The 61,274-nt window shown below is 52.1% G+C and overlaps 6 protein-coding genes and 2 long non-coding RNA genes across 14 annotated transcripts; all 8 read left to right on the forward strand.

Moving 5' to 3' along the window:
* The first annotated feature begins 27,130 nt into the window (after nt 1-27,130).
* Nucleotides 27,131-29,189, forward strand: LOC125328802. 3 transcript variants are annotated; one of them, XM_048309919.1, is made up of 5 exons: nt 27,131-27,461; nt 27,732-27,796; nt 27,906-28,055; nt 28,239-28,858; nt 29,103-29,189. In XM_048309919.1, exons 1-4 carry the CDS (start codon nt 27,338-27,340, stop codon nt 28,602-28,604), a joined length of 705 nt encoding a protein of 234 aa, XP_048165876.1. In that variant the 5' UTR covers nt 27,131-27,337; the 3' UTR covers nt 28,605-28,858; nt 29,103-29,189. The 3 variants fall into 3 exon arrangements, with proteins under 3 accessions (XP_048165876.1, XP_048165874.1, XP_048165875.1); XM_048309917.1 differs by having other exon boundaries at nt 27,906-28,858; XM_048309918.1 differs by lacking the exon at nt 29,103-29,189 and having other exon boundaries at nt 27,906-29,022.
* LOC125328566 lies at nt 28,724-32,475 on the forward strand. The gene is made up of 10 exons (XM_048309453.1): nt 28,724-28,858; nt 29,199-29,290; nt 29,379-29,516; nt 29,811-29,925; nt 30,099-30,236; nt 30,445-30,621; nt 30,755-31,153; nt 31,551-31,653; nt 31,894-31,950; nt 32,241-32,475. Exons 1-10 carry the CDS (start codon nt 28,724-28,726, stop codon nt 32,438-32,440), a joined length of 1,554 nt encoding a protein of 517 aa, XP_048165410.1. The 3' UTR covers nt 32,441-32,475.
* Nucleotides 32,476-36,651: 4,176 nt separating this feature from the next.
* On the forward strand, nt 36,652-38,453 carry LOC125328784. 2 transcript variants are annotated; one of them, XR_007204861.1, is made up of 5 exons: nt 36,652-36,725; nt 36,996-37,060; nt 37,170-37,319; nt 37,503-38,122; nt 38,367-38,453. It is a non-coding gene; the product is annotated as an uncharacterized LOC125328784 (long non-coding RNA). The 2 variants fall into 2 exon arrangements; XR_007204860.1 differs by having other exon boundaries at nt 37,170-38,122.
* A 247-nt stretch (nt 38,454-38,700) lies between these two features.
* LOC125328567 lies at nt 38,701-41,739 on the forward strand. Its single transcript, XM_048309454.1, has 8 exons — nt 38,701-38,780; nt 39,075-39,189; nt 39,363-39,500; nt 39,709-39,885; nt 40,019-40,417; nt 40,815-40,917; nt 41,158-41,214; nt 41,505-41,739. The coding sequence occupies exons 1-8, from the start codon at nt 38,701-38,703 to the stop codon at nt 41,702-41,704; spliced, it is 1,269 nt and encodes a 422-aa protein (XP_048165411.1). The 3' UTR covers nt 41,705-41,739.
* Nucleotides 41,740-45,915: 4,176 nt separating this feature from the next.
* Nucleotides 45,916-47,717, forward strand: LOC125328768. 2 transcript variants are annotated; one of them, XR_007204855.1, is made up of 5 exons: nt 45,916-45,989; nt 46,260-46,324; nt 46,434-46,583; nt 46,767-47,386; nt 47,631-47,717. It is a non-coding gene; the product is annotated as an uncharacterized LOC125328768 (long non-coding RNA). The 2 variants fall into 2 exon arrangements; XR_007204854.1 differs by having other exon boundaries at nt 46,434-47,386.
* Nucleotides 47,718-47,964: 247 nt separating this feature from the next.
* On the forward strand, nt 47,965-51,003 carry LOC125328570. Its single transcript, XM_048309459.1, has 8 exons — nt 47,965-48,044; nt 48,339-48,453; nt 48,627-48,764; nt 48,973-49,149; nt 49,283-49,681; nt 50,079-50,181; nt 50,422-50,478; nt 50,769-51,003. The coding sequence occupies exons 1-8, from the start codon at nt 47,965-47,967 to the stop codon at nt 50,966-50,968; spliced, it is 1,269 nt and encodes a 422-aa protein (XP_048165416.1). The 3' UTR covers nt 50,969-51,003.
* Nucleotides 51,004-54,925: 3,922 nt separating this feature from the next.
* Nucleotides 54,926-56,984, forward strand: LOC125328786. Of its 3 annotated transcripts, XM_048309887.1 has the most exons (5): nt 54,926-55,256; nt 55,527-55,591; nt 55,701-55,850; nt 56,034-56,653; nt 56,898-56,984. In XM_048309887.1, exons 1-4 carry the CDS (start codon nt 55,133-55,135, stop codon nt 56,397-56,399), a joined length of 705 nt encoding a protein of 234 aa, XP_048165844.1. In that variant the 5' UTR covers nt 54,926-55,132; the 3' UTR covers nt 56,400-56,653; nt 56,898-56,984. The 3 variants fall into 3 exon arrangements, with proteins under 3 accessions (XP_048165844.1, XP_048165842.1, XP_048165843.1); XM_048309885.1 differs by having other exon boundaries at nt 55,701-56,653; XM_048309886.1 differs by having other exon boundaries at nt 55,701-56,950.
* A 634-nt stretch (nt 56,985-57,618) lies between these two features.
* Nucleotides 57,619-60,269, forward strand: LOC125328799. Its single transcript, XM_048309915.1, has 8 exons — nt 57,619-57,719; nt 57,893-58,030; nt 58,239-58,415; nt 58,549-58,698; nt 58,846-58,947; nt 59,345-59,447; nt 59,688-59,744; nt 60,035-60,269. Exons 1-8 carry the CDS (start codon nt 57,663-57,665, stop codon nt 60,232-60,234), a joined length of 984 nt encoding a protein of 327 aa, XP_048165872.1. The 5' UTR covers nt 57,619-57,662; the 3' UTR covers nt 60,235-60,269.
* The last annotated feature ends 1,005 nt before the right edge of the window (nt 60,270-61,274 follow it).

Consider the following 61,274-nt stretch of genomic DNA (forward strand, 5'->3'; position numbering starts at 1 on the left):
TCCACAACAAAATATCCCTGTGGAGACTGGCATCATAAACATTCCAGTTGGTACAGTTACACTTCAGGAAGTCAAATTTAGGCAACGCTATATGAGATATGGTACCTCTCTACTTTCTTGCAATTGTGGAGACAAGATTTTTAGAAATATTTATATACTTTCACACTTATTTTAAAATGAGATTTATTGCCTGTTAATTAGTTGAAATTATTGTCAAATGAATACTGATTTTCATCCTCTCCTAGACCAGACACAACACACATCAAAACATCCTGGCATAAGTCTTAAAGTAGCTAATTAAAAAGTAGAGGCAATGTAGTTTGTGCACATACCATTTGTTTTAATTTAACATCATTTAACATACTTGTACTTGCTTAGACCTATTGCCATTTGCAGCAACTTAATAAGAGACTGTTCAATCCTTTTTCAATGATGCCTGAGCCTCTTTAATAGAGAGAGGCAATATATATCAGCATGAAATTTTCCAATTTTTACTTTGTCCTAAGTGCAAATAACCAAAACCACCTTCATGTCCAAAACCACATGCACAACCCCCTACATTCTGAGCATAATATTCTGTTACAAAGACTGAATTAAATTTTACTAAACCTGTGAGTAACCTATTGCTGTTTAAGGGAATGTAATGATGCCTATATAGGTGAAGATTTTAACACCAGATCCTTGAAAAACTGAAATACATACTAGATTCATGTATTCAACATTTTATTCCACAATTCTATTTCCTGCCAACTCTTTTGGTGCTTTAATTCTCTACACATTGCCTTCTTAAAAAATAGAAATGCAGTGACAAATAATGAAGTGGGAATGCAGTGAAGAAAAAGCATGTGGATACCTCAAGACTGAGAAGGTACAGCCTCTACTCTTTCACTAATTTGCTCCCTATCTCCTTACAAAAGGAGATGGAGACCAAAACTTAGGTGACCAGATGAAATTCCCTTCTCCGGGACCCTGGAATTCCCTCCTACAGCATATAAAAGTCCCTGTACCCCAATGAGCACAGGGCAAATTAATGTACATGTTTTTGTATATGGATACTGACATCCTCATGTATTTCCTCCTCTCAGGAGGAATGGATGAGAATGGAGAAGATTAAAGAGCAGGGGGAAAAAAAATCTTAGTTGTTTGATTTTCCAAAATGCTTTAAAACAATTCCTGGTCAAGTCAATGAAAATTTGACTTCTTTTTCTCCTGTGAGCAATTAGACACAGGTGACAGATTGTGGAAAAAACAATCCCACAATGGTCTTTTGATTTGGACAAACTAATTGCCTTCTCACTGACTGCATGCCAATAGCAAGGTTCTTCTGCTTAAGGTCCTTACCTAGAGCTCTGTGGAACTGCATTTGTGTCTCTGTCCTGTTAATTCTTGACGTATTTTAAGAGGTAAGGCCTAAGTGATGTAGCCACATGCTGCATGACAGAGTCAGCAGGAACCTCTGATGATTCTCAGCCCATCCATCACACAAAGTGCTTCAGTGAACATTTTTTACAGTTTTTCTACTGCCAAGTGAATTCTCTTCCCCAGCACAACTATTTTCCACATTTTATCAGTACTTAAAATACAGGTTACAAAGCAAACCCTTACCAATAAATAAGGGGAAAATTTACACTAAGAAGAAATGGTTAATTATTTTTATCAACATAGCTCAAGGTTCTTTGCCAATGTACTGATAGTGCTTTCCTTAATCAGGGCTGAGGTTTCAAGTACTGAATAATTGAGAGAGAAATAATACTCTGTCATAACCATCAAGCTTTTCAGAATAAGCATGTGGGTTATGATGATATTGAGAAATATAATAGGATGCTCCCAACAGCCACATGATATCTTTCAGCCAGACGTTATGCAGAAGAGAACCTGAATTCAGTCAAAGAAGGAAACATCAGATGCAGGGAAGATGCTTAAATCCTGACGGGTATTATTCCATCACTCAGTGCTATAATCCTTATAAGATTATTTTGGAAGTAAGAACCTACATTTTTTTCATTAAGCATAAACAAAGAATCATCTCTAACTTTACCTTTGCAGCAGTTCTTAACCTTAGGACAATGTTAGGACTGAAAGGACTGCCCTTTACCGTGCCTCAGCCACAGCAGAACTATTTCCAGAGAGAGCTACACCGTTCACCACACACAGAGACTGCCCCTTCTTCCTAACAAACCTTACTTCTACAACGATTAAGAATAAACTCTGCCTCTGCCTCTTTTTTTTTTTTTTTTTGGTTTTGTTTTGTTTTGACTTTCAGCATTCATTCTTGATTTGATTCACAACAGGTCGGCTCTTGGATTTAAAATTAGAGTATCTTCCTGATCCATCTCTGGGGACCAAAATTGCCTCAGGGCCTCTTTCCTTGGCTACAGCTCCATGCAGGACAAACTCAGAGCAGGACTCAACTCAGAGCACGACTCAGCTGGCAGCCACTGTTCTCCCCAACAGAAGTCCCAGATAGGAGAGATTCAGGGTACAGAAAACAAATAAAACACACTTTTACTGAGTGCTTTCTCAAACACGTTTCAGTAACTACCATATCCATCCAAGAACTCAGCTTCCTTCTACTCCCATGTTCTCAAAATTGGACGTGCTGGCTACCAGCATATACCAGGAGCTAACAATTGCCTTATACTAATTTCACCTTGTATGTTCTTTCTCAATTTGTCTTGGGTTAAAATTCCTATAAAGAGTAAAAAAATTAAACCTCATAAATGAAATTTGAATGCTGTTTCTCCTCTCACTGCAGACTAAATTTCACTATCATCATTGAAAAAAAATCATTACAAATAGTCTGCCTGTGTATGTCCTGCCAGTAGCTACAGTACAGAAGAAGTGAAAAAAATGACGAACTATTGCAGAAACAGAATGAATTTTGGCTTCTCAAAATGAAATAGAGAAAAGAGGTGGTCACTTACTACAAATGCTTCGGGAAGATAAACATCAGGGAGTGGAAAAGGCAGTACCAAGACAAGAACATGAGAGGCATCAATACATTCAGGCAGTGAATGATAAGGCTGCCAGTCTGGAGTGCTGAGTTCTGGAACAGCCTCTGAATGGGAAAGACAAGACACACTAGTGTTCTGTGATACAGCCGTTGTTGTTGATGGGCAAGTCAGGAGGTTTCCTTTACTGGTGTTCTCACCTCTTTACGCTTGCTCTGTTATGCTGATTGAAAAGTCTCCATGCATTGTTAACTGCAGTGTTAAAGAGATAATGCAGCACTTGAGTCTTTCTGTTAGGGAGGCTTCAGATGGGTATGAACACCCTGTCATTCCATTTTAAAGATGGAATTCCCTCAGGTTATTCAGAGCACTTCACACAAATGTACAAGTATTCATTTTTAGCTCATACATACACAGAAAATATTAACAGATCTTTAAAGCCTTGCTTTAATAGCAAAATCTGCCTGCTAAACTTCAGTTATTCCTTTTGGACTAGACTGTTCCTGAATGGATGTAAATGATACTATGACAAATCAATTCTCAGGTGACAAAAGCACAACCACAGCAGTCAGCTACACATGCTGTCAGAACCTCATATTCCAGGGAAGGTGGTAAAAGGTTATTTTGGACACTTGCTGTTATTTGATCCTCTAATAGCAGTTGGGAATGCAGCCAAACCCCTACGCTGTTGGTGACAACAGACCGACAAATACTTTCTATCAAAGTGATTGATAAACTCTTTGCCACATTTAGTAATTGTTTTCCACAACTTCTGAGCTTTATTTCTACCCTGCCTACATAGCCCCTGATGGCTGTCCACTGAACAGCCTCTGATCATTAAACAATCAATTTCTTCAGCAGGTCTGAAAGCAGCAAATTTATAGAGCTGTCACCCCAACACCCAGCCATCTCCACCCTCATTTCTTCTTGACAGGATGGCCGGGCCTGAAGAGGGATAGCAAAAACAAACCAGAAGCACCTTGGAGAAGGACTGAAGAGAGAATTTAAGGAGAAAGTCCACACACTGGATACAAGAAGATTTAGGGATTCTTTATCTTTCACCAACCCAATGAAAATTTCAAACGTACCTAACATGCCTCCCAGGATTTATTCAGCCTGCTGTCACAGGAACAAATATGTTTTATCAGCATTTGCACTGAAAACCAGTGAAGGCACCACACACACCAGCATTAGAGCTCCTAACAAAGTGCTCACCGCAACTCAGGTACAAAGCTCTTTTCTCACAGAAAATGCACAGTTTACAGTATTAAGAGTAAACATCTCTCTTTCTACCCAGAGTTTCAGCTAAATTAATCTTTTGGAACTGCCATAATACAGCTTCTCCTGAATGAAAAAGTATCTTATTACCAATATTATTAATGTATAAAAAACCTACTTGCCAGCTGAAAAGTCTATTAATAATTGGCAAATTGAGCCTTTTCATTATTTTTCATCAAAGACCATACCATGATACAGCAGTTACTTTAGTCCTTATCATCTCTCTCCTTTTATTTAACTCCTGACTTGCAGAAAAGTTTAAATCATCACAATTGTTTTCAGGAAGGAAATATTTAAAAAGTACAGTATCTGTAAAAGGCCAGGCTACTCAGGTGCAGTAAAAAAAATTAAAGCTTGCCTTTTACTTGGGCAATACTGCCCTATTACTCCAGTGGATCAAAAGTCTCTCTTATAGGTTCCAAACCTTAAAAAAAGATGATACTTGGTATTAATCTGCAGTTCTGGCTGCAACCTGAACACTGATCCTTTGAGAACTGTTTTAAAATAAGTTTCAACTATCTTGAAGATGGCACTTTGGGATGTCGGGTTTTTTCACTTGAGACTTTTCAAAACCAACATATAAGATCTGTGTTTCTAGCTGAAAGTCCCATTTTAAAAGCTTAAGAGTAACATGCAGTACATCTTGACTAAAATATACTTTTCTGACCGTTCAAAAGAGTTAATGATATTTAACGCCCCCAACAACTCTCAACTTCCCCCTGTTATACATGAAATCCCTAATTACCTTGGTCTTTGCATGTTAAGTGTTTTAATTAGTTAATTTTGAGTTAAACAATTTTAATTGAATGTTAATGTTCACCCATCAGTCCAGGTACAAATATCAAGTTCTGCTATTAGCGTTTTCACTTGTTCAAAGCAGTTTATCTGCACCAGTTCCAGTTAAAATCCCCCAGTTAAAAGTGTCCCAGTTAAAAATCCCTTTTCAAACTTTAAACCACTTATACACTGCAAGAGTTGTTTTTCTCATGTTCACTGTATACTTTTACAAATGTTTTAAGATGTATTAGATGTATTTTAATATTTTTTAAAAGGTTTCTACTTTGCACCTTAGTTTCAGAACCAGCTCCCAAAACCCAGTTTCTAACAGCCAAAAGCTATTTTTAGACCTTTGGCTGTTGGTCTGTAGGTAAGCTCCATGGCAACCTGAATCTTAATGAGGACATGTTACCACCCTTACTCCAGCTGCTACTACCCCCCTGACAACGACGAGCTATTGGTAGACAGAGATGATCTGTCAAAAGGGAAGCACCAATCACTTGGGACCAAAGGGGTGTGCTGTGGGCGGTCTATGGGCGGTCTGTGGGCGGACTGGGGCGGAGCAAAGGCACTATAAAAGAGCGAGTCAGCTTCAGAGCAGGGCAGAACACTGCCGATGTTAGTTGTGGTGTGCGCCAGGGCTGGGCACTTAAGCCTTTCTTCTATTTAGGAGCCTTTAATAATTTTTCATTGGTATTTGGATTAGCTGAAAGTCAGCCTAGCAGTGCAAGTTTGTCCACCAGAGGTCCAGTGCTGTTTAAGCCTGAAGATTTCTAATCCCTGCGCTCCTGGGGCATACCTCTTGAGCCACTAGGATCCCGAATTTTTATATTTTTCTGATTATTGTAATTTTTCAATTTTTCCGTTCTTAATAAAATATTTTAATTTTTCTAAGACTTGTCTCGTGTCTCACACCGCAGTAACTTCAGATGTGCAGAGATAAGAGAGATGTTGTAAAATGAGAGACTATTTCTGTATGTTTCTTCCTTGCCAGAATATTCTTCTTGCCTTAAGTAAAGCCTCTCTTCAAAATGTGTGCTAAAAGAAAAAATCCTGGTTTTGGAGAAGACACTGTATTAAGAAGCTGATCTGATCTTCTTAGTTCTCAAATTAATAGTTGGTACCAAGTACAGTTTGTCTGACCGAAGACAAACTTCCCAGCTTTTATTAGATGATCTGAGTATTGCCTGACAGAAAGAATTATTTAATTCAGTTTTAGATTACAGGATCAAAGCTCAGTGAACAGCCGAGGGATTGGTTGGTGGGTTGGGTTTTGCTGTTTTGGGAGGGAGGTGGGAGCACACATGTCAGAACAGAAGAGACTTTTAACCCTGTATCAGTGAGGTCACATACAAATGAATGGTATTGCTCTTTAAAATGAATGATATTTCAGGTAGTTATTAAAATATCTTATTTTTTACTTTCTCTCAGTTTTGAATAAGTGTTTCATTCCAGCACTTAGCTTAATGTGATACCTTTGTATGAATTCATAAAGAGAAATTCATGATCAAATTGTAAGGCAGGGAGAAGACAGTGAAATTTCAGAGTGCATTCTTCCCTCACACTGTTTATATCTAACCCAGCCTACACCTATGCCTGTGGCGCCCCTGGTGAGTCTGTTGACAGCTACAGTGGTACACTTAACTCCAGATCCAGAGCCAGTTTCCTCAATTTACATTCTGAAAAGATGCTGTTTTGCACTGAAAAATAGGCTGTCAACATAAAGGAACAAAAAGCTGCTTGCACAAGGAAGCGTGTGCACTTTGTTATATTTCCAAAGATACTCAGTACCTAGGCAGTCACTTTATGTCTGGATGTACAGAAAGAATGTAACAGGAGAACAGTTCAACAGAACAAACTGCTGGCTGCAGGACCACTTTCACCTCTAGGCACAGATAAAGCTCAGCAACTCCTTATCCCAAGGCCTGCAACACTGAAGTAACATAAATACACAAAACTGTCCTTTGATGAGGCCACCCGAACACAGAACTCTGGTCAATGCTGGATGCCTGTAGCAGTAATTTCTCAAAAGATAGGAATTAAACAGGAAATGCAAGGGAACAGCTCAGCCAGTTAAAGAAAAGGCAAACAAAAACAACCATCAAGACCATGACAATCAACATGGACTTAAGAAAAAAAACCCAGGTGACATCAGTGGTGGTGAACAAAATGTCAGAAGGGTACTTGGACACTGCAAGCAGCCATGTGAAGTCAGTAATACTTCTCTCTGGAAGCTCACATCAGTCCTAGAAAGCACTGAAAGAATTCCAGTTTCTATGAGGTAAATGGGATCAGAAACTTTCCCTTTTTAAGGAAAATAAAAATTGTAAGCGATGCATGAACTTTTAAGGAGCTACCGATTTTATCCATACGTAGCTTCTGTTTTGTAGCTGTGTGTAGATAAAAGCTACAACAAGATGGATGCAGGTTGCAAACTTAACTCCAGCAGTAGTTTGGCGCCTAAATTTTTTCATTCTACAGCTCCTTTAAACGCTACCACCTAATCCACCTTGTGAGCAGGCCATTTCAACTATTCTCTGCAGTTCTTCCCCCAAACATTTTACAAAAAAGGAGTTTAAAACACCAGAATGCTTGAAGACCAGTGGCAACATACACATGGTCTCTTGGTCAACCCAACAGTATTATTAGAGTTGCCAGAATGCAGTGCAACCTTCTGGACAGAAAACATCTCAAGATGTTTGAGTCCCCAGTGTTAACTGTGTTTGCCAGGGTGACCTGCATCCTAAGATACCTTGAACAATTGGAACACCTTGCAGACACACAAAAGCTGACTACACTGTTCAAAGGGTTGCATCTTGCTTGAGTGAAGGGAGACATTTCACATGGCAGTTTGGGTACCCTAAACCTCCTCTTAACACTCCAGCCTGCCCAATCCCCCTACCAAAGCTGCAGTTTGGTGAGCACGTGGATTTTCTGTGTTTGCATTTGTAGCACAAAGGCTCGTGCAACCTTTTCACATTAAGCCCACCCAGAGACCACAGTAGTTCCATGGTGTCTCCTCCTACCCTCCACTGGTCCCCAGTTTGAATGCCAGAGCTTGTGCTGTTCGTCAGATAGGACACATGTAGCCTCTCTTTTATCTGCCCACTGAATTCTTCTTTTCAGTGTTTTTTCTGTCAGTCCTGTCTGAATGGGACAGAAGTTGAAAGGTTTGAAGTGTTTGGCAGCCAGACAACAGACACAGGTGTTTTCACAGGAAACTGCTTTTTCCCTTACACATAAGCCATCACACTAATGCTGGCAGTCCCATCAGGGGCCTGACACTCCTTTTCAGAGGCCAGCAATAACCAAGCCTGCAGGGTAAATTGTCAAGTGCCTACCACTCTCCCTCCCCTTCGCTTCTAAGTGGAAGAGAAGGGTTGAGGAAGGAGGTTCTTCAGACAACACGATCACAATTTACCCTACACTGTACATTTCACTTGGCAGAACTTGGAACAAGCCAATCAAGGCTTCTGCTGTAGAAATCTGTGGTTAAAACCAAAGAGCTGGAGAGCAATCACCATGTACCTAACTCATTTTAAGTCCCTCAGAGAATCTGATCATTGGTAAGGAAAACCTGAAAACCTCTTGAAAAAAAAATTAAGCATTATTGGATGCAGCAATTTGTATGTGAAATACAGATGACTATAATGTAGATGTAAATGAGAATGTGTCCACAAGACCCTTTAAAAAAGAATACACATCACCTATGGTGTTTGCCTTGGTGACCTGAAAGATTTATACAAATTTTAAAAAGGCCATAGACCTGCTTATGGAGCTTCATATACATCGTTAGTCTAGGCTTTTGGTTAGTAGGATTTTTAATTCTTCCTTGCCATTTTTTGAATCCTGCCTCATTTAGAATAAAAATCTTCAGTTCAAATTTGTAGTTTACACGCTAAGGGCTGCCTTGTTCTCTTTGCAGCTACTTGACTCACCTCTATTTTCCCAGAGAAATTGTTTTCTATGTAGAACAGCATCACCACTGCTATGAAGACCTCATGAGTTGTGACAGGCTCTTTAGCTTTGGAAAAAAATAAGAGACAAATTGTACTTAGAGTTTTGTTTTCACAAAACAACATATACAATAAATGAAACAACTTTGTTAAAATTACAGTAAAAAGGCTTTGCCATGCCAGGCCATCCAAACCGTTGAGATACACAATTTCTGAATTGGATATATTAAATTCAATAGGAAATCTGGTATTAATACTGGCTCAGACATCATTTTTGACAAGTCAGATAACACAGAGCTCAGCTACTGTGCCAGCTCTCAGTTTCATACATTCTTAGAGAAAAAAATGAGTATTTCCTCATTTGGCAATGTCAAAGGAACAGTTGTACAGCTGTATGTTCTGTCTGACCAAACATAAATTGTTTTCTTAGTCCCAAAACTTCAAGACTTGTAAAAAAACCACAGTACAACTAAAAGAAGGAAAAGGTGTTGCAGACTTGCTTTGATTGGCAACAATTTGTTAAAAACAAGTTATACTTGAATATGGCAAAGTTAGTGAACTGCATTATCAGGAGATAGTATCAGCTGTTAGAATCATTAGAACTGATAGAAATGATTGCATTACTGTGCCAGCACTAATATAAATCCTAAAAATTAATTTTTTTGCTACGACTGTCTTCCTGCACCCTGTCGTAGTCCAATTATATGCTAACTTACCAGCAGATTCAGTTGGTGCCAATTGAGAAAGTGATATAAAGACTGATGTGATTGCTCCTGCTGAGCCTCCTGATCTCTCCTAACACTGCTGGTCACTCAGAGAAAACTTCACTATGGCAGGAACTAGAACTGACCAGTCACCATGCTACTCTCTCTGCTGTGTTTGTCCACCCCATGCCATCCTTCTCACAGTCACTACAGCATTTCTTCTTTAAACTGCGCTTCATTCCTGGGAAAAGACCAACTCCTCTTCTGGGGGGAAAAAAGCTCCAAATGGCACCATGAGTGTCACTGATATCTGCATTAATGTTACATTCCAGAAACTATTAGAAATGTTGTCATTTAGGCACTAAACTACTCTCCACATAAGCACAGCAGCTCAGAGCAAGCCACAGCAGAGTATTTTTGCTCCTTTCCAGTTTACATGTCCCCTTCCACAGAACCATATAGTTAGATTGCCACCTTTAAATGAAAGAATCTGTAAAAGAAGTGTGAACTTGCCAGCATGCTCTATAGTCTTTCCTCACACAGTCTCATAAAACAAGCTGTGCCTTCAAAACAAACAACAACCAAGTGTTAGGTACAAGCCAACAAGCAGCCAGAAACCAAATCCTTCCAAGATAATCAAGACAACCCTGGACAAATCCAGCCAATGGACTGAAATGTTATTTAGGAAGGGGACGACAAACAACACACAGAGCGAAAGACTACATAAAAATTGTTTCCATAGAAATCCTGTCTCCTAAAACAGTGGTAGAAATCACCATGGCAACTAACCTAAAGAATTACGATGCAGATTTAAAATTCACCCTGGTTTAAGGATTAGAGGACAAACCAGGCCACTGCTTGAGCAGCTGTATTCCTCTTGGTGCAAGTGGAAACAAGATGCTTGCTTAATCACAAATTATTATTTCTTTTGCCATTAAGTAAGATCTATTACTAATTTTCTCTTTCAAAGGATAGAGTTGCACATGGGTTTTGACAATTTTTAAAAGCTATATTTCAGTTGTCTCCCTAAATTGCAAACAAAAACACCAAAAGCACCAAGGTATCCTGGACTTTGTTTGTAAGCTCTCTATGAAATGGGAATCAATAACCTGGTAGAAAAGAAAGGGATTTAGGTGGTTTTCTGCTCATTCTACAGAAAAGCCATACAATTTTTTTGGTGCAGTCATGTATCCAAAGGAATCTGTGTGACTCCACTAGTAGGGAAGATAATTTGTCTTATCCTTATGAACAAAATGATACATTCTCTGCTAGGTACAATTTATATTTTGAGTCTCAGCTGGCTTTAAAATCTAACTCTAAATATTTTAGGTCTGTTCATAGCTGTACTGATTTAGGGGAGAAAAAAACCCAAACAAGTGACCTCTGGCTACTGAACACATTTGGTTAAAAATTAGTATTTGTTAGGAATGATGAAACCATTGTTATCTGAGTATTTACTTTCTATACTTAATGGCAGTTAACCAACTCACAGGAGTTTGTGAAGCCATGCCTTTAAGGTCTTTAATTTTCCTTCACTTCCAACAGCAGTAATTTTGGTGCTGCCACCAGTTTCAAGGTGTGACATATATTCAAAATCCTGCTTTGAGGAAATCCAGAATGAAAGTTAGTTTAGGTTGCCGAAAGTTACCTCTCTCGAGAACTGTTTTGGTCTCCTTTAATTCCATTCCAGTTGTTTTATTTAGGACACAGATGGGTGAATAACTCCCTATCGGCTGCTCGCCTCTTCAAAAAACACATTTATTTCAAATATAAAGGTTACTTCTGAGGACAGCTAACCTAATCTTAAGAGGTCTTACTGTCTTCCTGTTTTTTAAGTCCCTTACGTAGCTTAAGATTCTAAATAAAAACTCTGGCTTTAAATGACATCTTGAAACAAAAGATATTTGTGAACTGTTAGCTATGGCGGAATTTGCTATCATGCATATGGCTGATCCAGTTCCCTCCCTTAATTGTACAGAGCCTGTATTTGGAAGATCTGACTAATAAGCTAAGAGGGTCTTTGTGACTTTCAGTTTTCAAACAGCTGGCTGGTATGGAAACAAGATGTCTTGGCACAGAGAATTATTTATTCCTGTGTAGATTCAGTGTGACTAATTATGTGCCACATATCAATGAAAATCTGCAAAATAAGTGTAATGTGAAACATCTAGCCAAATTCTGGCAAAAATTCTTCCCCATCATTTATCCATTAAAAAATGTTTTTATGCAGAGGTAAGATTTCCACCACATTTGGCATATTCTCAGCACCAAAAAAACCAAAACCAACCCAACCTACCTCACGAGCACTGTTCATTCATTCTCTGAAGTACATCAGTTCGTTTTGATTGTATGTTTTGGTTGTAGTCTTCTCTATTGTTTTACATTATGTTTTCTACGTGTTGGTTCCAGAAGACTGGAAATTTTTCTTTATGTCACTGTGCTTCACAAATGTTATCTTGTGGTTAAGTGCAGCATTAGTTGCTAAGATGTTACACAGGGATATACAACAGAGCTAAATTTCTCTTGCCCCTGTGTGTTTATCACAGTCAAGTAGAGGAAAAAGAGAAAATGGGATTAGATTATTCTTGCTTTTCCTGAAAACAGTTGTTTTGCCTTTCAGGTAAGAATGTTTTTCGTCTTCTTTATCTGCCCATTCAAGCTTTTGTGGAATTCTTATGTAAATAAATAGGAAGAGGACAAACACTCTCAACAGCTCTGAAAATGCTTCTGACTTCCACCACTCTATGTCAAGTCAAGAACAGAAAAATTCTGATATCATGTTTTATATCAGACAGGTATACACAGAACACAAGAATTTCTAACCACTCAGCATGACTTAAAATGGTAAATTAAAAAAGAAAAACAACAAAACACAACAATACAACTCACCAAAAAAATTAAATAAACTTTTCCAAGTGGAGCAGGTATTTCCTTTTGTTGAACACTTTATACACCTTTTCTGCAGCACAAAAAGGCTTTTTCATTATTAATGTCTGAAGGTAGCTGATTGCCAGTTGAGCAGTCTGCTACATCACAAACTGAAAAAATTGTCCCTTACGTGCTGCATGGCTCCAGTGTAGTGCACCTGCCTTCAGCTCACCAGGCCTGAGAGCCAAAGTCTGGGCTCCAAATGGAGCACTTCACAGAAGTGCTGGTGAAATCCTCCCCAGAGAGCCTCTTCTGTGGACTTAGGCTTTTGGTTTTGTCTTAGGGACTGGTGGAGAGGACAAACACTCTCTGCCACCAGTCAGCTTCCTTCCTGTTAACATACCCTGATTTTTCCTCAGTAAATGTGACCATTTGCCTGCAGACTCAGCAGCCACTGCTGCATATCTCCTCTCCTACACATGGGTTTCCTATGCAGAGTTTACACCTTTATTAGAAGGAAATTAGTCATTACCCAGGCTCTTGACTACAAAGAAAGGAAAATGTCATCTTGGGCCGTACCAGAGAGAAAAGCCTATTTGTCGCTCCCTAGGATCTGGAGGTGGGGTTCTTGTACTCACGTGGAATGAAGGATACGCACGCGCTGCATGGAGAAGAGGCTGCCACTTTGAGAGCCATGAAGGCTGGCATACACAACAGACCTTTCTAACCAGGACCTGCAACAAGTAGTGCAAATTTTCCTCCTGGAATTTGCTGCTTCCATATGCAACAATCTGTCCCAAGGGGTGTCATCCAGCTAAAGTCACTCAGTGACCTACACAGACCGCACCAGCCCTTACAGTGAGGACCTCCACAGGGCTTCATAAAATTCCAACCACAGGCTGCCTCCTGAGTTCAGCAAACGAGCAGAGAGGGAGAACAAACACTTTCAACCTCCTGTGGTGAAGTGTCTGAAGACGCAAATCTACTCTCTATGATGTTGTCTTGGTTTGAAAGACTGGTGTCTGCTAAGGAAGGCAGAAGCCTCCCGTGGAATGGCAGATCAAGAATAACATCCCGCCATAAGGACTTAGCAAGCAAAGTGCTATCTATCCAGTAAACTACACGAACCACATCAAGCACAAGACACTTCACTATCAGAGGAAAAACTAAAGAAACAAAAAGAAAAAACCACCAAAACACCCACAGCTCTACGTATTGCTAATCATATAGAAGAGATAAGCAGTGAAAAAAAGACTGGATTCTATGAAACTAGGCTAAAATATATTGGCTGGGTATCTTAAAATAAACTGGAGTATTTTCCTGCTTTAATACATTTGTGGTTAAATAGTGTTTAGACATATCTTCTGAATTTGTTAACAGCTTCTCAGGAAGCTTTTCAGAGAGCAAAGGTTAATACACACTTGGAATTACCCGGTTGATTTGTCATCCGATCTTCATGTGGTTAAGCCTATCGCAGGAACCAATATAAATTTAACACCACTTCAGGAAAGGCTTAACAATATCCTGTGTCATATCGTTTAGAGGAGGTCATGTAAGTTCCAAAGGCAGCCTTTCACATCCACCATATGACACTATTAAATCCAAATGTTTAGAACAAGATCTTATTAAGATTACCCAGCTAGACTGGGGATACATAGTATTTTACCTGTAAAGCACTGTAAAATGTCTTGAAGAGTTGGCTTCACACCGATGCCGATTTCAAAGATTTGCTGTTTGAGAGTCCTAATTAGGCAGGCAGCTGTATTCTAATAGACTGTTTAGCTATCTCTGAACTAATATTTCCTAAGCAGCTTGACAATTCAAAGTACTTTATTCTTCATATGTTGTTGCTTTCGGCTACTTTGCTCTGCTAAATCACCCTCAAATTACTTCTGTCAGCAGTGTGTCAGTCGAGTAGACTCTTAAGCTTCAGCCTCCCACTCAGGTGAAAAAACACACAGGAAGTCTTGTATTTTTTGACTATCAAAACTGAAAAAAAAAGGATTATTTGTTGCAGAGAATGCAAATATTAAACAGTTGTAACATGCAAATACATTACCACCTGTAGCAGTCTGAGGTTTCCCCATTAGCCCAAATCATTACGCTATAATCAAGATTGTTTATCTCATTCTCTCTAGAATAAGTAGACAAGGAGCTTCCTTCTCCACTGCTTCTCATATTTTTTTTTTTCATTTTGTCACATCTGCATTCAACCCTAAAGTTCTGAGACAAAGACCAACCCCACTTTCCTTGGGCACATCCACATGGGGTTTAAACAAAAAATGCAACCAACCCCACACACATTTTCTGTGCAAATCAGATTTCTGGATCCTGGATGAAATAAAAACCAAAATGAGTCAAAACAAGATGCAACACACCCACAAACCCCTTCTGGTTTTAACTATAAAGGTAAAGGTATGTGCAGCTTCATTATTTGAAATAAAATTCATAGTGCTGCACAGATGAAAGAATTAACAGGCACAGGAAAGAGCTTTTCCACTCGCATTTCAGACTTCATTTTAATAGTGTTCACTGTGAGATTTACAAGAGACTTCACTTCCATGTGTACACTTGCAAATACACAGCTCACCAAACCCCTAATTTCTAACTGTGCCTTGTTGGTAACATCTCCATCTTGGAAGATTTTGCTAAGATATTTGCTATTAAACATTTTTGTTGACTTGCAACTTTTTGTGACTTGAGCCACAAAAAACCCAAGACGCAAAATGCAAGTGAGACAGATGAAGCCAAAGTGTGCATTTTCAAAAATCCATAACCCTGCGGTTAAGTGCTATGTCTTGAGATTAAATTCCCAGAACTTTTGCATCCTCTTAGGGTTTCCATCTGCAAGACTAATGCTCTGATTTCCATACCTTACAATACCCTGGTGGGAAGTATTCTCAATTTTATCTGTTTAGGGTTTTCATGGATGTCTATTAATCACCCACTGGAATACAGACTGGATCTCAAGGTCCCACTTGGTAAGAACCTACTCCTAGGGCTCCATTTCCCTCCTCAGTGCATCATATTGTTAGAATTCTGCCCAACAGAGTGGATATTTGCATTTCTTCTGGAAACCCATGGGGATAGAAGCTTCATTAGAACTGATTAAAAAAATGCTTTTCATTCCAGTCTAAAGTAGATCAACTCTGAAAGGGAGAACTAACTGCCTACAGAGATGGGCCTTGTAGAAGTGGAAATCTCTTTTTTCACAGTGGGAATTGAATGGCTCACTCATACCCCATGCAACTCAGCAATTACTCAGTTACTGGAGAAAAGAGTGGAAGGCAGCATAAAAGTCCTCTTGCAGGTGTTTTTAAAAATTAATCTTCCATTGTCTTGGGTTTGATATTAAACAAAAAACCACATAAAAAACCTAAACAACCAGAAAAACCCCCCAAACACTGTTTCCTAATGAAAGAAAGAAAAAATGCAATATTATCTTTTTCACAAGAGCAAAAGAAGCAGAGGATACTAACCTGATCATTCCTGCCCTTGGCAGGGGGGTTGCACTAAATGACCTTTGGAGGTCCCTTCTGACCCAAACCATCCTGTGACAATCTGCTGTGTCAGCACGCTGCTATACACCATTATCAGAAAGAAACAAGGCCAAAAATAAAGACGGTTGCATAAGTGACAGAAAATATTTCACACATATTGTAACAAGCCATGAAACTTCTCTCAAAGGGCAAGTTATTTGTGTTTTATACTGGATAATTAATGTCATTAGAGAACACAGAATTAATAGCCCTCATTAAAAGCATCTAGAGAATTTCACTGCTACAGTGGCTGTGACCAATCCAGAATGCCCAAGAACAAATCAAGGTTGTATCCTTCACTCCTGTATGTAATTTTTGCTGAATATACTTTTATTCATTATACATACAGTCACTCTAGATCTGTGTATTTATTTTCATTGAAAAAACATTGCTTTATTCCTGTTGTAACAACATCCATTGGCTGCAAATACAAGATCTCTATTTTGGCATTGAACAAGAGCAGGTACCCTGCTCTGAAGGCTTGAAATCTAAGGAGCATTTTAAGGGGACTGATAAGGTTTAAATGAAAAAGAATCTCCAATATTAAAAAAGAGCAAGTTTTCAAGTCTGGACAGACATGCTGGGAAATTTTTTAAAGTAATTAAAAAAAAAAATCAGTAAGCTATTTCCCCATCAAGTCATTTGTAATCCATCTTGATAATGGAACACAAAAGTGGCTCTAAGTAGTTTTCAGAACACATAGGTAGAATACATATTGAGCTTTCTACGTCTACATATGTGCTGAACCAATTAAAATTGGCGTCTCAACATCGAAATTCAGCCAGTTTCAAGAAACACCGAGACCAACTTCTCCACCTGACTGACAACAGGTTGTCTGGTAAAAGCTCCCCAGCAATCTCACTGGGATGGGTAGTGCAGCTGCAGGTTAGTTCCAGCTCTCTGCTGCATGTGTAGCCAACAAGTAATTGCTTTAAACTTGCAAACATTTCCTGTTTGCAGAATGTCTCTGCACAATGTAGAAGCTCCTTGAGCAAAGCAACCCCCTGAGGAAGGACACTGTGGGCATGAAGAAGGAAAAAGCTTGCCTTTAAAGGATTAAAAAAAAAAAAATTACAAAAAAGAAAAAAAAAAAAAAACAAGCTGCTCTACTTCTGTACGACACTGCTGCAACAGTCCCCCATTCTGGAGCCTTTCTGTCTGTAGCCAAAAGAAAGGATTAAGCTACATTGCAATAACTGAAACCTGTGCACCACCTTCCATCTGTTATGCTGACAGACCAGTGCTAAGAAATGCTAGGAAAAAGCTAACATGATGCTTCTAACAGCTTTCATTACTAATCTAATAGAGGAACACAAATCTGAACTCCTGGGTTTAATTTCCACCGCTGGGGAAGTGTCTGGATTTCCTGCCACTCTTCTTCATGCTTTTCTTTGCCAGCTTGCTGCCTGCTTTCTCCAGGCCAACAACAGCAATTTTCATACCCAACACCAACCAACACTCAAGCAATGAGCACATGTTGAAGAAAGGTGGGTGGAAAGGGAACACCCACGGGAAGTACACAGGAAAAGAGCTGCTGAATTGTAAGAAAAATACATTTTTACTTCAGGCATTCATGACATTTAGATTGAACCTACAGCTTACAGCATGAATTCAGCTATTATTACAGCATTTAACTTAGGCCATGACTAACAAAACTAAAGCTGAGAAGTTGTAATGTCTTAATTTGTTCATTGAGGAATTATCCTTGCAATACAGGTCTCATGATATGAATAACAAGGCACGAGTCACTCAGTTCTTCATGAGAAGGGTGGCAGCTGTTGTGCCACATGAACTCAAGCACTGCACTCCCATCACCCTCACTATGGGTTTATGAAAAAGTCTTAGTCTGTTGTTTCCAGTTTAAGAAGTCAAAAGTACACAGTGAGTTCAAATCTAAGGCTCCTGGTAACTCCAGTTAATACATTCCACACATTGATCAAATGGAAATGCTTGTGAACAACTGTAACTTTTAGTCACATTTTAGTTAAAATGGGGTAATTAGGATCTGTAGGACTGCGCTCTTTCTTTCTCTCCACTGTACTAATTTATGTCAATTATATCACATTTTGTTAGGCTTAAAAAAAAGCATTCCAAATTACTTACATAAAACCAGTTGTTCTCCAATTTTAATTTAACTTGCTTCCTGTACCATCAATAAATTCAACAGAAGGTTACATCTCTTGCAGTTAGAACTGTGTTGAAAACAAAGCTGCAGCCTGCTTTCCTGGATGTGTTTACATGCATTATTATAGTTTGATCTGCTGCCTAACTTCTGAAGCAATGCATTTTTTTCTCCTCTGTCATTATTTTGAATGCAGCATGTTCACTAATGCTGATTACTTTTCTGCTAGGGATTTTAGCCATCTGTGCTAACACAGTTGCTGAGAGAGTCACACACAATAGGAATAAGAGATAATAGTCATTAACATGAAACGACAATAAAAGACCTAAATTTGCAAACTCCAACTCTGCCTACAGTTCATGATTAATGAAAACTAGTGCTTACTGAAAGCTGATTATGTGCTTCATTCTGTGTGAAGCCTGAGGGGCTGAAGCTTAGAACACTAAAATCCTTCAAATTCACCCAATTTAATGAATCTCTTCAATTAACTTTGCAGATTGAATCACTGAGTCAGCACAATCAGTGCAGCAAAACCTATTAGAATAGATTTTCCTCTGTCTTGCTAAAAAAGCATCAGTTGGTGATCACAGCTGATTAAGCAATACAAGACAGCACAGCACACCCAGAATATTACTTTTTCTTTGAACTCACAACTTCACAAGTTTCAAAGTACTGCTTTTGCATACTTACCTAGGGTTAGCTTAGAGTTTAGACAAAGGCAATGTCTCAAGCTCGGGGTAAAAAGGCAACCATAATATTGTGTGTGGTGTAGCCATTACTGTTATAGGAAGAGTTTGGGTGCAAGCAAAGAGTTACTGGGGAGCGAAGACTCTAAGAGCTAAGGAAAATATAAACAAAGCAAACCAACAAACCACACTTCATCTCTTTTTCTCAATAATTTCCTCAACTATGTTTCGTTTTGATATGTGGAAAAGACTCCACAACTCAAAAGTTGTAAAGTAGGTATGTTAAAATCAGCTGAGATGGCATGGGGGATATTTCCTCCAAAGGCATGCACACCTTCAGCAGCTCTTGGCTTAGTATTTATCCAGTTACAAACTACATATCAAATTACACAATACGCCTATATATATTCATTGCCTGTCCCCTCTTCATATTATAATTAGCCTCAAAGTCACTAACATATCGGTGCGCTTGCACAGTGCCGCCTGGTGGTCGTGGGCTGGGGTCTCTGGGATGAAGTAAAGGTCTTCCTCAGATGAAGTAAGTAGTCTTCCTCAGGTTAAACTTTCTACCTCACCTTCTTGCGCATGCTCTTTAAGTTCCTGGCCCAAGTCCAAACTTCAGAGCTGGTTTCAGGGTCTGAGCAGGATCTTCGGTCATGGTTTCTTCCTCTTATCAATGGTCTCCTACATCCTCCCTTTTGCTTGGCAAGCACAATAAATGTTAAGCAAGCAATATGCATTGTTTAGCAAGCAGCAACAAAATTCAGCAATACTAGCAATACCGTGATCAATAGTTAATTCTTAAAATTCTAAGCCCCCTGTATCAGTTTGTTTTTGCTGTTGTTGAATTATCAGTGAGCCAAGATTAATCACAAATAAAATACCAGATTAAGCTGAAACACTGCTGATTATTTTATCAAGGCCACAAGTGAGATAGCACCCTGTTTTAAAATATCTAACGTAATATTCTCATTATTATGAGTGGCATGAACTTGAGGGTCCTACAGGCTCTTCTAGGTCAGTTGCCAAAGCCAGACTGGAGCCTGGCCACCATACATGGGCTGTGAGAGCCAAGGGCTATATAAATCAAGGTGGATGCAGCACCCAAGGAGGCGGCACAAGGGAGGAACAGAGCACTTCTATCAAAAAGGCAGAGTTAAGCAACTTGCAACCACTAAAAAGAAGGCCATCCTTACCCACCTCAGCCTTATTGCTGGTCTTGCTGTTCCCTCGGCTGTTCCATGATGTTTCCTGACCTTACTAAGCCCATTGCAGCGGGCTAGAAGACGACAAGGTAAATAGATTGCTGCTGGTGCAGTGAGTGCCCTTGCCCATGGAGAAGGGAAGGTGGCACTCACAGGCGAGCCATCAGCCCAGCCTGACTCCTGGTAGCTCACATGGTGAGGTTGGTGTGTTCCTTTGTTCTTCAAACAAAGTAAAAAATGCACGTTGATTAAATTCCTACTTATCTACCAGGTTCTTAAAGGAAGGGTTAATGACAACTGTGTGACTGGCAAACACCACTGGCAACCCCACAGAAGATCCATTTCTCAGTAATTTATTAAAATATATTTTTCCATTCCTCCAGTATTTCACAGAACAGAGGAAAGTACTTTTGAGAAGATGTCTATCCTACAGAAAAAATTACTAATACTACAAAATACTCCTTTGCTGATACTCTGCAAGAAATGACAGGTTATAATCCCAACATAAAGGACTCTAAATTGGAGTTAAAATAAAACCTCTAAGTTATCTAGTGATTAGGGTATTTAATTTACTTATTTTCAAATTGCAGAAAGAATCAGAACATTCAAAACTGTCTATAAAGTTAATTGCATCACATGTAATTAAATCATTAAATGCACTAATTATATCACATAAATTTAATTAAATACCAGATTACAGTCACAGTTGTGCAACAACTATGTCTGGAGACAACAGAAAAAAGACAAAAATTCTGGTTTTTTTAAGTCCTACTACCTCCCCCCCCCCTTTAAACCAAATCAATTAATTGTCTGTTTCTAATTAACTATAATAGGCATAAAACAAACACACTATGAAAGAAAAATGTTTGATCTCCAGTTTTTCGTGCTTTATGGTGTTCAGTTAAAAGTAGATTTTTAAAAATCATTCCACTGTATCCTGCTCATAAACACTCAGTCCATTCATATGGTCCTTCTCTACACGTCATCTGTATTCCAAGAGAACAAAAACCATCTACTAGGTATTCAAATACCTTGCTTTTCATAATGTTTTTTTTTAAAATAGTCTTGGCTTAAGTTGTACAACCAGAAGCTTCAATTCTAGTGATGTTACACATAAGCTTTGAAGGAGAGTCTGATAACTCCTCTACTGCCTGACAAAAGAAAACCTAAACTATTAAAACCAGTGTGTGTTCTATTTTATTTATGTTACCTAAAACGTATTCTCAGATCAACTCAGATGGTTTTGTGGGCAAAGTTAATTCCATCAGTTTTTTCACAGTGAGAAAAGAATTTTTAGTGTCTGTAAGCAAAAAAGCTCACAATGAGAGATTGTTTAACTTCCCTATATAAACCTCCAGGGCTGCTTTGCTGTTGTACAGGAACAGCAAAGCAAATACTCCTGTTTGAAAGACTCAGGTGTAATTCAGCTCAGGGTTCTACAATCCATGGACTGCTCTGACACATCCTACAATTTCACTTCAAGTATTGGAAATTCTATATTGCATCAGTGCAGGAGCAAGTTGTTCACTGACTCTCAAGGAATGATTCAAATTTGAACTATTAAATAATGGTCCCAGAATTTCTGATGCTTCATTAAAAAAACCCACACTAGGAGATTAAAAAAAAAAAAAAAAATTGAGGTATACAATGCCTACTTAACTGTCAGGAAACAGCGAGCAAAGTACTGTGGGGTTTTTGGTAAGAAAAGTTAACACTGAGAGAATTAAATCTGTAATAAAAGTATTCACAGTATGTATTTTGAAGTCTTCAGTTAAAAAAATAATCACGCACACCAAACAGTTTTGTTTTAGTGCCACATGAAAAACACATAACAACGATTTAAAAGTCAGTCAGTCCTCAGAGCAAGACAAGATCAAATCTATGTTTCAGTGTTTGCTTTTGGTTTGGTTTTTGTTTTTACTCTTTTTTCTGGGGTGGGGGAGATGTGTTGGATTTTTGGTTGGTGGGTTGAGATTTTTTTGACAGTTAATTCACTGTTGCACAGCACTACTTGCAAGAGCTCTTGACTATTTAAACCAACTCATGGAGGGGAAAAAAGATAATTTTATATATATACTGTCCATCACAATCCCTTCAGTTTTGTTACTCTAGTTCCATTGTGCCACTATCACTATTTGCTTTACAGCATACTGACAGATTAATGCAATTTTATTAAAAACTAATGCAGTTGTGAGGCTGCAAATACTAAAATTTTAAATATGGAGCACTGTTTTGCTCTGATAAGTTTTTATTCCAGAAATTAAATAAAATCAATCCTCTTACCTTCCTTAAAACCTAGTATGCTAACATTGAAGTACAATATCATCTCATTTATTTCTATCAATTGGAATACTGTTCTATATAATAATGTTTTTATAATTTGATTCTCAAATGTGCCGTGGTGTTGGAGCAGCACGAGCATGGGATGCAGGGGACAGGAAGGGCCTCTCTGCAGTGGCTATCCCTGCAGCTTCTGTCCCTTGCTCCTCTGCAGAGGAACTGTGACCTGCGCACTCACAGAGACGGTATCCATGATCACACTTCCTGATGGAACCTATAAATGTGCCAGCTTACCCAAAAACCTGCTGGAGCAGGTACTGCACTCTTCCCCTCAGCTGAGGGACTGTTCTGCTCATAGGCACACGAGTTGCTTGGGAACATGCAGTGAACTTGTGATTACCCAAGCAATAATTTGGGGAACTCACGTGCTGCACTAGTCAGTGTGAAGGGGACCAAGTCCTCTTTTGATGTGTATGGGTTTGGGGTGGTTTCTCTCAAACGCAAGGAGCCCATGAACTAAAGTTTACAGAATACATTGCCCTGTAAGTTTGGGGAGATGCAAACAGACTGTGACAGCAGTCCATGTAACAAATAGGTTTTGATGTTATGCTAACTAATTGCAAACAAGCCCGAGAAAACCAATTTGCTGCTTGTCCACTAAGTTGTTCAAAAGCTTCTGTCTCCCACAATGTGCAGTATGTCCAGAACTCAGGATTCAGGACCACTTTGAAAAGTTTTAAACAGGGAGATACCCCTAGTGTGCAGCCAGGGCTTGTCAGACTCTCCAGCAGTTTCATATCTGAAGGTCACAATTTTGAACAGAATTTGTTTTATTAAAAAAGTTTTGTTTTTATTAAAAAAGTGCTTATGCAAAAAGGAGTTGAGATTTTCAAGTTGCAAAATGGAAGTAATTAGTTTTTACAGTTTTCCTGGCTTCTACTTAGATACATCTATTTTTATAAAAAGAGAGGAGAAAGGACAATCAGAGTAGCATGTAAGAGTCAGAAATACGAGATCCAAGATACCCCAGGACCAACCTCTGATATAAATGTCTGTCAAACAACAGTAAGTAGAATACTAATAATACTACATCAGAACGTGTCTACAATCTTATTAGCAGGAGCTAACAGCCACAAGTGTTTCTAGCTTACATTTGGAAAAGAAAAAGACTAAGCATACTACAAGACTGATACAATCCTTTCTCTCTCCTATTGTGACTTAGAAAGCTCTTATTAAAACAAAATCTTTAGAGTACAAATTAGGAGAGTTATCTGAAGATACAGAATTGATTTTCAATAATTCCTGTAAGCCTGGAGGGACTCCAAAAGCTGTGGCTATATTTAAAACCAGTAAGTGAGATGAATCAGGCAACCTCTGCCCCATCAGTCTGAGTTCCAAATAAAGTAACAGGACTCTGCCATTCAGAACCACTAACAAAGCTTTTAGTGAGATTGTATAAAGTCACAGTGTTTATGGCAGCTAGACTTTGTTTGATGACAGTTTGGTTTAGGCAGTAAAGGCTTTGATGTGCACAGGTGAGATCCTTGGCATTTCAGCTCACTCCCTGGTGCAGGCTGGGTCACCCAACTTCTTAAGTTACAGTTTGAGAATGAAAAAAGATATATACATATATTTCTCTGGACTACAGAAACAGTTTTATGATTTACAGCTAGCAGATCCAGAGTCAGATATGGATTCCAAGGGTTTGCACAGAAAGGGACAGAGCTACACTAATTAGAAGTACAGGAGAAAGCCATGCTAAAGGAGTTTCAGGTAATTATTCATCAGGTGGACCAATCTGGTCTAAGCCATATCCAACACCTTCAGCTATGACTGAAGCCACAGGAATGGAAGATGCTCAGTAGGTCATTAACACCTCTCAGCATGTTGTCCAAATTACGTACATTGGTGTCACTCCAGCAATCACCAAGAAAGTTTAAGGTTGTCATTTGAGATTGACTCAAATTCCCCCAGTTCCTCATTTTAGTTCCAATATCTTACTACAAATTCTGCACAAAACCTCATTACAACAAGAAAAAAGTTGGTATGTTCTGTTATGCCTCAAAGTCCTAAAGAAATGCCTCAAAGTCACAAAGAAAAAAGGCCAGTTTTCTAAGAGCTACTCTGTTGAACATTGGCCAAGTAAAAGAAACAGTTGTAGGATTTTTAAGTGCTATTTTCCAGCTCCTCTTCTTTTGTTTTTGTCAGAAATACTGACAAGCACTTCTAAACTTGCCCCAAAGAAGAGTTAACCAGAAATTTTCAAACACCATTAAGGTTCCACTAAGGTAATTTCAGCTTCAATTTAAGAAGAGTTCACTCATCATTAATCAAATATGTCAATGAGCCCTTTGGCCTAATGGTTTTGCATACAAAAAAGGAAGGCTAGCACAATGACTGCAAAGCAGGCACACTGACAAACATTTCCAACAGCCTCACAGTAAGGAGATCAGACTGAATTCTTTAGTAAACAGCAGTAGCAAGCTGCCCCCATCATCATCATGTGTATTAAAATGCAGTTTGGAGAGGAGCTCAGCTTCTCCATACCACAGCCATGTGTCAGCTCAGGAGGCCTCAGAGCTGTGGCTGACGAAGGACAAGCAGTGTTGGGAACACACAGAGAAGGGATGTGGATTAGTATCTTCACCTCTCCAGCTCGATCACAATTTGGCTCTGGTTTTACTCTTGGAGCACTTCCAACAACTGCATAGGCCCACCATCACCTGTGTGATCCAGGAGGAGATCTCCATGCCCTGACTCCTGTTCACACTAACCCAGGAGCACAAAGCTTGCCCTCCCTGCCAACTTCCCTGTTGGAACACCACCACTTACAAGTCTCACAGAACAGGGATCTATCTCCCACCAGATCTCCCATCAAATCCCACATTTTCCTCCAACCAGTATAGCTGGGGGATCAGAATTCAGATGATGAATTCCACTTTTTCCACCAGACCCGGTTTTCATTCCAGTGTTGGAATCCAGGCTCTTCAGTTGGATTTGATTGAGGACTGTGTGACCATTTCTCATCATCAGCTATTCAATATTCTTACTAATGCTAGCAAATACACATGTGGACAACCATTCCAGTCCTATTTTTACTCTAATATTCATGCACAGGTGCCTGAGTTTGCTGCTGATGGCAAGACTGGTGATGGCAGGGGAAGGCAGGCAGTAGGAGGGCAGCAAGGGTCAAGAAATCAGTTTTCCAACAATAAAGGAGTGAATGGTGTGTCATATTTTAAATAGGGTTTCAGCAACTGCAAGATGAATACTTGAAAAATATTTCTCACACCTTTAACAAAGGGAAAACAGGTCAAATGCACCAGCTTTGCTTTCTGATAGAGGCATTATTTGGGTAAGCAGATGAACAGGCAGATTAGAAATGTAAGTGCATTTGTACTTAGGACCCTGTCGTGGTTTGACACTGGCCCAAAGCCAGGCACCCACGAGAGTCACTTGCTCACCTTCCCCTGCCACAGATGGGCAAAGGAGAGAGAAAAATTAATGAAGGGTTCATGAGTTGAGATAAGGACTGGGAGAAACACTTCAAGGGCAAAACAGGCTCAACTTAAAGTTACAAAGTGAGTTTATTACTCACAGAATCAGAGGAGGATAATGAGAAGTAAAATAAGCCCTTAGAAACATCTTTTTCCCCCCAGCCCCTCCCTCCTTCCCACCAACAGTACAGGGAGACAGGGCATGGGGACTGGGGTCAGTCAGTTCATTACTGAGATTTTCTTTGGCTGCTACAGGAGACAAGTCCTTCCCCTGTGAGACCATGGGGTCCCTCCCATGGCAGACAGTTCTCCGTGAACTTCTCCAACGTGGTTCCAATCTCATGAGCAGCAGTCCTGCCAAACCTGCTGCAATGTGAATTCCTCCCACGAGCAAACAGTCCTCCCAAAACTACTGGGGCGTGGGTCACTCTTCCATGGGGTGCAGTCCTCCAAGGACAGGCTGCTCCAGCTTGAAAGCAGGGGGCCCCCTCTCTCCACTAGGCTTCCCGCTGGAGCACAGCCTCCTCCAGGCATCCACCGGCTCCAGCATGGGCACCTCCCCCACAGGCTGCAGCTGCTGCTTCACCATGGTCTTCACCACGGCCTGCAGAAGAATCTCGGCTCCAGCGCCTGGAGCACCTCCTGCCTCTCCTTCTCCACTGATCCTGGTGTCTCCATGTTGTTTCCCTCACATGTTCTCACCTCCTCCCCTTCTCTGGCTAGGAAAAAACTGTACCCTTTGATTTGATTTTCTTCTTAAATGTCTTGTCACAAAGATGTTACCATCATCTAAAATTGGCGCAGCCTTGGCCAGTGGCATGTCCATCTTCAGAGCCATCAGGGATTGGCTCTGCCAGACATGGTAAGCTTCTGGCAGCTTCACCTCTGTGGCCTCCTGCTACCAAAAACCAGGCAGTGCAAAACCATTACAGACCCTCAGTCTACAATTAAAAAAATATAAAGACTTACGTTCCATTTAAACTCAAGTCAGAGGAAAAGAGATGAAGAAAAACAGTTAAACATGCAAATTTTGAGAACCCAAGGTGACAGAATAGCTAAGTATTATCTTTAAAAAAGGAAGATAAATATGCTCTATCCGGGGAAACTGTATCTTCATAGATTATTCTTACTTCCCAAGACTTCTCTCTTGAAGGTGCCTTGAAGGCACGACTGCAGGACTTGCTGACCCGGAGCTTTTAAGCTCTCCTGCAAGTAGCCTTCAATCCAGTCAGTGACATGGAGCAGAGACCCCCAACCATGCCCAAGCTGGCCTGGGTGAATGAGGATGAAGAAGGCCCTGGAGCTGTCCCAGAACAGCAGCTAGAAGAGGTGGAGCAGTTCCAGCCACCACAGGAGGGTGAGTGGCAGAGCTAGGCCACAGGGCTGGTGCCTTCAAGGCACAACTGCAGGACTTGATGACCTGGAACTTTTTGGAGGCGTATCTCTGCAAGTACCCTTCAATCCAGTCAGTGACATGGAGCAGAGACCCCCAACCGTGCCCAAGCTGGCCTGGGTGAAGGAGGAGGAGGAAGAAGGCCCTGGAGCTGCCCCAGCACAGCAGCTAGAAGAGGTGGAGCAGTTCCAGCCACCACAGGAGGGTGAATAGCAAAGCTGGGTCACAGGGCTGGTGCCTGCAGCCAACTTGGCCCCATCCCATCCCGTCCCATCCCATCCCATCCTGTCCCGTCCCCTGGGGACATGCCCATGGACAGGACGGAAGAGAGGCTGGGGCAGACCCCCCCCACAGCAGCCGTGCTCCATCCCCTGGGCATACCGGGGCTGTCCCTGCCTGGGGAGCGCAGGGCTGGGCTGTGTTCTCCGGCCTCTCCCGCAGCCCCTCAGCTCTGGCTGCGCTCGCTCTTTACCAGACCCAGCCGTGGACCCGACACAAGAGCACGACCCCGCCCGTGGCCGCTTCCGCAGAACAGCGCAGGTACCTGCAGCCGTCCCCACCTGGGCTGGGCCTGCTGTCGCTGCTCAGCCGAGCACTGTGCTTGGAGCACCCCATGGAACATCCTTCTCCTCTTGCCCTCCTCCTACAGATGGTTTGCAAATTCATCAGGAGCATTCGGGAGAAAGAGACCAGCGTCATGGGCACTGGGGTCATACCATACTCAGAGGTCTTCAAATACGAGACCAGTGCCGCCCTGCTGGATTTGCTTGTGAAGCAGGGTGTTTCCAGTCCAGAGCAAGTAAGCAGCATGTGGCCAGGGTTCAGTTCCCCCAGGAGTCACATGGCTTGCCAAGCCACGCCTGCTGGTCACTTTAAGCCTTTGAGGCCATCCCAGTGTGGTGGGAAGGGAAGCAGTTCTCTGGGGAAGCTGGGGGACATTACTCCCTGTGGCAGCTTCCAGCTCTCCCCGTACCTTCTCCAGGTGCCTGCCATGGTGAGGTTCATCCACCGATGGCTCATGGCCAATGAGCCTGCTGAGCACAGGCTGGACAATACCCTGCTGGAGCTGACAGAGGCACAGCCAGCTGATGTAGTCATGACTCTCCTGCGTGTGGCCCCATTGTGTGACAGGTATGGGGCCCACCTGCCCAAAGGGCTCAGGGCTCACCAGCCCATCACCCTGTGGAGCCTGTCTCCCAGGCGCGTGACAAACGGAGAGTTCCAGGGCCCTCTGGCTCCTCCATTTTCCAGCCGTGGCATGTCAGCCCCCAAGCCTGCTGCCATGCTCCCTCCCTGCCCCTCAGGGGCCGGTGCCCACAGGGGTGGGCTGCCTGGGTGCTGCTGGTGAAGGGCCGTGGGCAGAAGCAGAGCTGGCAGTCAGCCCGGGCCCCTACAGCTGCCCAGGCCACGGTGCTGTGGCTGACACCCCCCGACACAGAGTTCTGACCCCACAGAGCTGCTGCGACCATGTGGACGACAATCATGTCCTCGCCCAGGACTGCGGAGCTGGCGCAGCTGCTGCTCCTCGATGTGCTGGGGAGCTGGCCAGAGCACAGCATGCGCACCTCCGATGGCGACGACACAGATGTCTTTGCCCTGGCTGTGAGTTTCTGGAACTGGCCTTTGCTCGCCCCCAGGCCACCTTCCATCAGCTCTCCATCCTCCTGCCCCCACTGCGTCTCCCTGCCTCAGGCGCTGGGCTGAAACCTGGGCTAGGGGCAGGTTCAGGGGCACCAGGCCAGGTGCTCCGCCTACGTCTCCCCTGGCCTCCCCCTTCCATGCTCTGGCCCTGCCACGTGGACGCCTTGGCACTGGGCGCTGTCTCAGGGTGGTTTATCCTTTGCAGGCAACTGTGGTGATGTGGAAGATCCTCCAGGTGCCCTGTGTCCCACACGTACTGATATTCTTTTTCCCCCGCCTCTTTGCGCATCTCCTCTTCCAGGTGTACTTCAGCACATTGGATACGCCAGAGGAGGTCAATACCTTCTGGAAGGGATGCCAGGAGGAACACGGCCTTGCCACCAACCCCAGCAGGTGCTCCATCCCAGTCCTCCTGTCCCTCCCATGTCGCCAGGGCAGGAGCCAGTCCCCCAGCGTGACCTGGGCTTTGCTCTGCACACAGGTTTGCAGTGCGGACCCTGAAGGCCCTGCTCTGCCTTCTCCAGTGTGAGCACGTGGTGATGGCAATGGAGCGCAAGCGTGGCTGGGACACGCTGCTCTGTGCCGACACCCACCACTATGCAGTGGGTCTGCTGGCCAGGTGAGACCCCCTTCTCCCCCGCTGCCCTCGGCTTTTGTGCCCTGTGCCCAGGGTGCCCCACACGGTGGCCGTGGTCGTGGGCCAGAAGGCCTTGTCACCGAGGAACGGCTGAGCTGACGGGAAAAGGCCGGGAGAGGAGGGTGCCCCGGAGCAGCCGCCTCCCAAAGGGCCCAGGTCCCTTCGCAGGGTGGTCGGGAAAGACCAGAACTATGTGACTCAGTCCTGGGACAGGTTTGCCCCGCCCCCCCCCCCCCACCCCAGCTCAGGGCCTGAGTGCCTTTTTCTGCCTTCCAGGGAGATGAACCAAGCATCGCTGCACTTGTGTAAAAGCATCTTATGCTGTCTCCTTGAGATGCTCAGCAAAGAGATGCCATACTGGGATTTCCCCGCCCTGGCGTTCCTTGTGGAGGTGAGCCCGACGGCCAGCGCTGCCTCGCTAGAGCTGCCTCCCAGCTCTCTGCCCTCCCGTAGCCGCAGCTGCCTGGGACGGTGCCCGCGCCCTGCGCTGCTGCCTGGGCCCAGCCCTGTGCGCTTCCGGGCTCCTGCCGGCCGGCTCCCCTGTCACTGCCCTGTGCCTTTCAGGTCCTCGAGTGCCTGGACCTGAGTGAATGCGGTGACAGCATAATGGACGTCGTAACAAGACACCTGAAGAGCGAGCGCAGGGAGATGCGTCGCCTGGCACTCAGGGTCCTCCTCTTGCTCAGGGATGATCCCTCAATGGTGAGAAGGGGGCAGCACCTGAAGCTGCGCTGGCAGCGTGGGGCTGGGGAACACAGTCGCTTGGGCTTGGCCGGGCTTTGGGCGCTGAGGCAGCTGTTTCCAGCTCTCCTGCCTCCTGGTTCAGCTGCCCGAGTGCTTCGGGACAGGCCTTTGGCCTCTGGGCCCTACTGTAGAAGGGTGGCGTTGCACAGCTTTGTGTTCCACACAGGCCGAAAGAATGTGGAGCCTGACTAAAAGCCTTGTGGTGCTCCTGCGGGATAGCGACAACGACGTGGTTAGGATGACCGTCGTTCTCCTGACTTATTTCTTCCTGGACAAGGATGCCCCGATACCGAGCCCCATCGCCCTGCAGCTGGCTGAGGCCCTCCTGCCACTCTTTGACAACGTAAGGCTCTGTGCCCCCAGGCAAGGCCACTGGATGCCACCCAGATACTGTGTACCCTGTGGATTTTCAGGCCTGCGCCCAGGTGGGCCTGGAGCAGCTGATGTTGAGGTCTTTTTTTCTTCCTTTCATACAGGATGACAGCCAGGTGCAGCTGCTCTCCATGTTTGTCTTCAGAACACTGATGTCTTTTGTCATAGAAAAAGAGCCCCTGAAAACACAAGTGTGCCAGAGCCTGCTCCCACTCTTCTTCCACTGCCACGATGAGAACCAGCACGTGGCAGAGGTGAGGACTCGTGCCCCGGCATGGAGATGGGCTGCCTCCTGCCCTGGCGCCTCGCGGGCTTCAGCCTCCTCCTGGCCTTGGCACAGGGACGCGCGCGTCCCATGCCCTGGGCTGTGGTGCCATCTCCGGGTCTCTGCTGCTCGCCAGGCTTCTCAGGAAACGCTGCTTTGTGCGGTCCAGTTCCTGAAGAGGAGAGATCTCGAAAAGCTGGTGAAGAAGGAGAAGCTGTGGAAGTTCGCCGAGTGCCTGGTAAGGACGGCCTGGCCGCAGCCTGGAGAAGCCCCCTGCCCCCGGCGCTCAGTGTGCGGGGCTGGCAGCTGTGCTCCCTGTCCAGCGCTGCACCCAGGGGCGCCAGCCTGCGCCCCACACGCTGCTCCCTTCCCTGGGCCGCGCGGGCTCTTCTCCAGGCTCCTCTGGCCCCGAGCCGGGCGCCGATGGAGCGCCGGCCCAGCTGGGCTGTGGGGCGGGGGCGGCACCGAGGCTCCCCGGGCAGCACCCGGCCCTCGGCCCTCTCCAGAGCCTGGCGCCAGCGGCTGCTGGCCAGGCCTCGGGGCTGTGCGGGCAGGGGAGGCAGTGCCGGCCGTAGGGAGCGCCCGGCCAAGGGGCTGAGCCCGCGCTAAGCCTTCCCTCCTGGCACTCTCTCCAGCTGGCAGAGGACAGGAGCCAAGCGGCCGAGCACCTGCGCCTGGCCCTGCCGTACCTGGAGAACCCGCAGGAGCCCCTGCGAGAGGCGGCCGTCAGGTTCATGGGTGAGCCACGAGGCCGGGGCCCCTCCCCGCCCCGCCGCAGCTCGGCCCCGGCCCCGCCTGCTGCCCCGGCAGCGGGATCCGGGCCCGGGGCCGTGGAGCCCCGCCTGCCCTCGGGCGTCAGGATGCGGCAGGAGCCCGGGCCGAGCGCTGCCAGGGAAGGAGGTCGTGTGGCCTCAGGGCTGGCAGCGCCGGTGTGGGGCAGCTGTGCCGCTGGGGCTGTGACAGGCTCTGTGTTCCCAGAGATTGCCGGGCGGAGCATGAGGGGGCAGCACAAAGAGCTCCAGCTCATGTGCAAAGGTGAGTGAGGGCAGCGGGCTCTCAGCGGGGGCTGGCGGGGGGATCTGCAATTCCTGCCCCGGCTGCGGAGGGCTCTGCTCCCTGTGCGGACGAGGGGCGGCGTGGGCAGAGCACAGAGAGGTTTCAGGGCCGCGTGGGGCATTGGTGGCCAGCACCTTTGGGCTGATCCTGTCGGTCCCTGCTCCCTCCTGGCCATGGCAAGAGCAGGCTGGGATGGCCCTGGAAGGGGGCTCTCCTCGGGTCCCCGCAGATCCGGGATCTGACCGTGGCTCTGTTCCTCTCTCTTGCAGCCCTTGAACACCTGACAGAGGACATCAGCCCTGCTGTCTCCAACCTGGCACTTCAAACATTGTACGTTCTCCGGTCACTAGAGACGTCTCGATACTCCATATTCCGGAGGCTGCAGGATCAACTCCGCAGGGCATGGAAGACACGGCCTCGGCTGTCGAGCCTTGGCCGGCTGTGTTTCTGGAGCTCTGCGGAGAGCTGATCTGGGAGGCTCTGCCTGCTGGGGCCACCTGAGCCAGAGGGGATTTTCTTTTCTTTAAGAATTTTCTTTTCTTTTCTGTATTCTGTAGAATATAAATATAGAATGTGTTATAATACACAGACTCCCAGGAGCTTTCTTTTGGTGCCCAGTATCGGCAGGGCATAGGGGAAGAGGGGAGAAGGGGTGCTTGCGCTCAGCAAGTTGCCCAAGCGTGCGGAGTGGAAGGGGAGATGGCCAGAAGCTCCTTGGCCTTTGGTGGGTCTGCTGAAGCCTTAACGCTGTCGAGAGAGCGGGTGGGCAGGGGCCAGAGCTGCGGGGATCCCTGCGGGACTGGTGCCGGGAGATGGCCACAAGCCCTGTCCCCGGCAGGAGCCGCCATCTGTGTCCTCCTGCCCGTGCGTTGCTGCCTGGCTTGCTGAGGGCTCTGAGGTGCCTCTTGATCCGGCTCGTCTGGAGCTCTGTCAGGGCTGTGCTGCTGCCGGGCAGGTTGGCCAGGCTGGGGGAGACCCTGAGGGGACGGGGCGGTGGTAGGCCGTGAAGGGAGGAGGTGCTGCGGAAGCGCTGACGGGACAAGGCAGCGGGAAGGCACGAGGAGGATGTGTGACGGAGTGGGTGGCAGGAGGCTACAAGGGGACAGGAGGTCCCTGAGGGGCGGGGGTGGTGGGAAGGCCTGAGGAATTGGGTGTCAGAGGCCATAAGCAGCCCCCAGGCAGCCACCTCGTTCCTGCCACCCGGCTGCTCTGGCGCTTCCCCGACACGTCTCCCAGGCCTGTGGCAGAAGCCCTTGAAGCCGGGCCTCAGCAGGACAGTGGGGACCAGCCCGAGGTGCCCAGGCTGGGCTGGCTGGGGACAAGGAGGGCAGAGGGGCCCTGCCGGGGCACGGCCACTGGGTGCTGCCAGTCCCCACGGCTGCCCAGGCCACGGTGCTGTGACCGCAGCCCCCCTGACACAGCGCTCTGGGCCCGCACGGCTGCTGCCACCATGGGACAGACGGCGATGTCTCCTCGAGCAGGGCTGCCGAGTCGCTGCTGCCAAAGCGGCTCTGGACGCCACAGGAACGGCACCAGAGCGTGCCCAGGAACAGCAGGAGCCCGAGCGCCGGCACCTGCTCAACGAGGCATCCGGGCCAGCCGGGATGCCAAAAAGGGGGATACTGTGGGCACAACTGCACGTGGTTTGGCAAAAGGCTCCAGCAGAATTGGCCATGATGGCTTTCTCTTGACTCGCCAGCCTCACAGCAATGCTTGGCAGCTTCAGCTGCAGCCTGTGCCCCTGACTGACTTCAGTGGCTGTGCTTGAGGGCAGACTGGCCTTCCACAGTCAGGCGTCCCAAGGCAGTGGCATTGGTGCCACCGTGAGAGCGAGACTCTGATGGGACACGAGCCCTGCGCTGCAGCTGCCGTCCCTCTCCTCCATGCAGGCACCTTACAGACACGTGCATGAGCTTCCAAACTAAATCCTGGACTTGCTTGGAACAAAGGAAGCAGCCGCAGCAGGCGCTGAAGAAAAGCAGGGACTTCTATGGCTCCGTTTTGCTCTCCACTTGGGGAATCACAGAATCCCAGAGCACTTTGTGTTGGAAAGTATCTTAAGGATCATCCAGTTCCAGCCACCCCGCCATGGGCACAGGTGGTGTGCACGCACACCAGTCACTAGAATTGGAAGAACACTTGGCTGCCGTGTTTACCTTTTCCCCTCCTGGATTTCAAGCTAAGAGGAAAAGGTCAGCTGGTTAAAGCTGAATCTTGTTGCTCACGGAACTAGGAATAGGAGTCTCCAATGGGACCTGGTATGTCCATTCAACCTTTGTAAGATCCCACGGTTGGAGCTCAGCCCTGTACAGCCCAGGCACAGGCTCCAGGCTGGTCCATTTCAGCATCCCCAAGTCTTTGTGGCTTCCTGTGCACCCTGAGACTTCTGAATCCATTCTTGAATTCCCAGTTACTGCTGTGCAGGACGTGAGAACACAGTGCTTGGAACAGCCTGTTTGGCTCATTCTTGGGTTTGCTGCTCCCGACTAAAGTAATAATCAGGAGTATATGCTGATGCACAGGTATAGCTGAACACCAGGGACTTTCTATGGAGTGTCTAAAACCTTGTGTGACTGCCCAGAGACTCTAAAACCCAGAGGTGAAAATGACGGCTTTGCTATTTAAGAATCCTAGAAATTTTGACATCTGATTTTTCTGGTCAAGGATTTTCATGCCAATGCGGAAATGACAAAAATATTAAAACTTGTTTTCCTTGGCAACCCCTTTTAAACGGCATCAGTAAACTTACAGGGGACAGGGTGTGACACTGGGCATGGTACTTGGCAGTCCATGGCTTCAGATGTGGGTGATTAATGTTTTGCCCGGTTTCACCCAGGAGTTCAAGTGTTCCCAGGGCTTTGTTCAACTGGTCATTGCAGGTAACTTCCACTAAATGCAAAAGGATGTCCCAGCAGAACTTCTGGAGAATGTGCCCTAGGGATAGGGACAAAACCTTGAAAATGATCAGCAGGGTCTGAAAAACTTTAAAAAAAAAAAAAAAAAAAAAAGTTAAAGTAGATATGGCTCTGTGGCTTTTCAGGCACGACTCTTTGGGGCCGGAGGAAACGTTTGCCTTGCATCAGCTGCAACGTAGACAGACATGCAGCAACTGGAGTGTTGAACGTCAGAGACTGGGCTAATGTTTTTCCCAGGGAAACAGACAGAAGATCACAAGGAAACATGACCGTGTCTCTGTACAATCTAATTGTCCTGTGAAACTCAGAAGCTGGTGATGCTCTGGTTCTACTGCTAATCCCTTCCATGAAAAAATTCATTCCAGGAAGCAGCAACATCTCCTGTCAGATACTGAGTGTTGCCCCCAGTTGCTCCAGGTGCTCCTGCCAACAGCCCCCTGTAGGAAGGAGCACAGACCCCAATGCGCCTTGGCTTTGGCTGCCCTCTGGCAGAGAAGTCCCCCGGGGGCACAGGTCTCTGGGGCAGGAGACGGGCACCAGCGCGGCCAGGGCACGGGGGTCTAGCAGGTCTGCTTCGGCGGGGGCTCTGCCACACCTGCTGATTTCAGCGCTCCCCGGGGCCCCGGGGTCAGAGCAGCATTTGCGCCCTGGCTCACACGTCCTTGTGTCTGTGTCACAGCCCCGGCTTTAGGATGGCCACCAGCCGGGATGTGTCCCACGGAGGCCGTGCCAGCTTCTGTGGAAGACCCCGTGCCCTTCCTGCCACGGCTGTGTTGCTGGCCGTGGGGGCTCCTGGTGCTGCTCCGAACCCACAGAGCAGGGGAGCGTTTGCTTATGGATTGAGCCATTCTTAAAGCTGCTGTCGGGCTGTCTTAGGCACTTGGAGCAAGGGATTCCTTCCAACCTGGGCCACTTGGGGTGGGCTGGGGGCGGCCCCAGGGCAGGTGGCAGTGTGTGCAAAGGCCCTTTGTGACACGGTGCAGCATGGTCACCATGGGATGGAATGGGACAGGGTGTCCCAGGGCCCTTTGTGACACGTGCTGACATAGGTGCTGGTGGTGACGCGGCCACGCCACAGTGCTCGGAGCACGCGATGGGATAGGACAGGACAGAGCGGTGCTGTGAGGAGCCCCCGCACAGCGCGCTTGTTCTTTGCTGACCCGGAGCCTTTCCGAGGCGTTTACCTGTGCAGGTGCCCTCGAGGCCAGACCATAGGACTTGGTGACCCGTGGCCTTCCTGAGGCTTCTCTTCTGCAGGTGCCCTCGAGGGCAGACCATGGGACTTGGTGCCCCGGAGCTTTTCTAAGGCATCTCCCATCCCTGTGGCCGGTGCCCTCGAGACCAGACCGTGGGACTTGCTGTCCTTGCTTCCCAAGACTTCTCTCTTGAAGGTGCCTTGAAGGCGCGACTGCAGGACTTGCTGACCCGGAGCTTTTAAGAGGCATCTCTCCTGCAAGTAGCCTTCAATCCGGTCAGTGACATGGAGCAGAGACCCCCAACCATGCCCAAGCTGGCCTGGGTGAATGAGGATGAAGAAGGCCCTGGAGCTGTCCCAGAACAGCAGCTAGAAGAGGTGGAGCAGTTCCAGCCACCACAGGAGGGTGAGTGGCAGAGCTAGGCCACAGGGCTGGTGCCTTCAAGGCACAACTGCAGGACTTGATGACCTGGAACTTTTTGGAGGCGTATCTCTGCAAGTACCCTTCAATCCAGTCAGTGACATGGAGCAGAGACCCCCAACCGTGCCCAAGCTGGCCTGGGTGAAGGAGGAGGAAGAAGGCCCTGGAGCTGCCCCAGCACAGCAGCTAGAAGAGGTGGAGCAGTTCCAGCCACCACAGGAGGGTGAATAGCAAAGCTGGGTCACAGGGCTGGTGCCTGCAGCCAACTTGGCCCCATCCCATCCCGTCCCATCCCATCCCATCCTGTCCCGTCCCCTGGGGGCATGCCCATGGACAGGACGGAAGAGGGGCCGGGGCAGACCCCCCCCACAGCAGCCGTGCTCCATCCCCTGGGCATACCGGGGCTGTCCCTGCCTGGGGAGCGCAGGGCTGGGCTGTGTTCTCCGGCCTCTCCCGCAGCCCCTCAGCTCTGGCTGCGCTCGCTCTTTACCAGACCCAGCCGTGGACCCGACACAAGAGCACGACCCCGCCCGTGGCCGCTTCCGCAGAACAGCGCAGGTACCTGCAGCCGTCCCCACCTGGGCTGGGCCTGCTGTCGCTGCTCAGCCGAGCACTGTGCTTGGAGCACCCCATGGAACATCCTTCTCCTCTTGCCCTCCTCCTACAGATGGTTTGCAAATTCATCAGGAGCATTCGGGAGAAAGAGACCAGCGTCATGGGCACTGGGGTCATACCATACTCAGAGGTCTTCAAATACGAGACCAGTGCCGCCCTGCTGGATTTGCTTGTGAAGCAGGGTGTTTCCAGTCCAGAGCAAGTAAGCAGCATGTGGCCAGGGTTCAGTTCCCCCAGGAGTCACATGGCTTGCCAAGCCACGCCTGCTGGTCACTTTAAGCCTTTGAGGCCATCCCAGTGTGGTGGGAAGGGAAGCAGTTCTCTGGGGAAGCTGGGGGACATTACTCCCTGTGGCAGCTTCCAGCTCTCCCCGTACCTTCTCCAGGTGCCTGCCATGGTGAGGTTCATCCACCGATGGCTCATGGCCAATGAGCCTGCTGAGCACAGGCTGGACAATACCCTGCTGGAGCTGACAGAGGCACAGCCAGCTGATGTAGTCATGACTCTCCTGCGTGTGGCCCCATTGTGTGACAGGTATGGGGCCCACCTGCCCAAAGGGCTCAGGGCTCACCAGCCCATCACCCTGTGGAGCCTGTCTCCCAGGCGCGTGACAAACGGAGAGTTCCAGGGCCCTCTGGCTCCTCCATTTTCCAGCCGTGGCATGTCAGCCCCCAAGCCTGCTGCCATGCTCCCTCCCTGCCCCTCAGGGGCCGGTGCCCACAGGGGTGGGCTGCCTGGGTGCTGCTGGTGAAGGGCCGTGGGCAGAAGCAGAGCTGGCAGTCAGCCCGGGCCCCTACAGCTGCCCAGGCCACGGTGCTGTGGCTGACACCCCCCGACACAGAGTTCTGACCCCACAGAGCTGCTGCGACCATGTGGACGACAATCATGTCCTCGCCCAGGACTGCGGAGCTGGCGCAGCTGCTGCTCCTCGATGTGCTGGGGAGCTGGCCAGAGCACAGCATGCGCACCTCCGATGGCGACGACACAGATGTCTTTGCCCTGGCTGTGAGTTTCTGGAACTGGCCTTTGCTCGCCCCCAGGCCACCTTCCATCAGCTCTCCATCCTCCTGCCCCCACTGCGTCTCCCTGCCTCAGGCGCTGGGCTGAAACCTGGGCTAGGGGCAGGTTCAGGGGCACCAGGCCAGGTGCTCCGCCTACGTCTCCCCTGGCCTCCCCCTTCCATGCTCTGGCCCTGCCACGTGGACGCCTTGGCACTGGGCGCTGTCTCAGGGTGGTTTATCCTTTGCAGGCAACTGTGGTGATGTGGAAGATCCTCCAGGTGCCCTGTGTCCCACACGTACTGATATTCTTTTTCCCCCGCCTCTTTGCGCATCTCCTCTTCCAGGTGTACTTCAGCACATTGGATACGCCAGAGGAGGTCAATACCTTCTGGAAGGGATGCCAGGAGGAACACGGCCTTGCCACCAACCCCAGCAGGTGCTCCATCCCAGTCCTCCTGTCCCTCCCATGTCGCCAGGGCAGGAGCCAGTCCCCCAGCGTGACCTGGGCTTTGCTCTGCACACAGGTTTGCAGTGCGGACCCTGAAGGCCCTGCTCTGCCTTCTCCAGTGTGAGCACGTGGTGATGGCAATGGAGCGCAAGCGTGGCTGGGACACGCTGCTCTGTGCCGACACCCACCACTATGCAGTGGGTCTGCTGGCCAGGTGAGACCCCCTTCTCCCCCGCTGCCCTCGGCTTTTGTGCCCTGTGCCCAGGGTGCCCCACACGGTGGCCGTGGTCGTGGGCCAGAAGGCCTTGTCACCGAGGAACGGCTGAGCTGACGGGAAAAGGCCGGGAGAGGAGGGTGCCCCGGAGCAGCCGCCTCCCAAAGGGCCCAGGTCCCTTCGCAGGGTGGTCGGGAAAGACCAGAACTATGTGACTCAGTCCTGGGACAGGTTTGCCCCGCCCCCCCCCCCCCACCCCAGCTCAGGGCCTGAGTGCCTTTTTCTGCCTTCCAGGGAGATGAACCAAGCATCGCTGCACTTGTGTAAAAGCATCTTATGCTGTCTCCTTGAGATGCTCAGCAAAGAGATGCCATACTGGGATTTCCCCGCCCTGGCGTTCCTTGTGGAGGTGAGCCCGACGGCCAGCGCTGCCTCGCTAGAGCTGCCTCCCAGCTCTCTGCCCTCCCGTAGCCGCAGCTGCCTGGGACGGTGCCCGCGCCCTGCGCTGCTGCCTGGGCCCAGCCCTGTGCGCTTCCGGGCTCCTGCCGGCCGGCTCCCCTGTCACTGCCCTGTGCCTTTCAGGTCCTCGAGTGCCTGGACCTGAGTGAATGCGGTGACAGCATAATGGACGTCGTAACAAGACACCTGAAGAGCGAGCGCAGGGAGATGCGTCGCCTGGCACTCAGGGTCCTCCTCTTGCTCAGGGATGATCCCTCAATGGTGAGAAGGGGGCAGCACCTGAAGCTGCGCTGGCAGCGTGGGGCTGGGGAACACAGTCGCTTGGGCTTGGCCGGGCTTTGGGCGCTGAGGCAGCTGTTTCCAGCTCTCCTGCCTCCTGGTTCAGCTGCCCGAGTGCTTCGGGACAGGCCTTTGGCCTCTGGGCCCTACTGTAGAAGGGTGGCGTTGCACAGCTTTGTGTTCCACACAGGCCGAAAGAATGTGGAGCCTGACTAAAAGCCTTGTGGTGCTCCTGCGGGATAGCGACAACGACGTGGTTAGGATGACCGTCGTTCTCCTGACTTATTTCTTCCTGGACAAGGATGCCCCGATACCGAGCCCCATCGCCCTGCAGCTGGCTGAGGCCCTCCTGCCACTCTTTGACAACGTAAGGCTCTGTGCCCCCAGGCAAGGCCACTGGATGCCACCCAGATACTGTGTACCCTGTGGATTTTCAGGCCTGCGCCCAGGTGGGCCTGGAGCAGCTGATGTTGAGGTCTTTTTTTCTTCCTTTCATACAGGATGACAGCCAGGTGCAGCTGCTCTCCATGTTTGTCTTCAGAACACTGATGTCTTTTGTCATAGAAAAAGAGCCCCTGAAAACACAAGTGTGCCAGAGCCTGCTCCCACTCTTCTTCCACTGCCACGATGAGAACCAGCACGTGGCAGAGGTGAGGACTCGTGCCCCGGCATGGAGATGGGCTGCCTCCTGCCCTGGCGCCTCGCGGGCTTCAGCCTCCTCCTGGCCTTGGCACAGGGACGCGCGCGTCCCATGCCCTGGGCTGTGGTGCCATCTCCGGGTCTCTGCTGCTCGCCAGGCTTCTCAGGAAACGCTGCTTTGTGCGGTCCAGTTCCTGAAGAGGAGAGATCTCGAAAAGCTGGTGAAGAAGGAGAAGCTGTGGAAGTTCGCCGAGTGCCTGGTAAGGACGGCCTGGCCGCAGCCTGGAGAAGCCCCCTGCCCCCGGCGCTCAGTGTGCGGGGCTGGCAGCTGTGCTCCCTGTCCAGCGCTGCACCCAGGGGCGCCAGCCTGCGCCCCACACGCTGCTCCCTTCCCTGGGCCGCGCGGGCTCTTCTCCAGGCTCCTCTGGCCCCGAGCCGGGCGCCGATGGAGCGCCGGCCCAGCTGGGCTGTGGGGCGGGGGCGGCACCGAGGCTCCCCGGGCAGCACCCGGCCCTCGGCCCTCTCCAGAGCCTGGCGCCAGCGGCTGCTGGCCAGGCCTCGGGGCTGTGCGGGCAGGGGAGGCAGTGCCGGCCGTAGGGAGCGCCCGGCCAAGGGGCTGAGCCCGCGCTAAGCCTTCCCTCCTGGCACTCTCTCCAGCTGGCAGAGGACAGGAGCCAAGCGGCCGAGCACCTGCGCCTGGCCCTGCCGTACCTGGAGAACCCGCAGGAGCCCCTGCGAGAGGCGGCCGTCAGGTTCATGGGTGAGCCACGAGGCCGGGGCCCCTCCCCGCCCCGCCGCAGCTCGGCCCCGGCCCCGCCTGCTGCCCCGGCAGCGGGATCCGGGCCCGGGGCCGTGGAGCCCCGCCTGCCCTCGGGCGTCAGGATGCGGCAGGAGCCCGGGCCGAGCGCTGCCAGGGAAGGAGGTCGTGTGGCCTCAGGGCTGGCAGCGCCGGTGTGGGGCAGCTGTGCCGCTGGGGCTGTGACAGGCTCTGTGTTCCCAGAGATTGCCGGGCGGAGCATGAGGGGGCAGCACAAAGAGCTCCAGCTCATGTGCAAAGGTGAGTGAGGGCAGCGGGCTCTCAGCGGGGGCTGGCGGGGGGATCTGCAATTCCTGCCCCGGCTGCGGAGGGCTCTGCTCCCTGTGCGGACGAGGGGCGGCGTGGGCAGAGCACAGAGAGGTTTCAGGGCCGCGTGGGGCATTGGTGGCCAGCACCTTTGGGCTGATCCTGTCGGTCCCTGCTCCCTCCTGGCCATGGCAAGAGCAGGCTGGGATGGCCCTGGAAGGGGGCTCTCCTCGGGTCCCCGCAGATCCGGGATCTGACCGTGGCTCTGTTCCTCTCTCTTGCAGCCCTTGAACACCTGACAGAGGACATCAGCCCTGCTGTCTCCAACCTGGCACTTCAAACATTGTACGTTCTCCGGTCACTAGAGACGTCTCGATACTCCATATTCCGGAGGCTGCAGGATCAACTCCGCAGGGCATGGAAGACACGGCCTCGGCTGTCGAGCCTTGGCCGGCTGTGTTTCTGGAGCTCTGCGGAGAGCTGATCTGGGAGGCTCTGCCTGCTGGGGCCACCTGAGCCAGAGGGGATTTTCTTTTCTTTAAGAATTTTCTTTTCTTTTCTGTATTCTGTAGAATATAAATATAGAATGTGTTATAATACACAGACTCCCAGGAGCTTTCTTTTGGTGCCCAGTATCGGCAGGGCATAGGGGAAGAGGGGAGAAGGGGTGCTTGCGCTCAGCAAGTTGCCCAAGCGTGCGGAGTGGAAGGGGAGATGGCCAGAAGCTCCTTGGCCTTTGGTGGGTCTGCTGAAGCCTTAACGCTGTCAAGAGAGCGGGTGGGCAGGGGCCAGAGCTGCGGGGATCCCTGCGGGACTGGTGCCGGGAGATGGCCACAAGCCCTGTCCCCGGCAGGAGCCGCCATCTGTGTCCTCCTGCCCGTGCGTTGCTGCCTGGCTTGCTGAGGGCTCTGAGGTGCCTCTTGATCCGGCTCGTCTGGAGCTCTGTCAGGGCTGTGCTGCTGCCGGGCAGGTTGGCCAGGCTGGGGGAGACCCTGAGGGGACGGGGCGGTGGTAGGCCGTGAAGGGAGGAGGTGCTGCGGAAGCGCTGACGGGACAAGGCAGCGGGAAGGCACGAGGAGGATGTGTGACGGAGTGGGTGGCAGGAGGCTACAAGGGGACAGGAGGTCCCTGAGGGGCGGGGGTGGTGGGAAGGCCTGAGGAATTGGGTGTCAGAGGCCATAAGCAGCCCCCAGGCAGCCACCTCGTTCCTGCCACCCGGCTGCTCTGGCGCTTCCCCGACACGTCTCCCAGGCCTGTGGCAGAAGCCCTTGAAGCCGGGCCTCAGCAGGACAGTGGGGACCAGCCCGAGGTGCCCAGGCTGGGCTGGCTGGGGACAAGGAGGGCAGAGGGGCCCTGCCGGGGCACGGCCACTGGGTGCTGCCAGTCCCCACGGCTGCCCAGGCCACGGTGCTGTGACCGCAGCCCCCCTGACACAGCGCTCTGGGCCCGCACGGCTGCTGCCACCATGGGACAGACGGCGATGTCTCCTCGAGCAGGGCTGCCGAGTCGCTGCTGCCAAAGCGGCTCTGGACGCCACAGGAACGGCACCAGAGCGTGCCCAGGAACAGCAGGAGCCCGAGCGCCGGCACCTGCTCAACGAGGCATCCGGGCCAGCCGGGATGCCAAAAAGGGGGATACTGTGGGCACAACTGCACGTGGTTTGGCAAAAGGCTCCAGCAGAATTGGCCATGATGGCTTTCTCTTGACTCGCCAGCCTCACAGCAATGCTTGGCAGCTTCAGCTGCAGCCTGTGCCCCTGACTGACTTCAGTGGCTGTGCTTGAGGGCAGACTGGCCTTCCACAGTCAGGCGTCCCAAGGCAGTGGCATTGGTGCCACCGTGAGAGCGAGACTCTGATGGGACACGAGCCCTGCGCTGCAGCTGCCGTCCCTCTCCTCCATGCAGGCACCTTACAGACACGTGCATGAGCTTCCAAACTAAATCCTGGACTTGCTTGGAACAAAGGAAGCAGCCGCAGCAGGCGCTGAAGAAAAGCAGGGACTTCTATGGCTCCGTTTTGCTCTCCACTTGGGGAATCACAGAATCCCAGAGCACTTTGTGTTGGAAAGTATCTTAAGGATCATCCAGTTCCAGCCACCCCGCCATGGGCACAGGTGGTGTGCACGCACACCAGTCACTAGAATTGGAAGAACACTTGGCTGCCGTGTTTACCTTTTCCCCTCCTGGATTTCAAGCTAAGAGGAAAAGGTCAGCTGGTTAAAGCTGAATCTTGTTGCTCACGGAACTAGGAATAGGAGTCTCCAATGGGACCTGGTATGTCCATTCAACCTTTGTAAGATCCCACGGTTGGAGCTCAGCCCTGTACAGCCCAGGCACAGGCTCCAGGCTGGTCCATTTCAGCATCCCCAAGTCTTTGTGGCTTCCTGTGCACCCTGAGACTTCTGAATCCATTCTTGAATTCCCAGTTACTGCTGTGCAGGACGTGAGAACACAGTGCTTGGAACAGCCTGTTTGGCTCATTCTTGGGTTTGCTGCTCCCGACTAAAGTAATAATCAGGAGTATATGCTGATGCACAGGTATAGCTGAACACCAGGGACTTTCTATGGAGTGTCTAAAACCTTGTGTGACTGCCCAGAGACTCTAAAACCCAGAGGTGAAAATGACGGCTTTGCTATTTAAGAATCCTAGAAATTTTGACATCTGATTTTTCTGGTCAAGGATTTTCATGCCAATGCGGAAATGACAAAAATATTAAAACTTGTTTTCCTTGGCAACCCCTTTTAAACGGCATCAGTAAACTTACAGGGGACAGGGTGTGACACTGGGCATGGTACTTGGCAGTCCATGGCTTCAGATGTGGGTGATTAATGTTTTGCCCGGTTTCACCCAGGAGTTCAAGTGTTCCCAGGGCTTTGTTCAACTGGTCATTGCAGGTAACTTCCACTAAATGCAAAAGGATGTCCCAGCAGAACTTCTGGAGAATGTGCCCTAGGGATAGGGACAAAACCTTGAAAATGATCAGCAGGGTCTGAAAAACTTTAAAAAAAAAAAAAAAAAAAAAAGTTAAAGTAGATATGGCTCTGTGGCTTTTCAGGCACGACTCTTTGGGGCCGGAGGAAACGTTTGCCTTGCATCAGCTGCAACGTAGACAGACATGCAGCAACTGGAGTGTTGAACGTCAGAGACTGGGCTAATGTTTTTCCCAGGGAAACAGACAGAAGATCACAAGGAAACATGACCGTGTCTCTGTACAATCTAATTGTCCTGTGAAACTCAGAAGCTGGTGATGCTCTGGTTCTACTGCTAATCCCTTCCATGAAAAAATTCATTCCAGGAAGCAGCAACATCTCCTGTCAGATACTGAGTGTTGCCCCCAGTTGCTCCAGGTGCTCCTGCCAACAGCCCCCTGTAGGAAGGAGCACAGACCCCAATGCGCCTTGGCTTTGGCTGCCCTCTGGCAGAGAAGTCCCCCGGGGGCACAGGTCTCTGGGGCAGGAGACGGGCACCAGCGCGGCCAGGGCACGGGGGTCTAGCAGGTCTGCTTCGGCGGGGGCTCTGCCACACCTGCTGATTTCAGCGCTCCCCGGGGCCCCGGGGTCAGAGCAGCATTTGCGCCCTGGCTCACACGTCCTTGTGTCTGTGTCACAGCCCCGGCTTTAGGATGGCCACCAGCCGGGATGTGTCCCACGGAGGCCGTGCCAGCTTCTGTGGAAGACCCCGTGCCCTTCCTGCCACGGCTGTGTTGCTGGCCGTGGGGGCTCCTGGTGCTGCTCCGAACCCACAGAGCAGGGGAGCGTTTGCTTATGGATTGAGCCATTCTTAAAGCTGCTGTCGGGCTGTCTTAGGCACTTGGAGCAAGGGATTCCTTCCAACCTGGGCCACTTGGGGTGGGCTGGGGGCGGCCCCAGGGCAGGTGGCAGTGTGTGCAAAGGCCCTTTGTGACACGGTGCAGCATGGTCACCATGGGATGGAATGGGACAGGGTGTCCCAGGGCCCTTTGTGACACGTGCTGACATAGGTGCTGGTGGTGACGCGGCCACGCCACAGTGCTCGGAGCACGCGATGGGATAGGACAGGACAGAGCGGTGCTGTGAGGAGCCCCCGCACAGCGCGCTTGTTCTTTGCTGACCCGGAGCCTTTCCGAGGCGTTTACCTGTGCAGGTGCCCTCGAGGCCAGACCATAGGACTTGGTGACCCGTGGCCTTCCTGAGGCTTCTCTTCTGCAGGTGCCCTCGAGGGCAGACCATGGGACTTGGTGCCCCGGAGCTTTTCTAAGGCATCTCCCATCCCTGTGGCCGGTGCCCTCGAGACCAGACCGTGGGACTTGCTGTCCTTGCTTCCCAAGACTTCTCTCTTGAAGGTGCCTTGAAGGCGCGACTGCAGGACTTGCTGACCCGGAGCTTTTAAGAGGCATCTCTCCTGCAAGTAGCCTTCAATCCGGTCAGTGACATGGAGCAGAGACCCCCAACCATGCCCAAGCTGGCCTGGGTGAATGAGGATGAAGAAGGCCCTGGAGCTGTCCCAGAACAGCAGCTAGAAGAGGTGGAGCAGTTCCAGCCACCACAGGAGGGTGAGTGGCAGAGCTAGGCCACAGGGCTGGTGCCTTCAAGGCACAACTGCAGGACTTGATGACCTGGAACTTTTTGGAGGCGTATCTCTGCAAGTACCCTTCAATCCAGTCAGTGACATGGAGCAGAGACCCCCAACCGTGCCCAAGCTGGCCTGGGTGAAGGAGGAGGAAGAAGGCCCTGGAGCTGCCCCAGCACAGCAGCTAGAAGAGGTGGAGCAGTTCCAGCCACCACAGGAGGGTGAATAGCAAAGCTGGGTCACAGGGCTGGTGCCTGCAGCCAACTTGGCCCCATCCCATCCCGTCCCATCCCATCCCATCCTGTCCCGTCCCCTGGGGGCATGCCCATGGACAGGACGGAAGAGGGGCCGGGGCAGACCCCCCCCACAGCAGCCGTGCTCCATCCCCTGGGCATACCGGGGCTGTCCCTGCCTGGGGAGCGCAGGGCTGGGCTGTGTTCTCCGGCCTCTCCCGCAGCCCCTCAGCTCTGGCTGCGCTCGCTCTTTACCAGACCCAGCCGTGGACCCGACACAAGAGCACGACCCCGCCCGTGGCCGCTTCCGCAGAACAGCGCAGGTACCTGCAGCCATCCCCACCTGGGCTGGGCCTGCTGTCGCTGCTCAGCCGAGCACTGTGCTTGGAGCACCCCATGGAACATCCTTCTCCTCTTGCCCTCCTCCTACAGATGGTTTGCAAATTCATCAGGAGCATTCGGGAGAAAGAGACCAGCGTCATGGGCACTGGGGTCATACCATACTCAGAGGTCTTCAAATACGAGACCAGTGCCGCCCTGCTGGATTTGCTTGTGAAGCAGGGTGTTTCCAGTCCAGAGCAAGTAAGCAGCATGTGGCCAGGGTTCAGTTCCCCCAGGAGTCACATGGCTTGCCAAGCCACGCCTGCTGGTCACTTTAAGCCTTTGAGGCCATCCCAGTGTGGTGGGAAGGGAAGCAGTTCTCTGGGGAAGCTGGGGGACATTACTCCCTGTGGCAGCTTCCAGCTCTCCCCGTACCTTCTCCAGGTGCCTGCCATGGTGAGGTTCATCCACCGATGGCTCATGGCCAATGAGCCTGCTGAGCACAGGCTGGACAATACCCTGCTGGAGCTGACAGAGGCACAGCCAGCTGATGTAGTCATGACTCTCCTGCGTGTGGCCCCATTGTGTGACAGGTATGGGGCCCACCTGCCCAAAGGGCTCAGGGCTCACCAGCCCATCACCCTGTGGAGCCTGTCTCCCAGGCGCGTGACAAACGGAGAGTTCCAGGGCCCTCTGGCTCCTCCATTTTCCAGCCGTGGCATGTCAGCCCCCAAGCCTGCTGCCATGCTCCCTCCCTGCCCCTCAGGGGCCGGTGCCCACAGGGGTGGGCTGCCTGGGTGCTGCTGGTGAAGGGCCGTGGGCAGAAGCAGAGCTGGCAGTCAGCCCGGGCCCCTACAGCTGCCCAGGCCACGGTGCTGTGGCTGACACCCCCCGACACAGAGTTCTGACCCCACAGAGCTGCTGCGACCATGTGGACGACAATCATGTCCTCGCCCAGGACTGCGGAGCTGGCGCAGCTGCTGCTCCTCGATGTGCTGGGGAGCTGGCCAGAGCACAGCATGCGCACCTCCGATGGCGACGACACAGATGTCTTTGCCCTGGCTGTGAGTTTCTGGAACTGGCCTTTGCTCGCCCCCAGGCCACCTTCCATCAGCTCTCCATCCTCCTGCCCCCACTGCGTCTCCCTGCCTCAGGCGCTGGGCTGAAACCTGGGCTAGGGGCAGGTTCAGGGGCACCAGGCCAGGTGCTCCGCCTACGTCTCCCCTGGCCTCCCCCTTCCATGCTCTGGCCCTGCCACGTGGACGCCTTGGCACTGGGCGCTGTCTCAGGGTGGTTTGTCCTTTGCAGGCAACTGTGGTGATGTGGAAGATCCTCCAGGTGCCCTGTGTCCCACACGTACTGATATTCTTTTTCCCCCGCCTCTTTGCGCATCTCCTCTTCCAGGTGTACTTCAGCACATTGGATACGCCAGAGGAGGTCAATACCTTCTGGAAGGGATGCCAGGAGGAACACGGCCTTGCCACCAACCCCAGCAGGTGCTCCATCCCAGTCCTCCTGTCCCTCCCATGTCGCCAGGGCAGGAGCCAGTCCCCCAGCGTGACCTGGGCTTTGCTCTGCACACAGGTTTGCAGTGCGGACCCTGAAGGCCCTGCTCTGCCTTCTCCAGTGTGAGCACGTGGTGATGGCAATGGAGCGCAAGCGTGGCTGGGACACGCTGCTCTGTGCCGACACCCACCACTATGCAGTGGGTCTGCTGGCCAGGTGAGACCCCCTTCTCCCCCGCTGCCCTCGGCTTTTGTGCCCTGTGCCCAGGGTGCCCCACACGGTGGCCGTGGTCGTGGGCCAGAGGGCCTTGTCACCGAGGAACGGCTGAGCTGACGGGAAAAGGCCGGGAGAGGAGGGTGCCCCGGAGCAGCCGCCTCCCAAAGGGCCCAGGTCCCTTCGCAGGGTGGTCGGGAAAGACCAGAACTATGTGACTCAGTCCTGGGACAGGTTTGCCCCGCCCCCCCCCCCCCACCCCAGCTCAGGGCCTGAGTGCCTTTTTCTGCCTTCCAGGGAGATGAGCCAAGCATCGCTGCACTTGTGTAAAAGCATCTTATGCTGTCTCCTTGAGATGCTCAGCAAAGAGATGCCATACTGGGATTTCCCCGCCCTGGCGTTCCTTGTGGAGGTGAGCCCGACGGCCAGCGCTGCCTCGCTAGAGCTGCCTCCCAGCTCTCTGCCCTCCCGTAGCCGCAGCTGCCTGGGACGGTGCCCGCGCCCTGCGCTGCTGCCTGGGCCCAGCCCTGTGCGCTTCCGGGCTCCTGCCGGCCGGCTCCCCTGTCACTGCCCTGTGCCTTTCAGGTCCTCGAGTGCCTGGACCTGAGTGAATGCGGTGACAGCATAATGGACGTCGTAACAAGACACCTGAAGAGCGAGCGCAGGGAGATGCGTCGCCTGGCACTCAGGGTCCTCCTCTTGCTCAGGGATGATCCCTCAATGGTGAGAAGGGGGCAGCACCTGAAGCTGCGCTGGCAGCGTGGGGCTGGGGAACACAGTCGCTTGGGCTTGGCCGGGCTTTGGGCGCTGAGGCAGCTGTTTCCAGCTCTCCTGCCTCCTGGTTCAGCTGCCCGAGTGCTTCGGGACAGGCCTTTGGCCTCTGGGCCCTACTGTAGAAGGGTGGCGTTGCACAGCTTTGTGTTCCACACAGGCCGAAAGAATGTGGAGCCTGACTAAAAGCCTTGTGGTGCTCCTGCGGGATAGCGACAACGACGTGGTTAGGATGACCGTCGTTCTCCTGACTTATTTCTTCCTGGACAAGGATGCCCCGATACCGAGCCCCATCGCCCTGCAGCTGGCTGAGGCCCTCCTGCCACTCTTTGACAACGTAAGGCTCTGTGCCCCCAGGCAAGGCCACTGGATGCCACCCAGATACTGTGTACCCTGTGGATTTTCAGGCCTGCGCCCAGGTGGGCCTGGAGCAGCTGATGTTGAGGTCTTTTTTTCTTCCTTTCATACAGGATGACAGCCAGGTGCAGCTGCTCTCCATGTTTGTCTTCAGAACACTGATGTCTTTTGTCATAGAAAAAGAGCCCCTGAAAACACAAGTGTGCCAGAGCCTGCTCCCACTCTTCTTCCACTGCCACGATGAGAACCAGCACGTGGCAGAGGTGAGGACTCGTGCCCCGGCATGGAGATGGGCTGCCTCCTGCCCTGGCGCCTCGCGGGCTTCAGCCTCCTCCTGGCCTTGGCACAGGGACGCGCGCGTCCCATGCCCTGGGCTGTGGTGCCATCTCCGGGTCTCTGCTGCTCGCCAGGCTTCTCAGGAAACGCTGCTTTGTGCGGTCCAGTTCCTGAAGAGGAGAGATCTCGAAAAGCTGGTGAAGAAGGAGAAGCTGTGGAAGTTCGCCGAGTGCCTGGTAAGGACGGCCTGGCCGCAGCCTGGAGAAGCCCCCTGCCCCCGGCGCTCAGTGTGCGGGGCTGGCAGCTGTGCTCCCTGTCCAGCGCTGCACCCAGGGGCGCCAGCCTGCGCCCCACACGCTGCTCCCTTCCCTGGGCCGCGCGGGCTCTTCTCCAGGCTCCTCTGGCCCCGAGCCGGGCGCCGATGGAGCGCCGGCCCAGCTGGGCTGTGGGGCGGGGGCGGCACCGAGGCTCCCCGGGCAGCACCCGGCCCTCGGCCCTCTCCAGAGCCTGGCGCCAGCGGCTGCTGGCCGGGCCTCGGGGCTGTGCGGGCAGGGGAGGCAGTGCCGGCCGTAGGGAGCGCCCGGCCAAGGGGCTGAGCCCGCGCTAAGCCTTCCCTCCTGGCGCTCTCTCCAGCTGGCAGAGGACAGGAGCCAAGCGGCCGAGCACCTGCGCCTGGCCCTGCCGTACCTGGAGAACCCGCAGGAGCCCCTGCGAGAGGCGGCCGTCAGGTTCATGGGTGAGCCACGAGGCCGGGGCCCCTCCCCGCCCCGCCGCAGCTCGGCCCCGGCCCCGCCTGCTGCCCCGGCAGCGGGATCCGGGCCCGGGGCCGTGGAGCCCCGCCTGCCCTCGGGCGTCAGGATGCGGCAGGAGCCCGGGCCGAGCGCTGCCAGGGAAGGAGGTCGTGTGGCCTCAGGGCTGGCAGCGCCGGTGTGGGGCAGCTGTGCCGCTGGGGCTGTGACAGGCTCTGTGTTCCCAGAGATTGCCGGGCGGAGCATGAGGGGGCAGCACAAAGAGCTCCAGCTCATGTGCAAAGGTGAGTGAGGGCAGCGGGCTCTCAGCGGGGGCTGGCGGGGGGATCTGCAATTCCTGCCCCGGCTGCGGAGGGCTCTGCTCCCTGTGCGGACGAGGGGCGGCGTGGGCAGAGCACAGAGAGGTTTCAGGGCCGCGTGGGGCATTGGTGGCCAGCACCTTTGGGCTGATCCTGTCGGTCCCTGCTCCCTCCTGGCCATGGCAAGAGCAGGCTGGGATGGCCCTGGAAGGGGGCTCTCCTCGGGTCCCCGCAGATCCGGGATCTGACCGTGGCTCTGTTCCTCTCTCTTGCAGCCCTTGAACACCTGACAGAGGACATCAGCCCTGCTGTCTCCAACCTGGCACTTCAAACATTGTACGTTCTCCGGTCACTAGAGACGTCTCGATACTCCATATTCCGGAGGCTGCAGGATCAACTCCGCAGGGCATGGAAGACACGGCCTCGGCTGTCGAGCCTTGGCCGGCTGTGTTTCTGGAGCTCTGCGGAGAGCTGATCTGGGAGGCTCTGCCTGCTGGGGCCACCTGAGCCAGAGGGGATTTTCTTTTCTTTAAGAATTTTCTTTTCTTTTCTGTATTCTGTAGAATATAAATATAGAATGTGTTATAATACACAGACTCCCAGGAGCTTTCTTTTGGTGCCCAGTATCGGCAGGGCATAGGGGAAGAGGGGAGAAGGGGTGCTTGCGCTCAGCAAGTTGCCCAAGCGTGCGGAGTGGAAGGGGAGATGGCCAGAAGCTCCTTGGCCTTTGGTGGGTCTGCTGAAGCCTTAACGCTGTCGAGAGAGCGGGTGGGCAGGGGCCAGAGCTGCGGGGATCCCTGCGGGACTGGTGCCGGGAGATGGCCACAAGCCCTGTCCCCGGCAGGAGCCGCCATCTGTGTCCTCCTGCCCGTGCGTTGCTGCCTGGCTTGCTGAGGGCTCTGAGGTGCCTCTTGATCCGGCTCGTCTGGAGCTCTGTCAGGGCTGTGCTGCTGCCGGGCAGGTTGGCCAGGCTGGGGGAGACCCTGAGGGGACGGGGCGGTGGTAGGCCGTGAAGGGAGGAGGTGCTGCGGAAGCCCTGACGGGACAAGGCAGCGGGAAGGCACGAGGAGGATGTGTGACGGAGTGGGTGGCAAGAGGCTACAAGGGGACAGGAGGTCCCTGAGGGGCGGGGGTGGTGGGAAGGCCTGAGGAATTGGGTGTCAGAGGCCATAAGCAGCCCCCAGGCAGCCACCTCGTTCCTGCCACCCGGCTGCTCTGGCGCTTCCCCGACACGTCTCCCAGGCCTGTGGCAGAAGCCCTTGAAGCCGGGCCTCAGCAGGACAGTGGGGACCAGCCCGAGGTGCCCAGGCTGGGCTGGCTGGGGACAAGGAGGGCAGAGGGGCCCTGCCGGGGCACGGCCACTGGGTGCTGCCAGTCCCCACGGCTGCCCAGGCCACGGTGCTGTGACCGCAGCCCCCCTGACACAGCGCTCTGGGCCCGCACGGCTGCTGCCACCATGGGACAGACGGCGATGTCTCCTCGAGCAGGGCTGCCGAGTCGCTGCTGCCAAAGCGGCTCTGGACGCCACAGGAACGGCACCAGAGCGTGCCCAGGAACAGCAGGAGCCCGAGCGCCGGCACCTGCTCAACGAGGCATCCGGGCCAGCCGGGATGCCAAAAAGGGGGATACTGTGGGCACAACTGCACGTGGTTTGGCAAAAGGCTCCAGCAGAATTGGCCATGATGGCTTTCTCTTGACTCGCCAGCCTCACAGCAATGCTTGGCAGCTTCAGCTGCAGCCTGTGCCCCTGACTGACTTCAGTGGCTGTGCTTGAGGGCAGACTGGCCTTCCACAGTCAGGCGTCCCAAGGCAGTGGCATTGGTGCCACCGTGAGAGCGAGACTCTGATGGGACACGAGCCCTGCGCTGCAGCTGCCGTCCCTCTCCTCCATGCAGGCACCTTACAGACACGTGCATGAGCTTCCAAACTAAATCCTGGACTTGCTTGGAACAAAGGAAGCAGCCGCAGCAGGCGCTGAAGAAAAGCAGGGACTTCTATGGCTCCGTTTTGCTCTCCACTTGGGGAATCACAGAATCCCAGAGCACTTTGTGTTGGAAAGTATCTTAAGGATCATCCAGTTCCAGCCACCCCGCCATGGGCACAGGTGGTGTGCACGCACACCAGTCACTAGAATTGGAAGAACACTTGGCTGCCGTGTTTACCTTTTCCCCTCCTGGATTTCAAGCTAAGAGGAAAAGGTCAGCTGGTTAAAGCTGAATCTTGTTGCTCACGGAACTAGGAATAGGAGTCTCCAATGGGACCTGGTATGTCCATTCAACCTTTGTAAGATCCCACGGTTGGAGCTCAGCCCTGTACAGCCCAGGCACAGGCTCCAGGCTGGTCCATTTCAGCATCCCCAAGTCTTTGTGGCTTCCTGTGCACCCTGAGACTTCTGAATCCATTCTTGAATTCCCAGTTACTGCTGTGCAGGACGTGAGAACACAGTGCTTGGAACAGCCTGTTTGGCTCATTCTTGGGTTTGCTGCTCCCGACTAAAGTAATAATCAGGAGTATATGCTGATGCACAGGTATAGCTGAACACCAGGGACTTTCTATGGAGTGTCTAAAACCTTGTGTGACTGCCCAGAGACTCTAAAACCCAGAGGTGAAAATGACGGCTTTGCTATTTAAGAATCCTAGAAATTTTGACATCTGATTTTTCTGGTCAAGGATTTTCATGCCAATGCGGAAATGACAAAAATATTAAAACTTGTTTTCCTTGGCAACCCCTTTTAAACGGCATCAGTAAACTTACAGGGGACAGGGTGTGACACTGGGCATGGTACTTGGCAGTCCATGGCTTCAGATGTGGGTGATTAATGTTTTGCCCGGTTTCACCCAGGAGTTCAAGTGTTCCCAGGGCTTTGTTCAACTGGTCATTGCAGGTAACTTCCACTAAATGCAAAAGGATGTCCCAGCAGAACTTCTGGAGAATGTGCCCTAGGGATAGGGACAAAACCTTGAAAATGATCAGCAGGGTCTGAAAAACTTTAAAAAAAAAAAAAAAAAAAAAAGTTAAAGTAGATATGGCTCTGTGGCTTTTCAGGCACGACTCTTTGGGGCCGGAGGAAACGTTTGCCTTGCATCAGCTGCAACGTAGACAGACATGCAGCAACTGGAGTGTTGAACGTCAGAGACTGGGCTAATGTTTTTCCCAGGGAAACAGACAGAAGATCACAAGGAAACATGACCGTGTCTCTGTACAATCTAATTGTCCTGTGAAACTCAGAAGCTGGTGATGCTCTGGTTCTACTGCTAATCCCTTCCATGAAAAAATTCATTCCAGGAAGCAGCAACATCTCCTGTCAGATACTGAGTGTTGCCCCCAGTTGCTCCAGGTGCTCCTGCCAACAGCCCCCTGTAGGAAGGAGCACAGACCCCAATGCGCCTTGGCTTTGGCTGCCCTCTGGCAGAGAAGTCCCCCGGGGGCACAGGTCTCTGGGGCAGGAGACGGGCACCAGCGCGGCCAGGGCACGGGGGTCTAGCAGGTCTGCTTCGGCGGGGGCTCTGCCACACCTGCTGATTTCAGCGCTCCCCGGGGCCCCGGGGTCAGAGCAGCATTTGCGCCCTGGCTCACACGTCCTTGTGTCTGTGTCACAGCCCCGGCTTTAGGATGGCCACCAGCCGGGATGTGTCCCACGGAGGCCGTGCCAGCTTCTGTGGAAGACCCCGTGCCCTTCCTGCCACGGCTGTGTTGCTGGCCGTGGGGGCTCCTGGTGCTGCTCCGAACCCACAGAGCAGGGGAGCGTTTGCTTATGGATTGAGCCATTCTTAAAGCTGCTGTCGGGCTGTCTTAGGCACTTGGAGCAAGGGATTCCTTCCAACCTGGGCCACTTGGGGTGGGCTGGGGGCGGCCCCAGGGCAGGTGGCAGTGTGTGCAAAGGCCCTTTGTGACACGGTGCAGCATGGTCACCATGGGATGGAATGGGACAGGGTGTCCCAGGGCCCTTTGTGACACGTGCTGACATAGGTGCTGGTGGTGACGCGGCCACGCCACAGTGCTCGGAGCACGCGACGGGATAGGACAGGACAGAGCGGTGCTGTGAGGAGCCCCCGCACAGCGCGCTTGTTCTTTGCTGACCCGGAGCCTTTCCGAGGCGTTTACCTGTGCAGGTGCCCTCGAGGCCAGACCATAGGACTTGGTGACCCGTGGCCTTCCTGAGGCTTCTCTTCTGCAGGTGCCCTCGAGGGCAGACCATGGGACTTGGTGCCCCGGAGCTTTTCTAAGGCATCTCCCATCCCTGTGGCCGGTGCCCTCGAGACCAGACCGTGGGACTTGCTGTCCTTGCTTCCCAAGACTTCTCTCTTGAAGGTGCCTTGAAGGCGCGACTGCAGGACTTGCTGACCCGGAGCTTTTAAGAGGCACCTCTCCTGCAAGTAGCCTTCAGTCCGGTCAGTGACATGGAGCAGAGACCCCCAACCATGCCCAAGCTGGCCTGGGTGAATGAGGATGAAGAAGGCCCTGGAGCTGTCCCAGAACAGCAGCTAGAAGAGGTGGAGCAGTTCCAGCCACCACAGGAGGGTGAGTGGCAGAGCTAGGCCACAGGGCTGGTGCCTTCAAGGCACAACTGCAGGACTTGATGACCTGGAACTTTTTGGAGGCGTATCTCTGCAAGTACCCTTCAATCCAGTCAGTGACATGGAGCAGAGACCCCCAACCGTGCCCAAGCTGGCCTGGGTGAAGGAGGAGGAGGAAGAAGGCCCTGGAGCTGCCCCAGCACAGCAGCTAGAAGAGGTGGAGCAGTTCCAGCCACCACAGGAGGGTGAATAGCAAAGCTGGGTCACAGGGCTGGTGCCTGCAGCCAACTTGGCCCCATCCCATCCCGTCCCATCCCATCCCATCCTGTCCCGTCCCCTGGGGGCATGCCCATGGACAGGACGGAAGAGGGGCCGGGGCAGACCCCCCCCACAGCAGCCGTGCTCCATCCCCTGGGCATACCGGGGCTGTCCCTGCCTGGGGAGCGCAGGGCTGGGCTGTGTTCTCCGGCCTCTCCCGCAGCCCCTCAGCTCTGGCTGCGCTCGCTCTTTACCAGACCCAGCCGTGGACCCGACACAAGAGCACGACCCCGCCCGTGGCCGCTTCCGCAGAACAGCGCAGGTACCTGCAGCCGTCCCCACCTGGGCTGGGCCTGCTGTCGCTGCTCAGCCGAGCACTGTGCTTGGAGCACCCCATGGAACATCCTTCTCCTCTTGCCCTCCTCCTACAGATGGTTTGCAAATTCATCAGGAGCATTCGGGAGAAAGAGACCAGCGTCATGGGCACTGGGGTCATACCATACTCAGAGGTCTTCAAATACGAGACCAGTGCCGCCCTGCTGGATTTGCTTGTGAAGCAGGGTGTTTCCAGTCCAGAGCAAGTAAGCAGCATGTGGCCAGGGTTCAGTTCCCCCAGGAGTCACATGGCTTGCCAAGCCACGCCTGCTGGTCACTTTAAGCCTTTGAGGCCATCCCAGTGTGGTGGGAAGGGAAGCAGTTCTCTGGGGAAGCTGGGGGACATTACTCCCTGTGGCAGCTTCCAGCTCTCCCCGTACCTTCTCCAGGTGCCTGCCATGGTGAGGTTCATCCACCGATGGCTCATGGCCAATGAGCCTGCTGAGCACAGGCTGGACAATACCCTGCTGGAGCTGACAGAGGCACAGCCAGCTGATGTAGTCATGACTCTCCTGCGTGTGGCCCCATTGTGTGACAGGTATGGGGCCCACCTGCCCAAAGGGCTCAGGGCTCACCAGCCCATCACCCTGTGGAGCCTGTCTCCCAGGCGCGTGACAAACGGAGAGTTCCAGGGCCCTCTGGCTCCTCCATTTTCCAGCCGTGGCATGTCAGCCCCCAAGCCTGCTGCCATGCTCCCTCCCTGCCCCTCAGGGGCCGGTGCCCACAGGGGTGGGCTGCCTGGGTGCTGCTGGTGAAGGGCCGTGGGCAGAAGCAGAGCTGGCAGTCAGCCCGGGCCCCTACAGCTGCCCAGGCCACGGTGCTGTGGCTGACACCCCCCGACACAGAGTTCTGACCCCACAGAGCTGCTGCGACCATGTGGACGACAATCATGTCCTCGCCCAGGACTGCGGAGCTGGCGCAGCTGCTGCTCCTCGATGTGCTGGGGAGCTGGCCAGAGCACAGCATGCGCACCTCCGATGGCGACGACACAGATGTCTTTGCCCTGGCTGTGAGTTTCTGGAACTGGCCTTTGCTCGCCCCCAGGCCACCTTCCATCAGCTCTCCATCCTCCTGCCCCCACTGCGTCTCCCTGCCTCAGGCGCTGGGCTGAAACCTGGGCTAGGGGCAGGTTCAGGGGCACCAGGCCAGGTGCTCCGCCTACGTCTCCCCTGGCCTCCCCCTTCCATGCTCTGGCCCTGCCACGTGGACGCCTTGGCACTGGGCGCTGTCTCAGGGTGGTTTGTCCTTTGCAGGCAACTGTGGTGATGTGGAAGATCCTCCAGGTGCCCTGTGTCCCACACGTACTGATATTCTTTTTCCCCCGCCTCTTTGCGCATCTCCTCTTCCAGGTGTACTTCAGCACATTGGATACGCCAGAGGAGGTCAATACCTTCTGGAAGGGATGCCAGGAGGAACACGGCCTTGCCACCAACCCCAGCAGGTGCTCCATCCCAGTCCTCCTGTCCCTCCCATGTCGCCAGGGCAGGAGCCAGTCCCCCAGCGTGACCTGGGCTTTGCTCTGCACACAGGTTTGCAGTGCGGACCCTGAAGGCCCTGCTCTGCCTTCTCCAGTGTGAGCACGTGGTGATGGCAATGGAGCGCAAGCGTGGCTGGGACACGCTGCTCTGTGCCGACACCCACCACTATGCAGTGGGTCTGCTGGCCAGGTGAGACCCCCTTCTCCCCCGCTGCCCTCGGCTTTTGTGCCCTGTGCCCAGGGTGCCCCACACGGTGGCCGTGGTCGTGGGCCAGAGGGCCTTGTCACCGAGGAACGGCTGAGCTGACGGGAAAAGGCCGGGAGAGGAGGGTGCCCCGGAGCAGCCGCCTCCCAAAGGGCCCAGGTCCCTTCGCAGGGTGGTCGGGAAAGACCAGAACTATGTGACTCAGTCCTGGGACAGGTTTGCCCCGCCCCCCCCCCCCACCCCAGCTCAGGGCCTGAGTGCTTTTTTCTGCCTTCCAGGGAGATGAGCCAAGCATCGCTGCACTTGTGTAAAAGCATCTTATGCTGTCTCCTTGAGATGCTCAGCAAAGAGATGCCATACTGGGATTTCCCCGCCCTGGCGTTCCTTGTGGAGGTGAGCCCGACGGCCAGCGCTGCCTCGCTAGAGCTGCCTCCCAGCTCTCTGCCCTCCCGTAGCCGCAGCTGCCTGGGACGGTGCCCGCGCCCTGCGCTGCTGCCTGGGCCCAGCCCTGTGCGCTTCCGGGCTCCTGCCGGCCGGCTCCCCTGTCACTGCCCTGTGCCTTTCAGGTCCTCGAGTGCCTGGACCTGAGTGAATGCGGTGACAGCATAATGGACGTCGTAACAAGACACCTGAAGAGCGAGCGCAGGGAGATGCGTCGCCTGGCACTCAGGGTCCTCCTCTTGCTCAGGGATGATCCCTCAATGGTGAGAAGGGGGCAGCACCTGAAGCTGCGCTGGCAGCGTGGGGCTGGGGAACACAGTCGCTTGGGCTTGGCCGGGCTTTGGGCGCTGAGGCAGCTGTTTCCAGCTCTCCTGCCTCCTGGTTCAGCTGCCCGAGTGCTTCGGGACAGGCCTTTGGCCTCTGGGCCCTACTGTAGAAGGGTGGCGTTGCACAGCTTTGTGTTCCACACAGGCCGAAAGAATGTGGAGCCTGACTAAAAGCCTTGTGGTGCTCCTGCGGGATAGCGACAACGACGTGGTTAGGATGACCGTCGTTCTCCTGACTTATTTCTTCCTGGACAAGGATGCCCCGATACCGAGCCCCATCGCCCTGCAGCTGGCTGAGGCCCTCCTGCCACTCTTTGACAACGTAAGGCTCTGTGCCCCCAGGCAAGGCCACTGGATGCCACCCAGATACTGTGTACCCTGTGGATTTTCAGGCCTGCGCCCAGGTGGGCCTGGAGCAGCTGATGTTGAGGTCTTTTTTTCTTCCTTTCATACAGGATGACAGCCAGGTGCAGCTGCTCTCCATGTTTGTCTTCAGAACACTGATGTCTTTTGTCATAGAAAAAGAGCCCCTGAAAACACAAGTGTGCCAGAGCCTGCTCCCACTCTTCTTCCACTGCCACGATGAGAACCAGCACGTGGCAGAGGTGAGGACTCGTGCCCCGGCATGGAGATGGGCTGCCTCCTGCCCTGGCGCCTCGCGGGCTTCAGCCTCCTCCTGGCCTTGGCACAGGGACGCGCGCGTCCCATGCCCTGGGCTGTGGTGCCATCTCCGGGTCTCTGCTGCTCGCCAGGCTTCTCGGGAAACGCTGCTTTGTGCGGTCCAGTTCCTGAAGAGGAGAGATCTCGAAAAGCTGGTGAAGAAGGAGAAGCTGTGGAAGTTCGCCGAGTGCCTGGTAAGGACGGCCTGGCCGCAGCCTGGAGAAGCCCCCTGCCCCCGGCGCTCAGTGTGCGGGGCTGGCAGCTGTGCTCCCTGTCCAGCGCTGCACCCAGGGGCGCCAGCCTGCGCCCCACACGCTGCTCCCTTCCCTGGGCCGCGCGGGCTCTTCTCCAGGCTCCTCTGGCCCCGAGCCGGGCGCCGATGGAGCGCCGGCCCAGCTGGGCTGTGGGGCGGGGGCGGCACCGAGGCTCCCCGGGCAGCACCCGGCCCTCGGCCCTCTCCAGAGCCCGGCGCCAGCGGCTGCTGGCCGGGCCTCGGGGCTGTGCGGGCAGGGGAGGCAGTGCCGGCCGTAGGGAGCGCCCGGCCAAGGGGCTGAGCCCGCGCTAAGCCTTCCCTCCTGGCGCTCTCTCCAGCTGGCAGAGGACAGGAGCCAAGCGGCCGAGCACCTGCGCCTGGCCCTGCCGTACCTGGAGAACCCGCAGGAGCCCCTGCGAGAGGCGGCCGTCAGGTTCATGGGTGAGCCACGAGGCCGGGGCCCCTCCCCGCCCCGCCGCAGCTCGGCCCCGGCCCCGCCTGCTGCCCCGGCAGCGGGATCCGGGCCCGGGGCCGTGGAGCCCCGCCTGCCCTCGGGCGTCAGGATGCGGCAGGAGCCCGGGCCGAGCGCTGCCAGGGAAGGAGGTCGTGTGGCCTCAGGGCTGGCAGCGCCGGTGTGGGGCAGCTGTGCCGCTGGGGCTGTGACAGGCTCTGTGTTCCCAGAGATTGCCGGGCGGAGCATGAGGGGGCAGCACAAAGAGCTCCAGCTCATGTGCAAAGGTGAGTGAGGGCAGCGGGCTCTCAGCGGGGGCTGGCGGGGGGATCTGCAATTCCTGCCCCGGCTGCGGAGGGCTCTGCTCCCTGTGCGGACGAGGGGCGGCGTGGGCAGAGCACAGAGAGGTTTCAGGGCCGCGTGGGGCATTGGTGGCCAGCACCTTTGGGCTGATCCTGTCGGTCCCTGCTCCCTCCTGGCCATGGCAAGAGCAGGCTGGGATGGCCCTGGAAGGGGGCTCTCCTCGGGTCCCCGCAGATCCGGGATCTGACCGTGGCTCTGTTCCTCTCTCTTGCAGCCCTTGAACACCTGACAGAGGACATCAGCCCTGCTGTCTCCAACCTGGCACTTCAAACATTGTACGTTCTCCGGTCACTAGAGACGTCTCGATACTCCATATTCCGGAGGCTGCAGGATCAACTCCGCAGGGCATGGAAGACACGGCCTCGGCTGTCGAGCCTTGGCCGGCTGTGTTTCTGGAGCTCTGCGGAGAGCTGATCTGGGAGGCTCTGCCTGCTGGGGCCACCTGAGCCAGAGGGGATTTTCTTTTCTTTAAGAATTTTCTTTTCTTTTCTGTATTCTGTAGAATATAAATATAGAATGTGTTATAATACACAGACTCCCAGGAGCTTTCTTTTGGTGCCCAGTATCGGCAGGGCATAGGGGAAGAGGGGAGAAGGGGTGCTTGCGCTCAGCAAGTTGCCCAAGCGTGCGGAGTGGAAGGGGAGATGGCCAGAAGCTCCTTGGCCTTTGGTGGGTCTGCTGAAGCCTTAACGCTGTCGAGAGAGCGGGTGGGCAGGGGCCAGAGCTGCGGGGATCCCTGCGGGACTGGTGCCGGGAGATGGCCACAAGCCCTGTCCCCGGCAGGAGCCGCCATCTGTGTCCTCCTGCCCGTGCGTTGCTGCCTGGCTTGCTGAGGGCTCCGAGGTGCCTCTTGATCCGGCTCGTCTGGAGCTCTGTCAGGGCTGTGCTGCTGCCGGGCAGGTTGGCCAGGCTGGGGGAGACCCTGAGGGGACGGGGCGGTGGTAGGCCGTGAAGGGAGGAGGTGCTGCGGAAGCGCTGACGGGACAAGGCAGCGGGAAGGCACGAGGAGGATGTGTGACGGAGTGGGTGGCAGGAGGCTACAAGGGGACAGGAGGTCCCTGAGGGGCGGGGGTGGTGGGAAGGCCTGAGGAATTGGGTGTCAGAGGCCATAAGCAGCCCCCAGGCAGCCACCTCGTTCCTGCCACCCGGCTGCTCTGGCGCTTCCCCGACACGTCTCCCAGGCCTGTGGCAGAAGCCCTTGAAGCCGGGCCTCAGCAGGACAGTGGGGACCAGCCCGAGGTGCCCAGGCTGGGCTGGCTGGGGACAAGGAGGGCAGAGGGGCCCTGCCGGGGCACGGCCACTGGGTGCTGCCAGTCCCCACGGCTGCCCAGGCCACGGTGCTGTGACCGCAGCCCCCCTGACACAGCGCTCTGGGCCCGCACGGCTGCTGCCACCATGGGACAGACGGCGATGTCTCCTCGAGCAGGGCTGCCGAGTCGCTGCTGCCAAAGCGG

This window comes from Corvus hawaiiensis, chromosome 7, assembly GCF_020740725.1.
Source record: "Corvus hawaiiensis isolate bCorHaw1 chromosome 7, bCorHaw1.pri.cur, whole genome shotgun sequence".
NCBI lineage: Eukaryota > Metazoa > Chordata > Aves > Passeriformes > Corvidae > Corvus > Corvus hawaiiensis.

Coding starts and splice junctions, on each gene's coding strand:
- LOC125328802 (XM_048309917.1), top strand. CDS start 27,338: ATGGAGCAGAGACCCCCAACCGTGCCCAAGCTGGCCTGGGTGAAGGAG. Junction 27,462..27,731: donor GTTCCAGCCACCACAGGAGG/GTGAATAGCAAA, acceptor GCTCTTTACCAG/ACCCAGCCGTGGACCCGACA. Junction 27,797..27,905: donor GCTTCCGCAGAACAGCGCAG/GTACCTGCAGCC, acceptor CTCCTCCTACAG/ATGGTTTGCAAATTCATCAG.
- LOC125328567 (XM_048309454.1), top strand. CDS start 38,701: ATGGCAATGGAGCGCAAGCGTGGCTGGGACACGCTGCTCTGTGCCGAC. Junction 39,190..39,362: donor CCCTGGCGTTCCTTGTGGAG/GTGAGCCCGACG, acceptor TGTGCCTTTCAG/GTCCTCGAGTGCCTGGACCT. Junction 39,886..40,018: donor TCCTGCCACTCTTTGACAAC/GTAAGGCTCTGT, acceptor CCTTTCATACAG/GATGACAGCCAGGTGCAGCT.
- LOC125328570 (XM_048309459.1), top strand. CDS start 47,965: ATGGCAATGGAGCGCAAGCGTGGCTGGGACACGCTGCTCTGTGCCGAC. Junction 50,182..50,421: donor GGCGGCCGTCAGGTTCATGG/GTGAGCCACGAG, acceptor CTGTGTTCCCAG/AGATTGCCGGGCGGAGCATG. Junction 50,479..50,768: donor GCTCCAGCTCATGTGCAAAG/GTGAGTGAGGGC, acceptor TCTCTCTTGCAG/CCCTTGAACACCTGACAGAG.
- LOC125328799 (XM_048309915.1), top strand. CDS start 57,663: ATGCTCAGCAAAGAGATGCCATACTGGGATTTCCCCGCCCTGGCGTTC. Junction 57,720..57,892: donor CCCTGGCGTTCCTTGTGGAG/GTGAGCCCGACG, acceptor TGTGCCTTTCAG/GTCCTCGAGTGCCTGGACCT. Junction 59,745..60,034: donor GCTCCAGCTCATGTGCAAAG/GTGAGTGAGGGC, acceptor TCTCTCTTGCAG/CCCTTGAACACCTGACAGAG.
- LOC125328786 (XM_048309885.1), top strand. CDS start 55,133: ATGGAGCAGAGACCCCCAACCGTGCCCAAGCTGGCCTGGGTGAAGGAG. Junction 55,257..55,526: donor GTTCCAGCCACCACAGGAGG/GTGAATAGCAAA, acceptor GCTCTTTACCAG/ACCCAGCCGTGGACCCGACA. Junction 55,592..55,700: donor GCTTCCGCAGAACAGCGCAG/GTACCTGCAGCC, acceptor CTCCTCCTACAG/ATGGTTTGCAAATTCATCAG.
- LOC125328566 (XM_048309453.1), top strand. CDS start 28,724: ATGTGGACGACAATCATGTCCTCGCCCAGGACTGCGGAGCTGGCGCAG. Junction 31,154..31,550: donor GGAAGTTCGCCGAGTGCCTG/GTAAGGACGGCC, acceptor CACTCTCTCCAG/CTGGCAGAGGACAGGAGCCA. Junction 31,951..32,240: donor GCTCCAGCTCATGTGCAAAG/GTGAGTGAGGGC, acceptor TCTCTCTTGCAG/CCCTTGAACACCTGACAGAG.